Source organism: Chinchilla lanigera, unplaced genomic scaffold, assembly GCF_000276665.1.
Source record: "Chinchilla lanigera isolate Chin_1 unplaced genomic scaffold, ChiLan1.0 scaffold00043, whole genome shotgun sequence".
NCBI lineage: Eukaryota > Metazoa > Chordata > Mammalia > Rodentia > Chinchillidae > Chinchilla > Chinchilla lanigera.
The window spans coordinates 12,248,461-12,309,819 of NW_004955444.1; the positions used below are offsets into that span (position 1 = coordinate 12,248,461).

Sequence of the window (61,359 nt, forward strand, 5' to 3'; positions counted from 1 at the left end):
AGTCCTTTTCCAACATTTTTGATAATGACAGGGGCAGTAGAAAGACAGCTAGATTTGAAAGTCATTTCTGGGGTTAAGCGGACTTGATTGGGTGGGGTACTACAGCATATAAGAGAATACTCAAAAGCCCCTCAGGCTCCACTTTTCGTATCAGGATGGACTGTGAAAAAGAAAAGAACTAGAGAAAACATATCAGATTTGCACAGGCTAGAGATGACTTCAGTTTTTGACGATGAGTTTTCCTCTAGGACACACATATGCATGTGGATTGAATATTTAGATGAGATTGGGCACATTCAGGGTAGTGTGGCCATAGACATGGATTGAATATTTAGAAGTCAGTTAGATGTATGAGTCTAAAACTCAGAAGAAATGTCATGAATTGTTTGATTCATAACCTACGTAGTAACCATTTATATTTGTAGAGTATATTATATAATAAATAACATTAGTCAGTTAATGATATTTATTACTGGAGCCCACATTATATACATCATGGAATTAAAAGGCTCCCAATATCTCTTACAGAAGCTCTCAAGTAAGTGATTATCTACAGGTTTTAGAAATCAGGAATGGAAAATGTCTCATCTATAACCAAAAGGGCTTTGCTTGTATTGTTCCTACAGCTTCCAGTTGGCCATATAGTTGTTCATTATGAAACTTTATGCTCCAGTTAAGTCACCATGTTTTATAATCACTTTAATATCTCTCCTTTAATTAATTAATCTCTCCTCTATTTAATCTCCTCTACTTAATTCCTCTCTCCTCTAAGACATTTAGAATGTCTATCAAAAGAGGGATTATGTCCCAAATTTCTGGATAAATCCTTTCTTACTAAGAGAATTTTCCATTACTCCCTGCATTATTTATTTACTGCTGCATAATGCACTATCAAAACTTAATGGATTAAAACAACACACTTATTATTGCAGGGATTTCATGGACCAGGAATCTGAGTCCTCTGCTTCAGGGTCTCACCCACTTCTACAATAGAGTAGTGGCTAGGTATAAGGTCTCATCTGAAAGTTCAACTCAGGATCAATTTTTCAGCCCAAAGACTTACCAATATTTTTATGGGACTGTGTATCTCAGTTGTATTAGCTGTTGGCTAGAGACCACCCTCACATTCTTGCAGCATGGACTTTCCTAAATTAGAGTTTGCCTTATCAAAGAATGCCAGTCACAAATGCAGCAAAGCCTGACAGTAAGACACAAATCATAATCTTTTATAAGCTAATCATGGAAGTGACATGCCATCAATTTCACCTTATTTTACTGGCTAGAACAAGTCACCGAGACCAGTTAACAGGCAAGGGAGAGAACCACATCAGAGCATAGATACCAGGAGTGAGGTCATTGAGCTCATCTGGACATCTACCTACCACATGATTAATATTTACCAGACTTATAAGACTGAAATAAAAAGATCCACTAAATTCAAGAAATGGTTATTTTTCTGTATGGAGTTATAATGATATATATGTCTGGGCCCTTTAATTTCTTGAGTTCTAAATAAAAGGTAACTAATCATTAAAGTATTTTCTTTGTGCTTTATACAATACTGTGCAGTACGTACTCAGGAAATATATACTGACAAAGATAGAACAATAAGTGAAATAGAAAGTATGTTTCTGTCTAAAGTTACTTGGAAACTCAGCTGAGGCTTTTCAAAATCTGCTTCTTAGCACCATTCTTCCAAAAGTGCCTTTAAAAATGATTCTTAATATTTCACAACACTTTTTTTTTTTTGCAAATACAAATTTCCCTAACATCTGTCAACATGTAAATCTTCAGAGTATTTTATGCTGAACTTAACAAACATGGTACTGTATTGAAGAAATGTTTTTCTTATAGTCTGCCAAATTTCTGCCACATTCAAGAATGCACAGATGAGTGTTTAACACTGGGTACCACTAGACAGGAATTATATTTCACATCTTTTTTTTTTTTTTTTCTGAGACAGGCTCTCTCTCTGTAGTCCAGGCTGGCCTTGAACTCACTCTGTAGCCTAGGCTGGCCTCAAACTCACAGCAATCCTCCTTCCTTAGCCTCCCAAGTGTTGGAATTACAGGCAAGCACCACCACACTTAGCATATATTTCACATTTTAATGAGATAATACCTTTTCTTAAAACTAACTGGTTGCATTAAAAAATTCATAATTCAAACCATGTTAAAAATTCTTATTTTAAAGAGAATAGAAAAGAACAATAGTAAAATAACAACAACATAGACAAAGAACAAAACAAAGCAAAAACAATAACAATGATACAGGGTTTCAAAACAAAATGATAGGAATTAGCAGTGGTTGTTATAGTACATACTGTTATCTTCAACAAAGTTGCTCAGATTACCTCAAACTATTTTTAACAGCACTCATAAAGTGGTTTTCAATTCCATGAACAGCAAGATCCAAAATGAACTTGAAAAATATAATTTTATCATTTTTTTAAAAAATCTGATTAATAAAAAAAGAAAAAATATTCAAAACCCCACCCACAAGAAATAACCATGATTAAATAGGTTGGTATTTATCTTTATATGTCCTTTTAGACATTTAAAAACTGGGCATGCTGAGGCATACTATAGTTCCAACTACTCAGGAAGCAAAAGCCACAGGATCCTTTGAGACTACCCTGAGCAGCAACATAGACACGCCATCTCAAAACATCAATAAAACTGTACATAGCTTTACCATTGGAGGATCATTTGAGCTATGAATTTGAGACAAGCCTGAGCAATAACAGTGTCACACCATCTCCAAAAATAAATACAACAGTATATAACTTTATACGATGCTTCTTTTTATAATGATATATGAAGCTGTTACAAACAGATTTCCAGACCACTGATTTTCAGTGAGGCATTGCTTAACAAGTCTTCCAGCAAAGTAATGTCAGCACCAGATGAACTGATACACAGAGCAAAAGGGCTACATATACTGTTAAAGCTGATGCGCCCAATGACCTGCAAAACAGATAAATGGGGCTTCTTCTTCATGCCCTTGTGTTTTAACCATATTACGTTTTATCCCTCTGCAGCTTTTTATCCTGTTATGTAGCCTGCAACCCCAACTCTTTCCCCAGTGTCTAAATCTGAATTAGTGTTGAACCACTGAATTATTATTTGTTCTTCTCGAAATTCAGCAATGTAGCAGGATTCAAAACAAACACACAGAAATCCATAGTATTCCTATACACTAATAATGAACTCAATGACAAGGGACTAGGAAAACAATACCACTCACAATAATATGAAAAAATTAAATACTTAGCAATTAACCTAACCAAGGAAAGGAAAGATCTCTATAATGAAAATTCCATCAGTCTGAAAAAGGAAATTGAGGACGCGAGAACATGGAAAGATGTCTCCTATTCCTGCATAGGCAGAACCAATATAATCAAAATGGCTACAATTCAAAAACTGATATACAAATTTCATGCAATTCCAATCAGAATGCCAATGACATTTCTCACAGATCTAAATAAAACAATCCTAAAATTTATGTGGAACAAGAGATCCAAAATAGTAAAAGCAATCCTAGGTCACAAAAGCAAAGCAGATGGCATCACAACCCCAGACTTGAAGTTATACCATAAAGCTATGGTGATTAAACGAGCATGCTACTGCTGTGAAAACAGGTCTGAGCATGAGTGGGATAGAATAAAAGAAACAGAGACAACTCCAGGTACATACAGTTATTTGCTCTCTGACAAAGGAGTCAAAAACGTACATGGAGGAAAGAGAACCTCTCTAATAGATGGTGCTGGGAACATTGTCTGTCCACATGCAGAAGATGGAGGCTAGACCCATATATCTTACCATGTACTAAGTTAAAATGAAAATAGTTCAACGATCTAAATGTTAAAACAGAAATACTTAAGCTGCTGGAAGGTAAAATAGCTACAGGGCTTGAAGACAGGTGTATGCCAGGACTTTCTGACTAGATCTCCCGTTGCACAAGAAATAATATCAAAAATCAACTAATGGAATCATATCAAATTAAAAGCTTCTGCACAGCAAAGGAAACAACCTACAGAATGAAGAGACAGCCTACAGAATGGGAAAAAAGTTTGTCAGCTATTCCTCAGACAGAGGACTACTATATAAAGAATATATAAAGAACTCAAAAAAATTAGACTCCCAAAAATAAATGATCCAATCTAAAAATAGGCAAGTGAAATGAAGAAACACTTCACAGAAGAAGCAGTACAAATAGCCAATAAAAACATGAACAGCTGTTCGATATCACTGGCTATGAAAACTACCTTGAAGTACCATCTTACCCCACAAAGAATGGCTACCACAAAAAATCTAATAGTAATGAATGCTGGTGAGGATGTGAGGAAAAAGAAACTCTTCTGCATTATTGGTAGGAATGTAAACTAGTACAACCACTATGCAAATCAGCATAAAGATTCTTCAAAAAATTAAAAAATAGACATTCCTTTTGACCCAGCTTAGGCCCCCTCTAGGCATCTTCCCCAGAGCTAAAATGATCATATTACAGATACATGCATACCCATGTTTATAGCAGCACAATTTATAATTGGAAACAGTGTATATGTCCATCAACAGATGAATAGATAAGGAAAATGTGGTATTTATACGCAATGGAGTACTACTTTGCCATAAAAAGATAACCCTGAGGGATATGTGGCAAATTGATGCAATTTGAGAACATAATATTCAGTGAAATAAATCAGACATGAACTCAAGTATTGCATGGTTACTCTTCTATGAGGAACTCAAAGTGTATTTATGCAAATTATGAGCAAGATGGAAGACAGGTAAATAGAAAGTAGAGTGAGGTTCAGATGGTTCCCAAAGTTACCTATTCCATTGTCTCAAAAATATTTTAATATATATGCTAATTTGTTTGTACTACTAGTTTTTCTTAGTTCATTGAAAAGAAACTTTTGTGCTAATATCTTTTTCTTCTTTGTAAGACAAAATCTATTTTGTCAATGTCTTATACTTGAGTAACTACTTTGAAGAAAACAGTACACAATGTATTGTTATTCTTGTTTTGTTATGAAATTTTTTTCATAAAATGAAAAAGGAAAAAATAAAACATATTATTTCCATTTAAGGTGTATAAACCAAACTTATCCACACCTCAAATTCATGTCACCTCTCCTCTTCCTCCAGTATTATTATTTTATCCTATCTAACATGAGAATTATCTTCTTCCTCCCTTTATCCTAACCAATCTCTCTTAATTAAATTATGCTTCAAAGTATCTCCTAACTTTGTTCATTCCTTTTTACTTTCTTTGTCTTCAAGCCAGTTGGCTTAAGATTACCTCACAAATGAATTTGTTTTGTTTTGTTTTTCTTATTTTTTTTTTTCTGGTGCTGGGAATCGAACTCATGACCTTGTATTTGCCAGGCAGGTGCTGTGCCGCTGAGCTAAATCCCCAGCCCTCTACAATTTGTTTTGTTTTGTTTTGTTTTGTTTGATAAATCATGTTTTGTTTTGTTTTGTTGTTTTTTTCTGCTACCGGGAATTGAACTCACGACCTTGAGCTTCCCAGGCAGGCGCTGTGCCGCTGAGCTAATCCCCAGCCCCTCACAAATGAATTTTGTCAACAATATCTTGAATTAACTTAGGGTTCCTTTGCCCTTACACCTCTCCTCTTCTTAGACTACTCTTACACTGAAAGGAGACCTGCGCTTGAAATCACCAGCACAAGGTTAAATTCCCTCCCTGGCACCTGATGTTGACCTAGATTCCTCTTTCTGGCCCAGGAGTTTCCCTATCTGCAAGAAGGCAGTTAGAACATCTTCCGGCCTCTAAACTGCCTTGCACCTCCAACAATCTACTCTGACTTTGCCCAAGCAATGGCAGTGACAACCTTTTACCCACCAGGTCACAACCTTTACCATTTTTACCAGTTTTCAATTTGACTGTCCTTTACATTCTTACCGCTTGCTTCACATTCCAATGAGCCCCTCACTTTCCACTCGAAATATTTGTTCCTTATATTATTGTTCTTTTCTTTCAGTTAAGTTATTCACTTTAGAAACATTTATATAATGACTTTCAATACACAAGGCATTTTCCTAGTTCCTGGGAATAGAAAAGTAAAAAACATAGTCCTTATTCTCAACGAATTTATCTTATTGAAGATAAGGGTAAGCAACAATGAAGTTGTTAAGTGCTACTGTTAGTAGTTTATTATTTTATTTATTTATTTAGTCTTTTTGAGGCAGGTTCTCTCTATGCAGCTCAGGCTGGCCTTGCGCTTACTTTATAACCCAGGCTGGCCTCGAACTTGCAAAGATCCTCCTGCCTCAGCCTCTGGAGTGCTGAGATAACAGGCGTGCGCCACCACGTTCGGGGGGCGGTAGTGAGGAAAAACAGAGCATAATAAGGTAAAAGTATGCAGGAAAGCTTCAGAAAAAAAAAAAAAAAGATGCAGTTAGTCCGACCTGCTGTTAAAAAGGAAAATAAGAATAAAAGTGGGGGAAAAAATGTGTGCTATTGCTGCTGCCCCGAAGGGCATTTTAGGGAATGGAAGTCTTTTTAGATAAGGGCGTACTGGAGAATCCTGGAATGTAGGGGACAAGCGGCAAATGGTGACAAGGGTCGTGATGAATGGTCTTGAATGTCACCCTGAGTCTGGGTTTTGTCCGAGGGAAGTTTGGAATACGTTCTGTACCTTGATGCACATCATTCTTTTTCTGGTCTGTTACAGGGAGCAAGGTGGTTATTGGGCACTCAACACCGATGACAGGAAGGAGGAACTTGGAGGTCTGAAAAACAAAAACAAAACAACTGTCTACTGTAGGTCCTGTAAAGTCATGAGGTGACTAATGCCTCTCGGAATGCATCAGCCTTGGCCCCTCCTCTTAGCCCCAGGCCACCGAGAGGGGAGCTGCCTGTGACTCCGCGAGATTTTCCGCGAGGAGCCGCGGGCAACCCGGAGCATCATCTGGTCGCCTGGCAACCGCCCACGGCTCTAGCTCCGGAGGCGAAACTCACCAAACCGGAGTTACTGCCCGGACTCGTCCAGCCCGCGGTGAAGAGCCCTAAGGGAAGAAGCCTGGGGAATCGAGGAACCCCTGGAGTCATGTTTCTCAAACTTGCTGGCCAGTAAGATTTTCCTGGGACACGTTAACATGCAGGTCTCTGGGCCTATCTCTAGACACTAGAATTGCCAGGAAACAACGATAACAACTGGAAGGCTATATTTTTAACGAGTATCTAGGATCAGGCAAAGTTTGGAATCACCTGTAGAGAAGGAGGCATGACTTCGGGGTGGCCACGGAGGGAGGGAGCTGGTGGGCGCGCACCTGTGTTTGAAGGGTTTAGAAATAAAAGCTTGAGAGCTGAAGCCGACGTAGAGCTTCCGAAGCCACGGGGCATGGGGCTCACTGCACACAACTACAGGTGGGAACTAAAGCCAGAAAACGTCGTCCATCTCCTCTGGCCGTGGGATCCCTGGGGATTGAAAGCCTGCGGTCCTTTAAAATTCATTTCCCAGAGCGCCTATAGAGCAGCTCACTGGGATCTGTAGAGATATCCTAGAAAACCGTCCAAGGAAACAGAATATTGGGGGCGGGCGAGAGGTTGGAAAAGTACTTTCTGAAACGTTAGAAAACAATAAGAAAACCAAGGCGCCTTCACAAGTATTGGCTTTTTAATTACAATGTTCTAAAATGAATCCAAATCCACACCACCAAATTCAGTTTAAATTCCTAAAGCTTATAATTTCTCTAAAAGGAAAATTCAAGACCAATAAAGTTTCAATGAATATTACTTTAGCAAGATGAATGGCGCTGTTTTGATGAAACAATTCTCTCTTGGACTGCTACCGTGCAGTTTTTGGCCAGTTAACAGTCTCTGCTATTTTGCCTTGTGGTTTAATTCATTTCTCTCCCTTTGCATATTTCAAGCCCATGGAAAGTTTTCCAATAGCTTTCTTTATTAGGTTTGTTGGCCTTCCCTTGCTTTAATAAATACTTCATTTAAATGTTTCTTTTCTGAAACACTTAAAAAAATTTCTACATAAACACCATTTTACAGAAACAATATAGTAAAGAAGCTAAGAATATGCAAACCTAATATATGCTGTTCTGGCATACTGACAATTTTTCTTTAAAAGCACTTGGAAAATGGCAGGTCCAAGATCATTCTGATCTTCAGTTTGTTTCTGAAAAGCAAGAGGTGAAACTCCATGTGAAAGATTCTGTCCCTATACTAAAAGTTATTCTTATCAAGGACAGAAAGTCAGGGCACAGGGAGATCTGTGCAAACATTTTCAGATACTTCTCCATCAATCAACTATACTGCCCCAACCCCCCTTTCCTTGTCGCATTTTCACAATGTCCTACTCTTTAATTCAGTAAGTGTTCAACTCTGTGCTTATGTAATAGTTTATTCCTGCATTTCTCATGCCACATGAAATTTGTATTAAATAAATCTATATGCTTTCCTCCTGTTGCTCTGTAAATTTCTCAGGCCCAGCCAAGAGGGGAAAAAAATATCTTCAAGAAGATAGAGGTAAAATTTTCTACCTTTGCAAGAGCAGTCATTTGTAAAGAGTCGGATAATCCAACATTTGTTTTAGCCACATTAACAGCCTGAAGCAAAAACCCATGCTAGCACTTTTATTGGGTTGCAGTCCCCTGGAAGCAGGCGGGAGGGAGAAAAGGAACTGGGCAGAGATGGCAGGAAAGCAAATGTAAGAGCATGTGTAACCCAGAATGTTTGTGGGGGGAGCTTTTGAAAACAAAGTATCTCGCTAAGGTCCATGGGAGAGGAGAGAATAACTCATTTGTGACTAAATCAGTTGTGACTCCTCTTTCCCTTTGGCTGAAGTTACCTCCCAGGGATCAACTCCTTCAGAGCTCAAGGGTGCTCCTGCACCGACACCAGGGCAGCAGTCTCCCCCAGCTACAAGGAGGAAGTCCTGCGTGAGCAATCTCTTTACAATATGTATTTTCACCTTAATTATCCATGTAAAAAGATAATTGAAATTTCCAGAAAAAGTTGTAGATTTTAAAATATAGGCTCAAAGTATCATAAGTCAATGATATCTCTTGAAGACATAAGGGTAGGCAAAGACTTTCTGAGTCACATCCCATTGTATCGGCCATGGTGGTGCACATCTATAATCTTAGCACTTGGGAGCCTGGGGCAGAAAGATCACCAGAAGTTTGAGACCATCCTGGGCTAGTAAGTTCAAGGCCAGCCTCAACTACATGGTGAGACCCTGTCTGAAAAAAACCAAACCAAACCAAACCAAAACAAAACCTGCTGTGCAAGAAATAATGCCAAGAATCAACCACTGGGATCAAATTAAATGGAAAACTTTTGCACAGCAAAGGAAACCACCAACAAAGTAAAGAGACAACCTACAGAATGGGAAAAAATTTTACCAGCTACTCCTTAGGCAAAGGACTAACATCTAGAATATAGAAAGAACTCAAAAAAATTAGACCCTCTAAATTTAAAGATCCAGTAAATAATGGACACCTGAAATGAATAGATGCTTCTCAGATGAAGAAATACAACTGGCCAATAAATATATGAAAAAATGTTCGATATCGCTGGCCATCCCAAGAAATGCAAATTAAAAAAACATTAAGATTTCATCGGCCAGGAATATAACTCAGTGGCTCAAGTGCCTACCTTGGCAAGTGCAAGGTCCTGAGTTTGATTCCCAGTAGCCCCCCCAAAAAAGGTTTCATCCCATCCCCAAAACAATGGCTAACATCAACAAATCAACCAATAATAAATGCTGGCAAGGCTATGGGAGAACCTTTCTCCACTCTTGGTGGGAATGTAAACTGATACAACCAATATAGAAATCAGTATTGAGATTCCTCAAAAAACTAAAAATAGAAATTACATTTCACCTAGTTATCCCCCTTTTGGGTATCTTCCCAAAAGAATTAAAAACATTATACCATGGTAATATATGTATACATATTTATAGCAGCACAATTCATAATAGCTAAATCTTAGAAACAGCCTATATATGCCCATCAAAAGATGAATGGATAAAGAAATGTGGTATTTATACACAATGCAATAATACTCTACAGTAAAGAAAGATATACTTGAAGCATTTGTAAGAAAATAGATGCACCTAAAACCATGTTAAGTAAATCAGACATGCGAGCTTGAACATCACATGGTTTTCTTTATATGAAAAAGTTAATAGGATAAAGGGGGGAAAAAGTTATTGTATTCTAAGTATGTTTCTGGTGTAGGCTTCTAGTTTCACTTCAATATGGTGTAAGAGATGACTTTACAGGATTTGCACTTCTTTGATACATTAAGCTCTTTATTGTTGTTTTGAGCATGGTCTATTTTGAATTAAAAAGAAAAATCAATTCCCAGAATAGGAAAATCTATGAAGATAGAGAGCACCACAGTGGTTGCCTAGATTTAGCGGGGAGTGATTGGGAGATGATAGCTAGTAGGTAGTGTTTTGTTGTGAGGTAGCAAAAATGATCCAACTTTGTGGTCATGGCTGTGCAACTCTTACGTGCTAAACTCTACTGAATCTGACACTTTGTAAAATTGTGTGGTATGCAACTTTTAGTTCAATAAAGCTGTTATTTTAAATTAAAAAAAAAATAAATGGATGTTAAAAAACTTAAAATGAAAATATCACTGTGGAATGAGCTAAGGGTAGGATATTCTAACATCAGGGGAAAAAAAAAGAAAACTGGAAATTGATAAGGCAAGCATCCACATTTAGAATTTGGCAAAAGAAGTATGAAATAAGCCTGAAAATAGGAGGAAAGAACTTTTGAAAAGGTGAAAACAAATTAATGAAATTTAAACAGATGCAATGGTCAAGATTTTGGTCAAGAACTAAAATTGGTTCATATGAATTTGTTCAATGCTAGTAAGACGATCAAGGGAGAATGAAGAAAATACATGTTAGGAATGAGCAAAGGAAGCTATCTTTCATCACAACAGTAAAGACTGGGATATTAAAAAAGAGGAACTTTATAACAAACAAACAGAAAAACCCAAAAATCAGGGCACCAGTCATGGTGGCACATGCCTATAATCCCACCAGGAGGAGAGACTGAAGCAGGAGGATCAGTGAAAGTTCGAGGCCAGCCTGGGCTACATGGTGAGTTCAAGGCCAGTATGAACTAATAGGTTCTGTCACAAGCAAGCAAGCCAGGAAGCAAGCAAAAAACCAAACTAACTTAAAAAAATAAAAGTGAATGAGTATTATGCATTTAATTAGTTTTGGTATTTAAAATCTCTTCACTAAAAAAATTAAGTCTATAAACTTGAAAATACCAAAATGCCCATAAAAATATCTGTGAACTAGATAATCAAATAGCATCACAACAGAAAAGTCAAAACAGCCTTTCCTAAATTGCCATCTAATATAATACTCTCTTTTCTTTAATTTTTAGAAAGATAGAAATAAACAAGACCTAAACCTGCTTCTGGACATGTTATCAACAAAGCTATTGCTGGGATGTGATTTATAGAGAAATAATGGTTCGACTAACTGTGGATCTAATTGCCAAAAACAGCCATCTAAAGCCCCGAAAAGAAGAAACCACTGCACAATGCTTGAAGAAAATAACTCATATAAATTTTTCAGACAAAAATATAGATGCAATTGTAAGAACTCTGAAATTATTTCCTGTTTTTACATAATTAACAATGTAAAATTTATAAATCAGCATACCTCATACATTAACTCTATTTTGATTATATTTATTAACTATTTTATCAGTAAACTTTATTGTTTTAATCTTTTTGTTATGTAAAGTTTATTTAACTTAATCTCTATACAATATACCATTGTGCTGGGCATGTTGGTGCACACCTGCAATCCCAGCACTTGGGAGACTGAGGCAGGAGGATTGTTGTGAGTTTGAGGCCAGCCTGAACTACACAGTGAGACACTGTCTCAAAAAAAAGAAAAAAAAAAAATATATATATATATATTTGCAAATACATGGGCACAGTAGTTCATGCTTTTATTTCCAACCATTTAGGAGTGTGAAGCAGGAGGATCATTTTGCAATGGCAAGCAGAAACACTGAAATGACAGCCAAAATTTGGGGATAGATTTACTTATGTTGACAGGCACTGATCAGGGTCATTCCCAGAATATCAGGCCCCGATTTCTGGTGGTCTAGGGCTTTTATGAGATAAGCAAATAGGAAGTGCAGAGGCAGAACGGCTTGTCAATTGGGGATTGGTTTATACCAGTGATACAGTATAGGGACCAGCTATGTATTACAGTGACCAGCCATTTTATAAGAGACAGGAGCAACCAGCTCTGGAACAGGAACTATTACCTGGAAAACTAACAAACAAGTATACTGGTGGGGGTGTTATTTTTTGCTACAGTTTGGCAACACAGCAAGACCTCATCTTGTAAAAAAAACAAGTTGGTAATATATGTTTACTGTTTCTCCTACCGTTCTCTACAATGTGACAAATTAGATTAGGAAAGTAATTTCAAAGACAATTACTTATGGAATAGTCCAGAGCCTTAGAATATGTATATATATATATATATCAGTACCACAATTCAAAAGTTCAACACTGGAGCTGGATACGGTTGTGATAGAGTGTGACTGCAATCCTCAAAAAAGGTCAAAGGATGAGATCATTTTGTATGTAATTTAACTGGTTATATAAAATAGATGGTATATTGGGTCAGTTGTATGAGACAAGTTACATTTATATTAGTATCTTTTTTCTCCAATAAACATTACATTAGGTAACATAGGTAAGAGAAAATTTCTCAAAAATATATAAGCCACAGGAGGGCAAAGGATCATGTCTAGTCTGTTCACATTATTCTAAATCCCTCCATCCAATATAATGCCTAAAACATTAAGTACTTAAAATATTGAATGAATAACACCAAAGCCTCAGACAAAACTCTCCATTGGGACGTTGATCTCTTTTTCTTCTTTCTCTCTCTCTCTCCCTTCCCCACCCTTCTCTTTGCCCATCTCTCTCTCTTTTCTTGAACACTGGACACTGAACTCAGAGAGTGCTCATACATTCCTAGCCCTTTATTTTAAACAGAATCTCACTAAATTGTCCATGCTGGCGTGGAAGTTGCAATCTTCCTGCCTCAGCCTCTTGAATAGCTAGGATTACACCTGTAACTGTTGTCAAGGAAAATTTCATGTACTGGAAAAATCTTTACAAATAACAACTGCAGTCCTAAAATTACAGAATGCTAAAGCCAGAATCTGTTTTGTAATCATTATGGTCTCCTTTGGACTATGCTAAGACAAATAATGTACTTTTTATTAGTAAATGTTTGTAATACATAATGTTTTTTCCCATTCTGTAGGCTGGTTTTTTCACTCTGTTGGTTGTTTCTTTTGCTATGCAGAAGCTTTTTAATTTGATATGATCACATTTGTTGATTCTTGGTACTATTTCCTGTGTAACCAGGATTCTGTTTAGAAAGTCTTTGCTGATGCCTGACTTCAAGTTTTACCTATTTTATCTTCCAGATTTAAGTGTTTCTGCTTTAATATTTAGTTCTTTGATCCATTTTGATTTTAGTTTAGTACATGGTGAGAGATATGGGTCCAACTTCTATCTTCTGTATGTGGACAGTGTACCCAATGCCACTTATTAAAGAGGCTATATATCTTCCAGTGTATGCTTCTGGCTCTTTTGTCAAAGCTCAAGTAGTTGAATGTGCTTGAGGTTGTTTCTGCATCTTCTACTCTGTTTCATTTATTGATCCTCATGTCTGTCTGTTTTGGGTTTCTTTGATTTAGTTTTGTCTTTCTTTTTGAGACAGGGTCTGCCTATGTAGTTCCAGCTGGGCTTGAACTCACTATGTAGCCCAGTCATCCCACCTCAGCCTCCTCAGTGCTGGGATCACAGGCATATATCACCACTGCTAGCCCTTGTGTCTGTCTTTGTGCAAGTACTGCACTTTTTGTTTTTTTAATCACAGTAGCTTTGCGCAAAACCCCAAACTAACACAAAATTGGTACCGGGAGAGTGGGGTTATTGTTGTGATGTTGCCATGTGACTTGAGAGCCTTAATTAATTAATTTGGAACAGTTTTGAGAGACCGGCCAAAGAGGCAGCCCTGTATGCTGTAAACTATATTGGAGACTCTGGTTGGAGCCTGGAAAGTCAGAGTACTGATGGAAATGCTGCCGATTGAGATGAAGCTCCGGAGGCTTCAACAGAGAACTGCGTTGGCTGCTGGATCCCAGGTAGAATATTGTGCTTTGGCAGAAAGTTTGTCTTCGTTTTGCTTGTGTTTAGAGATATTGCCTGATTGGAGAAAAAAATTTCAATGTAGTCTATTGTTGGGATGGTGGCATGGTTACTATTGAGAGCTTTTGGCCACATCTGTTTGAAATTAAGAGGGAAGAGTCAGTAAGATGATATGAAAGGAGTGTGGTTGTAATAGTTCTTTTGATATGTTTCAATGTCATTTTTAGATATATATTTATAATTAAGTTAATTAATCAAAGTATTATAGTTTTAACTTTGAATTTTGATCATCCTTTAAATATTTTACTTTTGGTGCAAGAATGAGTGCAAAAAGAAAAAAATGTATGTGTGTAATTGTTATATTAATGTAAATATGAATAGACTAAGAGATGTTAACTTCCACAAATCTGCCACTAGAGTCTATGGATTAAGGAAATGTGTATGATTACCAAGTTGATCGCGGTGGATTGTGGTGGACTGACAATGGTGGTCAACTTGTAACACCCAGCTCAACTGAGTAGGCGTGGTGCTGGGTGTGGGAGGCCCACCTGAGGATTGTTGCCAGCAGCATCAGAGGCAGAACTGGAGAAAGAGAAGAGAGGCTTTTGGGAGCTGGTAGAAGCTGTTGGGTGCTGTTAGAAGCTCTAAGGAGCTGTTGGTTCTCTTGGAGGAGCTTGTCACGCTGGCTTTCCTGATGAACTCGGCTGTTCTCATTGTCGGAGGAGCTCAGGACCTTGTCACTGAGAATGGCTTTGGTTCACTTTCAGGGAGCTCTGGCCCTCACTTTGAGCATCGCTTCCTGGCTCCAGGGGATGGGGTGGGGAGATGGTGCACTGTTCATTCTCCTGGAGAAGATTGTCATGTTGGCTTCCTTGATGGGAACTTGGCTTTCCTTATCATCGGAGGAGTTGGAACTTCACTGTTGCTGAGGATGGCTATGGTACTTTTTGGGGGAGCTCTGGTTCTTACTTGAGCATCACTTCCTGGCTCCAGTGCAGATCCCTCAACCTGCTGGCACAGATCCTTCATCCTACTGGCACAGACTCTCTAGCTTCCACCGCTGACCTTTGGGCCTTCCAAGCGCAGATCCATGAAACAGGCCTTCAAGAGACATTGTTGTAGGCTCTAGGCCTCCAGTTGGACTCCTGGGAGGCATTGTTATGAGCTCTAGGTCTTCAGCTGGACTCATGCAGACGTTACCATGGGTTCTAGGCCCTTGGCTGGGTTCTTTGGCTATTACTGTGTGGACAGATTTCCTGTACTGTCTTTGTATGGGACTCTTTTGGTGACTATTATAACTAATCTTATAAAATAGGTGTCCTGTAATATATTGTTCCTCTTGCAAAACCTCAAACCAACACACTGTATAATATAACTTCAGGTATATTCAGGTATGGAATTGTGATGCCTCCCACTTTGCTCTTTTTACCCAGGCTTGCTTTTGCTGCTAGTAGGTTTGTCATAAACGTCTTGTATCAGATTGAGATAAGGTCCTTTTATATCTATTATCGTCAGTGTTTTTATTATGAAAGGATGTTGCATTTTATCAAAGACTTTTTCTGCATCTATTGAGATGATCATGTGATTTTTATCCTTGCTTCTGTTGATGTATTACATTTATTGATTTATATATGTTGAACCATCCTTGTATTCCTGGCATGAAGCCTACTTGGTGAAGATGTATGACTTTTTTTTTTTAGGAGCCAAATATGTCAGCTTTCACTGAAGTCACTATGTTTAAAGGCAAAAAGAAAAACATGAGATGAGAATGGGGTAGAACGAGAGCTGGAGAGAGATCCCACATCCATGCCCACGCCAGAGAGTTTATCCCCAAGAACCTTTACTAGATGTCCAGGGGATCTGCACTCCAATTAGTCCTCTACCTGTAGGTGCTAGGGGCAAAGGGGACCTCGCTGATCCAAACATGCATTCCTTCTGTGCCCAGTTTTCAGGCTCTTTCACAGAAGGAAGCTGGGTTGGCTAGTCCTAGGCTGAGAGGAAAGGAGAATCAAAATTACATGGTAAAAGGAAGTGTGGGAAAGGGAGGCCTAGGAAGGAAAGCTTAGAGACCCAGGCTGGGAATCCTATGGGAGGAGGTAGATTCCCACAAGAGGCTGGAACAGGAGGCTGCCCAGGGGCAAGGGCAAGGGATGAAGAGGTTCCTTTCTTTTCTGTTGATCTGTTGTGCATTCAACTTTAGTCGGTGACATTCATCCTGGACACTGCTAGCCTGGTTCCTCACAGCTCAGGGCACAGCTAGAGCCATCTTGGTTGGAAAAAGTCCCTACATGCAGAGAGAATGATTTAGGGGAGAATAGGGATAAGAGTCTGGAAATCCCTGATAAGCTGGCCTTCTGCATGCTTGGCCCATTGGTCTGGGGTGAAGGTTAGATGGAAGTGTTGTTCTCAATAAGGGGAGGGTCAAAGTAGGTGTAGGGCAGTGCCTGGTCCTGGTTCTTCTCCCTGAAGTCTCAGTATCTGGGAGGCAGTTTTGGAAGACAGCGATGCTCTGCTATGGCACTTCTTCTGAAATGTGGATCCGGGTAGGTGCCCAGATGCCTCTGGCCCTTGGGCTCTTGGCTGACCAACCAGAGGAGAAGAAGGTTATTACTGGTGACATTCACTTTTGGGAAGGTTTCCAAGTAATTCTTCAGAGTAGTGATCCCCTGGTTCTGAGGTGGGGGTTGCCTCCTGGATGACGGGCCATTGGCCTTCCAGGCCCCAAAGTTATGCTGCCCACCACTGACAGCAGCATGCTGGCAGAGCAGGTGAAGAGAATTCCAATGTATGACTTTTTGATGACTCATTGCATACTGTTTGCCAGTACTTATTGAGGATTTTTGGTCTATAGTCATTAAAGAGATTGATCTACAGTTCTCTTTTTTGGTTGGATCCTGTCAAGTTTTGGAACCAGGTTAATAGTAGCTTCCAGGAATAACCTTGAGAGTACTCCTTCCCTTTTGATTTCATTAAAAAGCTTAAAGATTGGTGTTTCAACTTCCTGAAAGTTTTTGTAAAATTCCGCAGTGAACTCATTTAGATCTGGGCTTATCTTAGTTGCTAGGTTATTTTTTATTGCCTCAATTTCACTGCCCGTTACTAGATTACACAGGGTTTTCAAATCTTCTTGGTTCAGTTTTGGAAATTTATATGTATCTAGGAATCTTATCTACTTCTTCTAAATTCTCCAATTAATTGCATACAGATTTGGGAAGCAATTGTTAATACTGTTTTTTTTATTTCAGCAGTGTCCATTGTGATTTCACCTTTTTCATTTCTAGTTGCATTGATTTGGGTCTTTTCTCTCCTTTTTTTATTATGTTGGCTAAGGATGTGTCTATTTTGTGTATTCTTTTGAAGAACCAATCCTTAGATTCATTCTTTGTATTTTTTGTCTCAATTTCATTTATTTCTGCTCCAGTCTTTAGAATATCTTCCTTGTACTGACTTTGGGTATGGATCATTCTTATTTTTTAGGACCTTGGTGTGCATCATTAAGTTTATTTGGGCTTACTCTATTTTATGATGTGGGCATTCACAGCTATACACTTCCCTGTTCAGGCTGCTCATAAATTTCGGTATATTGTACTGGCATTATCATTTATTTCTAGAAACTGTCTTATCTCTTCCTTGATTTCTTCTGTAATTCTTTGTTTAGTTATGAGTGTATTGGTTAGTTTCCATGCACTTGCATTTATTTTCTTTTGTTGTTGATTGATTTATAACTTCATTGCACTAAGGCCTAATAATATGCATGGTATAATTTTAATTATTTCATATTTACTTAAGCTTGCTCTACTGGATAGTATGTGGTCCATTTTGAAGAAAGTTCTGTGTACTGCTGAAAAGAATGCGTATTCTGGCTTTGGTGGGTATGTACTAGGTCCATTTGTTAAAAGATTTTTTTTTTCAACTCTGATATCCCTTTGTTGTTTTTTTATCTAGTAAATCTATTTGTGATAGTGTGGTAATGAAGTTCCCCACTATAATTGTGTTTATGATTCTCTGATATTTTATGTCCAGTAGTATTTGTTTTATGAAGTTGGGTACCCTGTTGTTCAGTGCATGTATGTTAATAATTATTATCTCTTCCTGATGGAATGTTCCCTTAACCAATATATAGTGACTCTCTTTCCCTGTTTTGATCAGTTTTGGCTTGAAGTCCACTTTATCTGAACATAAGATAGGTATACCTGCTCTTCTTTTGGATCCCCATTGTATGGAATATTGCTTTCCATCATTAATTTTTAGTCTGTGAGTTTCTTTTTGGGTTAAGTGTGTTTCTTACTTTTTTGTTTTTGGAGTTTGTGTGTTTTGTTGTTTGAAACATGGTCTTGCTATGTAGTCCAGGCTGGCCTTGAACTATGTAGCTGAGGCTGGCTTCAAACTTGCCTGGATCCTCCTGGCTCAGTCTCCTGAGTGCTGGGATTACAGGCATGCACCACGTCTGGCTAAATTTGTTTCTTGTGTACAGCATACCACTGGATTTTGTTCCTTGATCCATCCTGCCAAATAATTTTTATATTATATAAATATGATTATGTTTTCTTTTATATTAAGCGTAAGAAAATGTGTAGAATGCTCAACTAGAAAACCAAGTTTCGAAAAGAAATTAAATATAACCTGTTGTTTTTCTTTTAGGAAGACCTCTCTCTTTGCAAAAATCTCAGTGTTTTATATTTATACGATAATCGTATTAGTCAAGTCACTAACCTGAACTATGCCACAAATCTGACCCATCTGTACCTACAAAACAATTGTATTCCATGTATAGAGAACCTCAGGTCATTAAAGAAACTGGAAAAACTGTAAGTGCTTTTATTTTTGCTTGTCATCATTATAGTATATGTTTTTATGCAGGCAGGTATTTCCATTCTTGGCATTAAGTTCCAAAAGTAAGTTGAATGTATAATTGAGTTTCATTTTCTTACATTTATTTCATATGAACTATATTCCTTCATATATAATATTCAACAATTTATGCTTTATTAAGCATGATATACTTTTCTTTTGGGGAAGTAAGTTGTCTTATGGGCTTATCAGGACACCTAAAACATCTTAATGTAGGTTCAACTGTTGAAACTTTTTATGGAACCCAGAAATTATTTGTGTCTTTCAGAATAACACATCTCAAAAGGTCCAGGTCATAAAATGAATAATTTTGATGTAAATTTGATTGTAAAAATGTCTTTAAGCCTGAAATAATTATAATTATATACTATAATGAGGTCTGTAAATACAAGTTCCTCAGATTGGAGTACCTACTGTGCATCTTAAAAAGTGGGCCAAAGGCCTCAGAAGCGGGTGGAAAATGCTTACTAAAAGGGCAAAGTACTGGATTCCAACATAGCTATTCAGATCAGAATCTCCAGGAGTTAGGCTCAGAAATCTTGGTTTTTAAACCTACAGCCAGATGATTCTTCTGTACCCTAACATATGAGGAACACTTGCAGATAGTTTAGTAAGAACTAAATATTCTCTCACTTTAAAAAGTGCTTTTTAGACTAAATTGTTTAGTTTAATTTGTTATCATTCAGATAAACCTTTCATTGTTTCAAATATAAACTCAATATTCTGTATGTATAATTTTATACAGCTCAGTAATTTTGTTATTACATTCTTATTCTGTGCCATTGTCAAAAAGTCTATTTAGAATTATGCCTGTGTTTTCAGGTATTTGGGAGGCAATTATATTACTGTCATAGAAGGTTTGGAGGGATTAGAAGAACTAAGAGAGCTTCATGTTGAGAGTCAGAAGCTTCCCCTTGGAGAAAAGCTTCTGTTTGATCCAAGAACTCTTCAGTCTCTGGCAGTAAGACCACATTTGAATATTCTGAAAAGGAATATAATGATGAACAAATTATAAAGGAATAGGAAGGTGGTGAAGGTATATTCGGACACTGTGCATACTCGGCCTGCTTATATGGCCAGTTAAGAGTTTACCTGAGTTCTGAAGCTCATTTTCCCCCATAAAGTCTCAGAGTATGACAGAAGTATAAAGTTGGATAATGACATCCTCCTCTTGGAGTAGCTGGAAGGATCAAAAGGGATGTGGAAAGGTTATGTAACCTGAAGTTCTACTGTGGATGTTAATTCATTCATAGTTTGAGCTTGGGTTATTATCATGGCTCAAATTTTAATAAAAAAAGGTCTGAGGAAGGAGTACATAATTATTTGGCATCTTTTAAACAAGCTAGAGAGCCACCGTGATAAGTCATTTTCCTCCAAAACCCTGATTTGATAAATTGCACTGTATACAAATTTGCTTCATTAGAACCACACAGGCCAGGGATTACCAGGGTTGAGGCTCCGCTAAATTGCTTCACAACCAATCCCATGGCAGGAGGTGCCACACTAAATTGAGAAGCCAGGTGGCTCCACGGAGGCTCTTGCTAATCCTCAAAACAGGAGCGAGGACATGTTTGGCGGAGCGTGGGACATGGTTGTTATGTAGATTTCATCAGTTTTGTTTTAGAGGGCCCAGCAATGGTGAGCAGTAGATGGTTTTTGGACCAAATTTGCAAGAACTGAAAAGTAATTCTTTTAATTGGAAAAGAAAGAAGTGGCCTGCTTTCTATTTTACCCCCTCGCATAGAATCAGGTGGCACAACCGCAGCTCAACTCCAACTGATCCAATTAGACGGAACCCCTGTGGGGACGGTCAGTTTTATTACAAAACACCGCTGAAAACATTTTTGCTAGTTCAGTGTTTGCATACGTTCAAGCAGATACCAAAATTTGAAGTATAGGACATCATTTTTTCAGTGTTATTTCAAGCTTTAAAGAGAATCAGGAAATATATTTTTTCAAAGTTGGTTTTGTGTGGCTGCCTCAGTGGAACTTGACAGAGATTGCTTGGCCTCAGATTTTTAAGATGACTCTGATTTAGTACTGCTGTATTGCATATGTATGTTTTCAATAATAGCTAACATTAAAATTCTTATTAATTAGCTAGCTGTTATTTCAAGTGGCTTTTGAACATATGGATTGTCAAGAAAAGATTATAGAGAGAGATAAAGATAAAACCTGAATATTTTTCATGCTTGGTTATGTTTCCTCTCTAGAAAAACAAAAATTATTTTCCCAACATGTGAAAAATCATAGCAATATTTACTACAGAATGGTAATTTGCCTGAATCACAGTAAGCAGTTTTTTCTATATTGTGCTACCATTTGTTTATTGGGGAATTTTTTTCTTTACTTTTGATGCTTGGCTTCTTTCCTCTATATGTATCTTATATCCTGGATGGGAAAAATGGGACTTATGGAGGAATTATAGGCAAAAAGAATAAGTTATATCATATACTAGAGTCTTAAAAGTTCCATCTGAAAAAATATAGCATATATCTTAGTTATTTTCTCATTGCTGGGACACAAATCCCAACACCCACAATTTAAGGGAGGAAAGATTTATTTTGGCTCAGAGTTTGTATGTTTCACTCCATAGCAAAAGGGACATTACAGAGAATTACTCATAGTATGGCAGCAAGGAACAGAGAGAGATCAAGTGCAGAAGGAGGGAGATGTACGCTTCCAGGCCACACCCCCAGGGACCCATCTCCCCTATCCAGGCTTTAGCTCCCAAAATCACATTTAGCTATAAAATTACCAGTGGACTAGTCACTCATAGTGCATGAGAGTTAGGGGGGTCATGTACATATCAGCCATAACAGCACTGAAACAAAATTTCCATTTTTACATTTTCTTATCTAAAGAGCAGAGCAATCTAAACCGATATATCTTAAACTTTTAAAGATTGGGAATACATATATGACTCTCTAATGTTAAATGCTAATTTAGTTATTTTTCTTACAGAAATCCCTCTCTATATTAAATATCAGCAACAATAATATTGATGACATAAGAGATTTAGAAACACTGGAGAATCTTAATCACCTTATAGCAGCTGACAACCAGCTACTCCATGTGAAGGTAGGTCTCCCATCCAAGTACTAACCAGGCCCGACCCTGCTTAGCTTCCGAGATCAGACGAGATCGGGCGCGTTCAGGGTGGTATGGCCATAGATTCCATGTGAAGGTAGGTGTAAAGAAAATTTAATTCAAAGATATTACTTGAAATTTTTTGAAATATCTATGAAAGATATCACTTTTTAGAACTATCTTGGGTTGGTTCTAAAGTTGTCATGAATCTCTACTTCTGAATGTAAATATAAATGTTCATGTGTCTGCCCTCTTACCAAATTTTCTTCTCCATACCCCATTGCCTCCATCTCTTGCCAACAGAATGAAAGTTTCTCTGAGAAGGACCTGTGTGATTTTCCCTGCATGCATTAACTGTCCATCAAATTCTTCCTTTTAGAGATAGATTTCTTGCCCCTTAACTCGGATTTCCCAACTGTGACTACACATGAAGTGTCTCCTGGCTATTCCTGCTTGAAGTACTCTTGGCATTGGATTTATTCTAATTTGTGCTAGCTATACTCATGCCATGTTATATCATATCATGCCACAGTCATTCAATCACTTATTTATTAAAATATATATGGGACTCCTACATATTTATCAGGCACTATGCCTTAGAGGAAGGAAGGATTCCATTCCACTCTGTAAGAAACTTAGTGTACATGGAACATGATTCTGAAGAAATGCAATGTGATTCTATTTTCATAAGTATGGTAACCCTGACATAACAGCCAGAGACCAGGAAAGGCTTCCTGGAAGTAGTTATCCATGAGCGGAGCCACTGTTAAGACCTTGAAGCTCCTTGTTTGTAAGGGGTATAATTCATTGACAGAGAGATCCTTGGAGGAAGAACGGGCTTCTTTCTCCCATACAGTGAGCCCATATTCTCAAAATTACTTCTAAGCCGCATTCTGCTGACCTTCAAAATGTTACCACAGCCTTAGTTCCAAATTAATACCTATTACTGGTTCATCCTCTAACTGATAATAAGATAGAGATACAGAAATGAATTTCTCAAAGTATCCAAAATTCCATTGAACAATCAGCGTAGATGTTTAAAATAAAAACATAAGGAAGCACAATTCAAATGTGTTTTAACTTACAACATGAAAGACAGAAAGATTTCATGGGATAAATTCTGAATTCAAAAATATTTTAGCTGGACATGGTGGCCCACACCTGTAATCTTAGCACTCAGAAGGCTGAGACAGGAGGATCACTGTGAGTTGTAGGCCAGCTTGGGCTAAAAAGTGAGTTCAAGGCAAAGTGAGTTCAAAGCCTGAACTTCCTAGTGAAATGCTGTCTCAAAAAGACCAAAAAAAAAAATTTTTTTTTTTTTTTTTTTTGGTTTTTCTCCGGTACCAGGAACCAAACTCATGACCTTGCACTTGCCAGGCAGGCGCTTTGCTGCTGAGCTAAATCCCCAGCCCCCAAAAAAATTTTTAAAAAAAAATTTTAGAGTATCTCCTAGACTTCTTTATTGGGCATTTTGTATTTATTATCAGAGTTTTTTTTTTCTATGATGCTGTAGTATTTATGTCAATAATACAATTTTATGATAGAATGAATGGTTTTATACCATATATTAATTACATCAATCCTAATCAAAGTGATGGAGCCTAGAGTATAGGGGTTAGCAGAGTGCAGGTCCGAAGTGTAGGTTATAGCAGAGATCTGGGCTATGTGCTGTGTTCCGCATTCACCTTCATGGGAAATGGGAACCGAGTGGCCAAGCAAGGAAGTTTCCTTTCCCTGAGAGAGAATGATGGAAAATTACAGTCTCCCAAGTTGGCATTATCAATCTTAAGTGCAGGATAAGGATCTGCTTAGTTGTTAATTATCATAATCACCAAGATTCATTTCAGTCATTGTCATTATTCTTAAAAATCTTATTCTATTACGCTTTTCACTGTGAACAGGTAAGGGGAGTGTGGTAACAGGACACAACTGCTAGCCTCCACATGACCCTAAGGGAAGTTTTCCTGCATGACATGTAATCAAGCTGTTTGGCCTATAAGGATTATTCTTAGGCCATGTTAATAATGCATAGCTAGAACAAATGTGTAACTGTAATCTAAGAATCAACATTACAATAACCAAATTCTCATTTTAAAGACTGAACTCAGTGTCACCTTTTTCTGCTTTTCTTGAACCTCTTCGTCAAGTTAATCAACTGAAATATTCATTATATTCTGTGTGCCTAACACTCTGCTAGGTCCTTGAGGAAACATATCCTAGATACTGGTCTTACTATAATGAATAGGTCTCTACCCTCACAGAATTTACATTACAGGGAAGGAAATGGTAAAATACAGAAGCACATAAGATTGTGAGAAGTGCTATGACTTTCACATAGGATAATGTAACAGAAAAGAGGGCAGTGGATATTTTAAATTAGGTTATCGAGAAAGGCCTCTGAGGAAATGATATTACACTGAAACCTGAAGAATGAGAAAAGAAAGGTGTACACAGAGCCAAGGAGAAAGGGTGGATGGAAAAGCTCCAAGGCCAAAGACAGTTTACAGTAGTGACAATGAACCTTTCAGAGCCTTCTGTGATAGCAAACAGCCCATTGTGGCCTGCGTGCCGTCCGTGCACCACCACTGGTTTAGCGTCCAAGGAACCAAAAAGATGCTTGTTCACTGCGGTAAGGTCCTAGTGACTAACTCAGTTTCTTTTTTTTTTCCCCTTGGGGATGTTGTTTCATTTTGTTTTTATTGTTTTGTTGAGACACAGACTTGCTATGTAGCCCACACTAGCCTTGAACTCATGGCGATCCTTCTGCCTCAGCCTCCCAAGGTCTGAGATTACAGGTGTGTATTACCACACTCAGCAGTACCTAGCTCAATTTCTGAGGCATTGGAAGTGCTCAATAAATAATTGATGAGTAAATAAGGAGGTAACAGAACAATATGAAATTAAAAAGAAAGGCACATTAGCCTGGTCATAAAGTTACTTTTAAGACATAAGTACAAATTTTGACTTTTTCTAATTGTAGGAGAAAGCCATTGAAATGACTATATTTTTGAAAAGGATTTCTTGAAGAGTGAGTTTCAAGAATAACAGCAAAGAATAAGTTGGGAAACTATTGTAAAAACTAAGTAACAGAGATGGTTGCTTGGAGATGGAGCATAGTGGTGCATTGGAGGTGTATTTTTAGCCAAACCCCATAGAGTTTGTTGATGAGTAGGATGTAAATATTAAGGAAAGGCAGGAATTAAGGATGACTCCTATGCTTTTATGTGAGGAACTGGAGAGACAATGGCCGCCTTTATGAGGTAGGGGATCCTAGAGGAGGAAGAAAAGTCCTGCCTTTGAACACACCTATTGAACATTAAAATGGACATGTCAAGTGGGCATCTGGAGTTCAACAGAGAAGATTGATAGGTTTGAGAATAAGCAACATTTAAATAATATTTAGAGCCACTGGACTAGATGGAAGAGCAGATAGGGAATAATGAGGCCAAAGCCAGGCATGGAAGCCTACCAACATTTACAGAGCAGTCAGAAGAAAAGGCTCCAGGAGGAGTCAATAATATTTGAGAACAGAAACTTGGGCTTCAAAAAAGAAACAGTGCCCACTTCTACTGAATGAAGTTGAATGGTTAACATGAGGACAGATAAGAGGTTAACAGAAATGTTTTAGATTTGGCCATAGTGAGATTGTCTCTGGTCAAGTATCATCCTTCTTGCACACTTCAGGACAGAGTACTTTAGCACGAGTTCACATTGTTTTCCTTTCTAAGCAAACCCACTTCTTTCCATGTGTGATGGTTTGGATATGGCTTGACATTATCCCTCAGAGGCTATGTGCTATGGTTTGACATTGTCCCTCAGAAGCTTGGCTCCAGTGTTGTAGTACTGAGGGGGTGAAACTTGCGATTGAAGGGGATTAGGTCACTGGGGCACCACATTCAGAAGGGATTGACATAGCTGTTGAAGGACCCACAATAGTTTCTGTTAGAGCAGATGGTTCTAAAAACAGTGAGCTAGCCCCCTACATTCCTCTGACTTCCTGTCTCACCATGTGATCTCTTGCTCTTGAATACACTCCCCCCATGATGCCATCTGATATGTGAGATAGACACAGGGCCTTTACCAAACCCAAGCAGACCAGCACTTCGTTCTTGCAGCTCCAAAAGGGCGACCTAAATGAATCTCCTACAATACTCAGCATAAGGTATTTTGTTTTAGCAACAGCAAAGTTTGTAACTTTCCTCAGACATTTCATGAAATACTTTCCCTATACCTAAAAGTTCAATATATAAGCTAAAGGAAAAGAGAAGGGAAAATTAAAGTACTAACTGGAAAAAATACCTTAACAACAAAGTTATAGGGGACAGGTTTAATTTGTGAAGAACTTGAACAAGACACAGGCTGTGGGTCAAAAGCCACAGTGGAAGGTAATATTGAAAAAACTGGAGATTTAGCAAAAGACTACACGCTAAAATGTGAGAGGGCCAGTGCTTCTCTGCTCTCTCTCCCACACAAACCAAGTTCTACTCCTGTTAGAGCAGATTTTAAGTCACACTTTGCTTGTGTGACTTAAAAACCTTGAGCAGCACTGCAGGATTTCTCTGTAGGAAAACTGATCAACCTAAGAGAAAACATCTCTCAATTCTCACATTTCAGGGCTCCACAGGGGAAATGAAATTGCTCCATTGGAGACCAAGCAGTCATAAGCCTTGCACTCATGCAAAAAATTTCTCAGTTCACTTCCATGAATTGGGACCCACAAACATGTGAAAAGAGTATGTGTGTGTGTGTAAAAGAACTCAGAAGAAACTGTGGAAACAGAAAAAACTATTAAAGTACCAGTCTAATTTTGGCAATAAAAGGGAACGAAATGCTGGTTCATACACAAGAATGATCCCTGAAAACATTATGAAAGAGACCATTACACAAAACATTGCATGACCCTATTTATATGAAATGTATAGAACTGACAAGTTTGCAGAAGCCCACAGTAGACTGCTAATTGCTTAAGACTGGAAGACTGAGAGAAGATAAGAACTGATATTAATAGGTACAGGGTTTCTTTTTAAAAATTGATTGTACTGATGATTGCAGAGCGCTAAATATATTAGAAATCAATGAATTGTATATTTTAAACAAATGATTTTTATGGTATGTGAATTGAATATCAATAAAAGTTTAAAAATAATACAATATCAACAGTAAAGAAATAGTGGCCCCTAAAATTCTCAAATTTGATGAAAATTTAAAACCCTTGATCCATGAAGCTCAACAAAATCCAAACAAAAATTGCAAACAAGGGGCTGGGGATTTAGCTCAGCGGCAAAAGTGCCTGCCTGGCGTGCGCAAGGTCGTGAGTTCGGTTCCCAGTACCGGAGAAAAACCAAAAAAAAAAAAAAAAAAAAATTGCAAACAAAACTACTGCAAGGCACCCTATTCATAAAAGTGGTAAGAAGCAGTGATAATATAAATATCTTAAAAGTAAATGAGAGGAAAAAGATATTTTATGTACAAAACAACATAAAAATTATCACAGGTTTCTCATTTTAAAAATGCACACCATGTTGGGATTAACCAGCTTGGATCTGGATTCTGTCTGCCCATGCTATCTACCTGTGACAGCAGGGACATGGCTGAAAGTGAACTTTTTTAAATATATCTTTTCTTTACTTTGTTTTTAGTCTATTTTTTCTCTCATTTACTTTATTTTCTTACTGTTTATCCGTGTTTTTATGATTGTGAACATTGTTTCTAGTTGTTTGTTGTTCTTCCATTCTGTTCTTGCTTTTATTTCTTACCTCTCTTCCCCCATCTTCACCAGTTTCCCAAAGTTTGCATGATCTTCCTATGTCCTCCAACCCTGCTTTTAATCTCTTTATTTTCTTTTATTTCTCTATTTTCCCCCTAACCCTTTTTAAATTTTCTCACCTGAGAGTAAAATTGCCATATTGAGGGGTTGTGTACAATTTTCTGGCTTGTTTTAGATATTGTTATATAACCACAATTTTAGTGTATGTGGTTAAAGCTGGCAAATTAATAGTTACCACAGTGTCATTTTCTAGGCTGTATTTGATATTGCTATTATTGCTGATTTCACCCCTTTAGCCAAGGCAACATAATTGTTCTAATCAGTTGTTGTTCTTGGTATGGCAAGACTGAGATTGCTGAAGGGTCATAAACAATATAACAGGCCAGTGCAAAGAACCAAGGTTGGGGGGCCAAATAGGCAGCAACTTTTGCTACCCAATAAATTGAAAAGGTAGAATCTTGAAACAGGCTCAAAACCCAAAAGCCAGCTAGACCTAGAAGATATCTCTGAGAAGTAGTCATCTCCTAAGGGTTCTAAATACTAGCAACAAAGCTACCTGCCATAAGCAATTTACAAGCATCAACCCAGGAATTAAATTTTTAAATAAGTAGAAAATGAGAAGACATTTAAACAAGATGCAACCCTAGACTCCCAGCTCAGCAAAGGCAAACCCAGGATGCAATGAAGTGGAACAGTTTGAAGGCCACCCAACTGGACTCTGAAGTGGTAACAGTGGAAGTAACACAGCAGATGAATGAGGCTCTAGAAAATAATCAAATCAGAAATAATTTCTCAGATAACTACAGAGATGGTGACTATAATGAATGATATGCTTAGTGATTCTAAAGTAGACACAGATTTTAAAAAATAGAAGAGCACAGGAAAGTGATGGAAAGCATGAATGCCCAGCATAGGAAAGAAATGGAATCCATGAAACAGATTCAAACATGTATCCAAATTAAAAATTCCACTGCAAGTCTACCCAGCAGAATAAGCCAATGTGAGGACAGAAAGTCAGATACAGAAAACAAGACTGCAGTTAGTGATCATGAAAAGAAAGATCTCTTTAAAATCACAAGGGACTATGAAAAATCAATCCAATAGCTGCTGGATATGCAGCATAGAATAACACGTAAGATTGATCGGAGTCAATGAAAAAGCAGGAGAAAGTGCAAACATCGAAAACCTGTTCACAGAAGTAGTAGCAGAAAACTTCCCAAGCACATGAAAAGAATTTGACCTACAAAGAAGTGAGGTACACAGAACTCCAGTTAGCCATGATCAAAAATAAAAATCTACAGCAAGGCATGTAACAATCAAGAATGCAACACAAGAACAGAATGTTAAAAGCTGTTAGAGAAAAGAAACAAATCACCAATAAAGGAAAGCCCATCAGAATCACAGCTGACTTCTCAACACAAACCCTCAAGTCAAAGACAGCCTGGAGTGAAGTATTTCAAACCCTCAAAGAAAACAACCTCCAATCCAGATTGATGTACCCCAAAAACCTATCTTTCAAAATTTATGGAGACATAGATACTTCCCTGAGAAATAACACCGGAGGACATTCATGACCATCAAATCAGCACTCCAAAATGTTCTGAAGTACATTCTAGAAAGAGATAGCAAGGACTATAGCTCCATGAACCCTTATAGAATGAATCCACCAGGCAAGGCAAGTAAATAAACAGAGGAGGAAAAAAAAAAAAAAAAGGAAATCAGCAACAGGAAAATAAAACAACATGGATGAGTCACAGTATATCAGTTATAACCATCAATGTTCATGGGCTCAAATCACCAATCAGAAGAAACAGATTGGAAAATGGATCAAGAAGCAAGATTCAGTAACATACTTCAAGTGCTGGGGGTATAGCTCAGCAGTACAGTGCCTCCAGCAAGCATAAGCTTCTGAGTTTGATTACTGGTACCCACAAAAAGGTAAAATAAACCAAACAAACTAAAATATGCTTCATATAAGAAGCATATTTAATTTAAAAGGAAATTCATAGACTGAAATCAAAGGATGAGAAAAAACATTCCATGTGACAGGAACCCAGAAAGAAAGCAGAGGTAACTATTCTATTTGCAGACAAAGTTGATTTCAAGCCAAAACTGATTAAGAGAGATGAAAAATGTCATTACACCCTTATAAAGGGAACAATTAAACAGGAAGAGATAACAAATATAAATATATATGCACCAAATGCTAGCATACTCAACTATATAAAACAAAGATTAACAGACATGAAAAATTAAATAAGCACTAATACAATTGTAAAGGGGGACCTCAAGACCCACTGTCACAATAGACAGATCAATTAGGCAAAAAATTAACAAAGAAATATCAGAACTGAACCAAACTTTTGAACAAATGGATTTAGTGGATGTCCACAGAATGTTCCAACCCACAACGTCAGAATATACATTCTTTTCAGTTGCATATAGGATGTTCTCCAAAACAGACCACCTACCAGCTTATAGAAAATGGTTAAGTAAATTCAAAGCAACTTAAATTCTCCTGCACATATAATCATTCCATAGTGCAATGAAATTGGAAATCAATGGAAAAAAAAAAACAAACACAAAAACTTCATAAACACATGGAAATTCAATAATACCCTCCTTAACAACCAATGGGTCAGAGATGAAATTAAAGAAGAAATCAGACATTTTCTACAATTAAACAATAATGTCAATATGACATACAGGAACTTATGAGACACAAAGTAGAAGTCCTATAAGGGAAATTTATAGCATTGAATTCCCATATCAGAAGCACAGAGTGAGCTCAAATAAATAAACTAATATTGAACATCAAGCTTCTAAAAAAGAAGAACAAGTGAAGCCCAAAGCTCATATGAGGGAGGAAATTACAAAAATTCAAAGGAGAAATTAATGCAATGGAGACTAAGAAAACAATACAAAAAATCAATGAATTGATGCTTTAATTCTTTGGAAAGTTAAATAAAATTGACAAGCCCTTAGTCAGCCTTATGAAAAAGAGGAAAGAAAAGACTCAAATCCATACAAATGGAATGAAAAGGGTGAAATCACAACAGATCCTGCAGAAATTCAGATCATCAATACCTACTTGGAGAACCTGTATTCTAATAAGGTGGCAAACACAGAAAAAAATGCAGAGATTCCTAGATACATACTGATTCCCAACCTGAATTAAAAAGGTATAAAAATTCTAAATAAACCAATATCAGTCTATGAAATTGCAGATGCAATTTAAAACTACCAACAAAAATAGCCCAGGCTTTGATGGATTCACTGCTCAATTCTATAAGAAATTTAAAGAAAAACCTAATGCCACTACTTCTTTAAGTCTTTAATGAAATTGAAATGGAATCAATACTCCCAAATTCATTCTTGGAAGCAAGTATTATCCTGATAGCAAAACCAGAGATGGATCCAACCAAAAAGGAGAACTACCAGCCAATCTCTCTAATGAAACAGATGCAAAAATCCTCAGTAAGATACTGTCAAATAGTTGCAGCAAATCATTAAGAGAATTATACACAATGACCAAGTAGGATGCATCCCACGTATGCAAAGGTAGTTCAACGTGCAAACCAGTAAATGTACTACACCGTATCAGGAGCCATGGACAAAATCCATCATTTCAATAGATGCAGAAAAAGCATCTGATGAAGTCCAATACCCATTCATGATAAAAACTCTACAGAAAATTGGAATAGATAGTCTTTATCTCAATCTGACAAAAGTCATCAATGACAAACCACCAGTCAACATCATACTAAACCATCAAAAAATGAAAGCTTTCAGTCTAAAATCAAAAACAAAACAAGAATGTCCAGTATCAGCACTCTTATTCAGTTTAGTTTTGGAAACATTATACAGAGCAGTTAGGCAAGAGAAAGAAATAAAAGGAATAAGGATAGAGGAGGAAGAAGTTAAATTATAATTATTTGCAGATGACATGATACTGTACATAAAAGGCCCCAGAACTCCTGCAAAAGACTTCTAGATTTAGTAACAAAATTCAGTAGTGTAGCTGGATAAAAGTCAACACTCAAAAATCAATGCCATTCCTGTACACAAATGACAAGCTCACTGAGAGAGAAATTAGGAAAACATCTTTCAAAATAGCATGCAAAAAAATGAAATACCTAGGAATCACTCTTAACAAAGGTAGTAAAGGACCTCTGCATTGAAAATTATAGTAGTCTGAAAAAGGCGATTGAAGAAGATAACAGAAAATAGAAAGATATCCATGTTCTTGGGTCAGAAGAACCAATTTAGAGAAAACCACCATACTTCCAAAATTGTTATACAGATTTAACGCAACCCTGATCAAAATTCCAACAGCATACCTCACAAAATTGAAGACAACAATCTGAAAATTCATATGGAACCAAAAGAGACCTAGAATATGAAAGGCATTTCTGAGCAAAAAAGGCAAGGCAGAGGGCATCACAATCCTTCACTTGAAACCATACTACAAAGCTACTGTGATAAAAACAGCATGGTCTTGGAAAAAAAAAAAAAGAAAAACCAAAAAACCAGACCTGAGGATCATTGGAACAGATTAGATGATGTAGAAACAACTCCAAACAAACTCAGCCAACTTATCTCTGACCAAGGGGCCAAACATGTTCCCTGGAAGAAAGATAGCCTCTTTAATAAATGGTGCTGCAAAAACTGGCTTTGCACGTGTTCAAAACTAAAACTAGACCCATGTCTATCACTATGCATTAAACTAAAATCAAGATGGATCAAAGATCTAAATATTAAATCAAAAATACTACATCTGATGGAAGAGAGAATAGTTAGAACTCTTAAAGACATAGGTGTAGCCAAAGACTATGAACAAAATCCCAATCACAAAGGAAATATTACAAAGAATCAATAACTGTTATCTCATCTTATTAAAAAGCTTTTGCACAGCAAAAGAAATCATCAACAGAGTGAAGAGACAACCCACAAAGTGGGGAAAAACTTTTGTGAATCATTTTTCAGATAAAGGTCTAATATCCAGTACATATAAAAAATTGAAAAAAAATCACCCCTCCCCAAATTTCAAGCCCCTGGGCATCTGAGGTAAATAGACACTTCTCAGAAATAGAAATGGCAAATAAACACATGAAAAAATGTTCAACATCACTGGTCATTTGAGAGCTGCAAATTAAAACAACATTGTGATTCTAGCTCCAGAAAGAGTAGATATTATCAAGAAATCAAGCAATAATAAATGCTGATGGGGCTATGGGGAAAAAAGAACCCTTTTCTACAGTGGGTGGGAGTGTAGACTGGTGCAATCACTGTGGAAATCAGTGTGAAGATTCCTCAAAAAACTAGGATTACAGGTCCCATTTGACCCAGCTACTTCCCTTCTTCAAATAAAGTAAAAGTATCATACCACATCGATATATACACACCGAAGTCTATATAACACAGTTTATAGTAGGTAAATATTGGAAACAACCCAAATTCCCATCATCTGATGAATGGATAAAAAAAATGGTAGGTTTTTTAATACAGTAGAGTACTACTCAGCCACAAAGAAGGATGGAAAGAAGGAAACTTGAGACATTTCTAGGTAAATGAATGGATCTTGAGACCATACTTTTAAGTGAAATACATCAAACATGCATGTGTGAATATCACATTTTCTCTCTGGTATGAGAAACAAAGTGTAAATAATAACCAATATGCATAACAGAAATTATGAAATACAAAGAAATTGTTCAAAAGGTCAGGGGAACTAGAGAGCATGAAGAGGGAAAGAAAGGGAAAAGAAAAAAGTGAGAAAAATGATAAAATGGAAAGAAATCCTTGTAAATAAGGAGGGGAAGAGGAATTGAAGGGAGGGAAGGGGAATGGGAAAAAAGAGGAATCAAGATATATCATGTACAGTACAAATTCCCTATGAAGAATCAGATCATTATGTATACCTACACTGTACCAATAAACTTAATTTTTTAAAAAAGGCAATGCAAGCCAAAAGACAATAGAACATCTTTAAAATGCTTAAAAACAAAACAAAGCAACAAAAAAGAAAAAAGAAAAATCTGTCAGTTTAAGAATTATACATTTAGGGAAAAGATCTTTAAAAAATTAAGGCAAAATAAATATTGTTTTGTACTCTCTGTAAACAAAACCTGAAAGAATTTTTCTCCAGAAGACCTGAATGTAAAAGATTAAAGGAAGTTCTTCAATCTGAGGAAAAAATAGTAACAAATGAACCATTTTATCTACACAAAGGAAAAGAATGTGGGAAATGTTTATATAGGGTAAATAGAAGAGACTTTTCATAGTTTCTTCCTTTATTTAACAGATAATTGTTTAAAGCAAAAATAATCATATAATATCATGGAGTTTATGATATATAAAATAACATATTCAATAATAATAGCTCTAAGGATGGGTGGAAAATGATGGTACTATCACAAGGTTTTTGTATGTGAAATGCTATTATAATTAAAAGCAGATTGTGCTCAAAGATTATTTTAAACCTGAAACCACTAAAAAAAAAAGATAACAAAGATGTTTATAAATAATAAGCTTTGGATGAGAAAATGAAATGCGAAACAGAGATAATGAGATGAATGACAGAGGTGGAGAAGGGAGGGAAAGGAGATAAAAAAAATTAAGATGTGTTATGTACATGCACCAACTCCCTATGATGAAAATAATTATTCCTGAAAACATGTATAATAAAAATTTGAAGAATCAGGGATATGCCAGGCATAGCGGCATGTACCTCTAGTCCTAACTAATAGGGAGGCTGAGGTAGAAGGACTGCTTGAGCCTAGGTGTCCAGGGCCAGACTGGGCAACATAGTGACATCTCATTTCTTTAAAAAAATAGTCTGATCATGTTGAAAATGTGAGGTCTTGGGGTTTTTTCCCTATTGTTTTTTGGTTTGTTTGTGTTTGTGGTGCTGGAGATCAAACCCAGGGCCAAATGCATGCTATGCAAGCGTTATACCACAGAGCTACATCTCCAACCCTGAAAGAGTGTGTCTTTTTAAAAAAAACCAAGCAGATATACAGTAAGTCACGCTTTTAAAAATTCAATCATGTGCCCTCTGTAAGAAACATACTTTAAATATCAAGATATATGGAAAAAGTAAAATTATGGAATATGTATAATGCAAACACAAATGTAAAGGAAAACAGCAGTGACTATACTAATATAAGGCAAAAGAGGCTTTAGGACGAGAAATATTACCAGATATTTGAGGAAAATCTGTTGTAAAAAAATAATTCACAAGTAGATATAACAATTTTCAATGTTTATTCTCCTAATAACAGAACTTCAAACTGAATGCAGTAAAAACTGACAGAAGCAAAAGGAGAAATCAAGAAGTCCATAATTATAACAAAGATTTGAACATTGCTTACATAGTAGTTGAGAGAATAAACTGAGGGTAAGCCAATAAAGATATAAAAGATGGGTACATCACAACTGACCAAGTTGATTTGATTTTCCCTTACAAAACATTCCATCTAGCAAAAGGAATTGAAATATTTATCAAAATAGCCCATAGGCTGACCTATACAGCAAGCCACAGAAACTTTCAAGAACTCAAATTCTACATAATATGTTGTTTGAACACAATGGAATTAAGAATTTTAAAAGTTATCTTTAAAATCTCAAGTTGATACACAATTTATAAGCAAGGGACTTGGAATACTAAAATAACATTGGTTAACTATTTGGAAATTTAAAAACAATTAATATAAATATAAATCAATTTTATATAACCTCTGAGTCAAAGAACAAATCACAAGAGAAATTAGACAATATCTGAACAAAATGCAAATGAAAAGAAAACATTTGAAAATTGGGGCATGCAGTAAAGTAGTGCTTAGAGGGAAAGTAAACTAGGGAAACAGAAGACATGGTATCTAGGAAATGGGAGAAAGTCTAAGGGAGGTGAGAAGTCCTTGAGACAGCAGCTCTACAGTAGGTTAAGAAGAAAACCTGCCCCTGTTGTAGCAGTATGAATTGGTAACAAGTACATAGAAAGCTAAGCAAATAAATGATTAAACAATTTTTAACTCTAGGGAAAATAAGAATTAATTTAAGTGAGCTTTGTGATATAGTCATTGAATATAAATTTAATCAACAATCTGTATAATTCTAGACAGGATGGGAGAAGAGAAGTATATTGGAGATTAGAGGTAGGACTTAAAGGATTAAATCATCTTCTATAGTAGGACTTCTTCCTCCCCTCTCCAACACTGGGGATTGAACCTGTGGCCTCTCACAGTCTAGGAAAGTGCCCTACAGATCAACTACATCCTCAGCCTGTTTTTTAGAATTTTATTTTGAGACAAAGTCTCACTAAATTACCTGTGCTGGCCTTGAGCTTTTGATCCTGCTGCCTCAGCCTACTGAGTAGATATAATTATGGGCCACTGTGTCCAGTCATAAGAGCAATTCAGTAAATAAATAATTAAGACTTAAAAATCAAGAAAGAGCAGATGTTATTTAGGCACAAGGAGGTCAATTTGTGTAAAAATAGCTAAAGTTAAAAGTAGTTTTGCTAGGTACTCTTTAAGCTTTATTGTAAACCCTATAGATTTGTTTCATTTTTAAAAATTATATTATTGTACCACTTTATTTTTTTAGTGGTTCTGGGGATTGAACACAGAGCCTTGCACAAAGTAGCTAGGCAAATACTTTATCACTGAACTAAATCTCTGACCCACATTACCTTCATCTTTTGAGAATCGAATCTGGTCAATATGACTCCATTATTCTATATTACTGTATCCCCTACTAGACTTGAGTCTCTGAGAACAAAAGGGAGTTTGATTTGTTGACTTCAGGATTATTCACAGCACAGCCCACTGCCTGGCATGTATTAATGAATAAGGAAACAAAAAGCCAACCATCTGGGAAGGAAATGTATACCATTCAGTTATTCCCAAGAGTTGCTTTTCCCTCCCATGGAGAGAAGATATCCTAGACACATTTTACTGGGAGCCTGAATATAGACACTGCCCAGGATATGTTTGAAATATGCTTTTTAGGGGTTCATTTTAAGTAATTCTCAAAAGATTTGACGAAGGAACATGTTGAAGCCTAGTATCAGAGTACTTATTTGTTTCTTTGTATGTATTCTGGGGCCAATATCTCAACTCAGTTGGGAGGGCTTTAATCTTTCCATTCTTTTTGCTCATTTAAGTTGCCCAAAACCTACTGGCATCAAAACCTGTGCTGTGAGAGAGAAATCTCTCATGCCATACTGAAGGTCACAGACATCCATCCTAAGAGTTGTCAGCAGCAGACAGCTTTGTACCATAGGGAAAAAGAAGTGGACATCATTAAAGAACCCTAACAAAACCACTATAATTGTGTGAGTTTTTAGCACTTAAAGCAGCTGCTTTTATATGGACATCAGTAGGATCTTCAAATGCACCTAAAGAAAAATACATGAAATAACAGTGAAGTTCTTGCTTAGGAAAGCGTAATTATAAAATGATTGCTTTTGCTGATGATTTGCCATTGTCTCTAAAAATGCAAAGTTTAGAGTCACTATTCAAAAATATATTAGAATGGTCTTTAATCATTCTTCTTTTATTAAATATTATAAATATTGTAGTAGATTACCCACTGTTATGAAAAGTTCTACTAATCAGTCTCGTACATGAATTTTTGTGAAGTGTTATAAATATGTTAGTGGTTTGCATTTACAACGTCATTTGTCATGAAAAACTCATTTTTAAGTGCCCCTTTAAGAAAAGGTTTTTTTTTTAAAAAAAGGATAATCTCTCAGAATGGTTAAATAACTTGGAAATTTATTGAGATTCTGACATGAAAAAGGAGATATTTAGGAAAAAACCTAAAGGAACACATATTGCAAGGTAAAGTACTATCAAGTAGCTAAAATCCTTGAGCTTCTGTGTAAATAAAAGAAAAAAGAGAGAATCAGGTGACCAGAAAATATAAGCATTCTCAAAGAATAACCACACCCTAGCTTGAGGATCCAAGAGTCACAGGGAAGGGCACACATCAGAAGCCGAGGCACAAGAGGTGAACTTGTAAGAACCTACATGGCCAAGTGGCTTCTGTCCCTCCTGCTGCTTACGATTTCATTCCATTCCTCTACTCAGTTTCCAGACTTACCAATGCCAGAGACTTCTTCCATGATCCTTTAACGCAGCCCTCACCTCTGCAAAGTTTTTCCTAGTCCAATGCTGACCCAGGGCAGGGACTTCCAGGCAAGAGTATATAGAAAAAGTTTGAGGGCTGAGGGGGAAATACAAAAGATAAATTCTGTTTTTCCTTCTCCTTCTGTGTCTGCAGAACAATAACTTCTTTAATCAATAACTTCTTTAAAAAACACTTCCACTTTTTCTCCCTTATAATTTGTGTCCTGCTTCTAATATTGTACCTTGTCCTATTTATTCATTTCTTTTTATCCATTCATTGAAACATTCCTATTTTATGGTAGCACTTGCTATTATACAATGGGGAGAGAATAGTGAGCAGAAAACAAATATGATCCCTGTCTTTGAGTAATTCTCAGCACTAAGGGGAAGGGAAACGCTTAAGTATGTAATCACCAAAAACCATTTGTAAAATTGCACAAGCACCACAAGGAGAGAAAAGTAGCTCTGAAAGCCTGTAAGGGGGAATTGGCCTGGTTAGGAAAGCCACTGAAGGCTTCCCTGAGGGATAGCTGAGCTGAGCTCTGAGAGAAGGACCTACACACAAAGGAAACAGCATCTGCAAAGGCCCAAAGGCAGGTGAGAGGATGGCAAATGTGAGGATAGGAAGCTGACAGAGTGAAGGTGGAACATGGGACAAACAGGCAGGTGAGTAGATGAGATGTAAAGGTCATGACAGACAGATCTGTCCAAAAACAGCACAGATATACTGAATGTGTGTGTATGCCAGAGTGGAGTAATTAGAGATTAGCAGTTCGAAAAGATTCATATGCCTACCGTGTGGAAAACAGATTGGAAGAGGCCAGGCTAGTTAGGAAGTGAGAGATGGTGGGGTTGGAAATGAAATGGACAGACTGGAAAGCTGTTTAGGGAGTAAAGTGCATGGGACTTGGTTGTGAACCGGATATAGGAAATACGTCTGAGAAGGAGAGGTTACGAATGATTCCTAGGTTTCTGCTTTGCAGAATGGGAAATAGAGAACTCAAGAATCAAGCTTGGGAGACAGAGAAAGTTACAAGTTTCAGTCATGTAGAGTTTGGAATGCCTTGGAAACATTCCACAGAAAATATCAAGTAGATAATTGGAAACAAGAGACTACAACTCAGAGGATAGATGAGTGTATGTTAAGTAATCAGGGATGAGATTGGGGTAAGGGTTCTTTTCTGTAAAGAGTCTAAGATATAAATGGAGAAGGCAGTGAGTTACAGGAGGAAAACTTTCCTAGCCGTGATTTTACATTCTGTTGTGGTTCAGGGAATGAAAACAGATACTGTTTGAGGGGAACAAATGTAGCTTATAGGTAGGGAAGCAATGAATTTGCCCCTGAGAGTCTGTCACAGGTGACGACTGTTCTTGCTTCCTAGTGGGAGCTACTGTGCTCTGGAAAAGGCTTCTAAATTATGGGGAGCTTTTATTGTCCGTCACTGCATAGGTGTGTCTTCAGGCTTTTTCTCTATTAAAGATGTTGTTTTCTTGGCTGACTCAGGTATGGCACTTTTTTTTATGTGATGTATTCTCAGTTCTCAAAAGCAACTTTTAGAAAATAGTCGTAATAGACATTGGCAATTCTGTGGTCAGAGGTTTGTTACTCTTGGAATCAGAGATTCACAAAGGATCCATGGAACCTGCGTAAATGTGGAATCACAAACCATGAAGGGAGTAGACCTCAGGGTAAGATGCTCCAGTGAATTGAGATTGAGAAATTCTGTGACTACTGATAAGGTCAGCAGTGCCTTTTTGGTGGCACCAGGCTGCAGGAATGCCCAGTGATTAAGAAAGGCAGTGGCCTAGACCCCAGACCCCAAGAGGGGCCCAAGGACTGGCAGTGTCTGCATCAGAAAGGCAGAAACCCATCTTTTTCCCCCAGCCTAACAAATAGGAACCTGCCCTTGGTGATTCTTAAGCATGTAAAGTTTCAGAAGCTCTGATCAAGAAATTTGGTGACTTTGAGTAAGAGACAGGTCAGGATAAAAGCCAGAGGAGAAGCAATATTAGAAATGGAAATGCAAGAAAGATGCCAAGGCTCAACAAAACTGATAAACACAAGAAAACTAGTATTCTTCCTTAGTTGAAAATATAGGAAAGTGGGATGGAGGAGGATACAAGAGCAGCAGCAGAAAACTTGATGGACAGATGACTCACTTCTCCAGAATAAAACTGGTGGCAAGGATTGAAGAGGAGACCAACAATACTCAGTTTAGAAACTCTTTTCTTCAACATGCAGGGGTCTGGTTTAAACTTACTTAAACTGACACTTACTTTTGGTTCATTTTGCATTTTTCCTGTCACTTTTTAAAACAGGTATACATCAATGTATAAAAATATTAAATATTCTAATGATGATTTACAGTAAGACTTGTATTTCTGCGAGTAGCTTGATGAGTGTAAGTGGAGACATGAACTTCACTAGGGCCGCCATCCTGTAAGTTGCTAACACTATGAAATTAAATGTCAGATTGCAAAAATCTGTAAAAACCTGCCAAAAAATGTAATCTTTACCTACAGTTTTTATGTCTACAAAGTTTGCTGAATCAATAAAATGACCTGAAAAGTTCGTCTTATCAGACTCATTAGTGATTCACTCCACTCATTTTCTGATGATCATTTATCATGAAATATAGAATCTTCAGAATGAATGGGGGAAATACAAAATCTGACAGGCTTGCTTCTTACATATATATACTAAGTATTTGATTTATAAGACACAAATGAATAAACTACTAAGGTCTGTCATATTTTCGTAGTTGCTAATTTATTCAACCTCTGCTCAATATTGATCCTGACAAGCAGAATAGCCCAAAGATAAATTTATTCATTCCACAGTTTAGTCAGGAACAAGCCAAAAATTATAGATTTTCCCAGGCAGATGATGACAGGCAGTCAAAGGGATGACAAATGACTGTCTTTAGCTTTAGTAAGGACAGTTGGGCCAGACGTTTCCAATAAAGATTGGAGCATGCTGGTCAAATACAGGTTCATCAGTGGTCATCATTAATCGTGGAAAGAGCACTGCTGTACCGAAGATGTCCACACAGGAGCTTAGGCACCAGCCCCGCTGAAGAAACAGAATTGGCTTTTCAGTATTTTGCAGCACTCCTCTAAGTGATAGCATGACATGATCATTTATCAAACAGAGACTGTCCAGAAGTGTCTGCTCCCCTTAGTAACTTATTGAAGGGCAGGAAAGTGAAAGCATTTTATTAAAGACAGGAAGGCAATGAACAACCAGAGCGTATCCAAAGGGTAATCGTATTTCAGCGCAGGATTAGTTTAGTCTTAAGCAAACATACACTGGAGGGACTATGTTGTGGGTCATTTATCAAGTGAAGAATAGTTAACAAAACTCTAAACATTCTTTTTATCTCTATCAACTTAAAGTTCTATTATTGTTATTATTTAACTTTTGGAGGACAGGTATTATAATTCAATACTTACAAAAATAAAATGCAAAATCCTTTCCTTACGGGGTTTAAGAGTAATAAAAATACAGTGTAACTCACATAAAATGGTTGTATTAACTGCTGTTAAATGTTGTGGGGAGGGCAAACTCTAAGGCTGAGGGTTGAAGTTACAATCTGTGACTAGAGCTTTCATAGAAAAAGTAAGCTACTTCCTTGTCAGTAGATCAAAAGTTTCTTCTTCCTTAAACTTTTGCTGTGTTGAACAACATTAAGAGAAATGGAATTAGGTGAGAAGTAGCAGGGAAGGCACACAGTGAGAGAACTAACACATTTGTGATTTACCTTCTTTGTTCCTGGTATTTTAGATGCCAAGGCAATTAATCTTAATAATTATCCTCATGTTATAAATTGATGCATGACAAAGGCTTGCCTAAGGTCACACAGTAAGCAACAGTGCCTGGAAATTTAGGATTGCCTTTTAAAAATCCCTATATTTTCACATAGTGATTTTTCCCCTCTTATTTTCCGCTTTGATAGTTTTCTGCATTCTTTACAAATAAAAGGCAACAATATATATTCTGTGTAATGCCAACAGACTGTTTACTTACCACTGTTCACTTCAATTGCCTTAAAGTGCAAACTGCTATAAATTCCACTAAACAGGGCAACTTCTGCAGAAAAAGTGTTTTCTGAGCTTCAGGTTAGGTCCATTTAAGGGAGGCATGACCAAGAACAGCCAGACCCCGTCAGGATCTCACTTTTTGCTTCCTTTTTAGCCTCTTCTACTACTAGTAAAAACCAGGTATGGATCATCTAGGAAACTGGCACAGAACTAGAACTCTGTGAAAAGCAATAAAAATATTTAACTGATATGCTGGAAATACTGATAATTTTGAAGTACTTATATCTTGCTTTTTCTTCTCTAATTGTAGGATTTAGAGTTTTTACTGAACAAGCTGACAAAGCTCTGGAAAATGGATCTCAATGGAAATCCTGTTTGTCTCAAACCAAAATACAGGGACAGACTGATACTGGTGTCCAAATCACTGGGTATATGCTTTCTATTAGTATAATTTTCTTAGGGAAAGGCACCTGCTGAAATGTTTAATGTATCAGCAAGCTTACAGCTATATGACATCTTGATCTTTGAAAATGATCAACTTTAAGTTCAGTATTTTAAATAACACCTAAAGTTAAAATTGAGAGACACTCTTAAAAAATTGAAAAGTATCTTTCAGAAATAATTAAAGCACCAGATAGGATGTGGCTATTACCCACAAAAACAGCTAGTCATAAATGTGTACAACTTGCTGACCTTTTGATAAACTTTCATTGGCACAAATCCTCTGATGAGCCCAAGGGACTCCTTAGCTCTTTGTTCTGTAGATAAAATTGATCAAGTTTTTATTGCTTAATGTTTGCCAAATGGTACCCTAAGAACACAGAATTACTTTTCATTTGAAAGGGAAACAGCCTGGGGAAAATCTTTTATGAAGTATTTACTACTAATAATATTCCTGAACATACACTGTAATAGAAAAATGTACAAAAAGTACTCAGTGGTGACGAAATACATGGCATCAAAGAGGAAGAGCAGTGCTCCCAAAGGAGCCTCACGACAGTTCCTGTATCAGAGCCACTGTGACATACTGTACTTGGGTATGAAAATTAATGCATGCTGGGCAAGTGGTATATGCTTGTAATCCCAACTATTCAGAAAGCAAGGGGACCACAGGTTTGAGGCCAACCTGGGCAATTTAGCAAGACCCTGTCCAAAATAAAAAATAAAAAGAATGGGGTTGTAGCTCAGTGTGAAGCCTTGGCTCAATCCCCAGTACCACACACACACACACACACACACACCCTAATAATAACAAAATCACTTCAAAACTCACAGCTGTAGTAAACTTTGATTAATTATACTGCTAATGCAGGGGTCCTCAGGAAGTAAGAAGGAAAGCATATCAGAAAAATGCAAGACACTTTTCAAAATATATGTGCAAGGACTACACCCGGGCTGTGAGGGTAAGAAACAGTGAATATGCTGGGAGAACAGTCCTGTATATTTCTTTGAAACTCTACAAATGATTCTACTATACATCCCCCATCCCATCCTGTCATCCCCTCCCTTCTCTGCCCACTACACACAACTTTATTAGTCCACTTTCCTCAGCAAGCAGAGTTAACATAATTAATGTTTGATGATTAAGGAACTCCCAATGATTACAAGATCATTTCTACAAGTTTTTCTCATTAACAACACTGTAGGTAAGACTATAAAAGATGTGGAAAGCTGGGTGTGGTGGTGCACACCTGCAATTCCAGCTACCTGGGAGACTGAGGCAGGAGGATTGCAATTTGGAGCCCAGCTTGGGACGTTAACATGAAAAAGACATTGGTGTAAAAGATTTGGGTTTGTCAATCCTTAGAGAGACATTGTCTAAAAATAGGTATTTTTTAAAGGGCTGGGGATATAGCTCAGTGATAGAGTGCTTACCTACCATGGCACTGGATTAAATCTCCAGTACCAGAAAAAAAAAGTGGAGATAGCTTTGCTGATTACTAAATAAAGAGGATTTATTCAAAGTTTATTTTGGATAAATCTTTTCTATAATATAGCTTATGATTTAAAAATTAATATATATTTCCTGCAAAAATACAAAGAAAAGAAATATCATTCAAAGTGCTACCATAAATCTGCTATAAATATTTTAGTATACATTCTTCCAGTTTTTTCCATGCACATATACAAATATGACAAATCCGTTTTGAGTTTAGCTTTTCTTATTCTCATGCTTTTCTTTCTACTAAATGTAAAACCCTAAAACATAAGGTTACTTGAGGGCCTGGTCTGCTGTATCCCACCAAGGCCTCACGGGGAGCCATTTCGTGTTTTGTAAGTTATCCAGTCCTCACCAATTAGAACAAGCCTCATATCTGGCTTAGTTGGCATAAACAGGAGCAAATCTCATGTTCAGACCAGCTCATTAAATAATACAATTTTAATTTTTAAAAATATTTATTTATATTTTGGTACCAAGAATCAAACTCAGGACCTCACAATTGCCAGGCAGATGCTGTACCACTGAGCTATATCCCTAACCCCTAATTTTTAAATTTTTTTTTTTTTGAGAAAGAGTCTTGCTATGTAGTTTAGGCGGGCCTAACTTGTCAAGTTGCCCAGGCTGATCTCAAACTTGCCATCCTCCTGCCTCAGCTGCTTGAGTAGCTGGGATTACAGGCATGCATCACTATGCCAAACTCATTCTTTATCTTTATAACAGAGGTTTACAGTATATACTGATTACACATATGCCATCTAAAGATAGGCTAACAAGTTATACAATTATTAATGAAAGCAAACCTGAAAAGACATCGATAAATACAATTGAGAAAACTGAGCGTAAAAGAATGATCTTTAATATAATGCTAAAATTACTAACATGTATCATGACAAAAGGTTTAGTTAATTTTTCAAATTGTAGTTTGGAAATTTCTAACTATTCAGTTAAGAAAAGCACATGAGACAAGATATGAAGACAATTTTATACTTCTAGAAGCTATGGTTCTAGTTTAAACAGTAGTCCACTCCTTATCTGTGGTTTGCTTTCCATATTTTTAATTATCCCAGGCTGACCCTGAACTCATAGCAGTCCTTCTGCCTCAGTTTCTCGAGTTCTGGGATTACAGGTATGTACCACTAAGCTGGCTACAAAATTATTATAAGGAGCTCAATTTTTAAAACTTTTTAAAAATGAAATTGTAAAGTTATCTGAAATTACACCTCATAGAACCAAAAGGCCAATTCTGTACGTTGTTCCTATTACAGCCTATGTCCGAGGACATAAGAATTATTCTTATATGTACTTTACAAGTATCATATTACAGATATAAAACTTGTCATTTATTTTTAACAAAAATATACTTTTCCTAAGAATAGTAATCATATTATTTAAGCCAATACAAAATACTTCACTTTGAGTATATTTTTTATTTTACAAATAATAGTATAGCACAGGGGATGTAGTTCAGTGACATAAGCGCTTGCCTGGCAAGCCTGAGGTCATGAGTTTGATTCCCGGTACCAAAAATAATAATAATAATAATAATAATAATAATAATAATAATAGTATAGTTTATGTACACTATATGGAAAAGGGACCATATATCAAATTGTTTGCATTGGTTATCTTTGGCAGTGATAAAAAAAAAAAGAGGTTTGTGGATAATTACAGAACCTTTTCATGCTTTTTTTATTATGGATCAGTTGTAAATAATCACATATTCTTTTTGAAATAAAAAAAATCTAAAAATAAATATAAACCCTACAAAATATGTAAGCTATACATAAGGTACTTTTAAAAGAAATTTATTTCACTGATTGTGCAATTTAAGTTCAATGTGCCCTAAACAGAAGTACATATCACATATATATGTATTTTTAAAACATACGTATTTTTCTCCAGAATCTCTTGATGGAAAAGAAATAAAAAATGTGGAAAGACAATTCCTAATAAACTGGAAAGCATCCAAAGATGCCAAAAAAATCAGCAAGAAAAAGAGCAGTAAAAATGAAGATGCAAGCAACTCTTAGATAAGAAGTCCACCGTCACACTGAGTTTCTGACCTCTGTTGAAAAGAAAATTTGAGCAATAAAAAAAAATTGTGATGAAATAAGGTTTTTTGTTGAAAACTGTTTTAAGACTTTTTTTAAAAAAAACTTAGTTGTGAATGAAGATAAATGCAATTACTAATAAATTTCATTTATTATAAAAATGTTAGCTGCTATGAACAAAACCTGTCTTTAGTTGGTAGTAGGTATGACTATCTGCCATCTAAATATAGAGCCATGATATGGGAAAAATACGTAATTTTATTCTAGTGGAAATCCACAATGTGAATTATGTAAATGATAAAAACACACTCAAACAAACGGTGAAACTTAAGTTACTAGTATATTTATTCAGCAATAGTATAATAATCAAAATGGAAAATGAAAATGTACCACAAAAATGTTTCATCAGGATATACAATAAAAATGTATCACAGCCAGATAACATGATCCTTTACATTAAAAAAGTTCCACCAAAAACTCCCAGAATTAATAACCAAATTCAGCAAGGTAACAGGATACAGAATCCAAACATAAACATCAATAGCATTCCTGTTCACCAATAATGAGCCCACCAAGGAGGAAATTATAAAAAAACCATTCATAATAGCATCAAGAAAAATTAAACACCTAATCAAGGAAGCTTTCAATTCTACAGTAAAAACCACAGTACTAAGAAAAAGGAAGTCAAAGAGGGCATCCAAAAATGGAAAGATACCCCTGTTCCTGGATAGGTAGACCCAGTAGTGTCAAAATGATCATACTTCCAAAACTGATATATAGATTTCAAAGCAAAATACCAACAACATTCCTCATGGAGCTAGAAAAAACAATCCTAAAATTCATATGGAACCAGAAGTGACCCAGAATAGCAAGCACTCCTGGGCTACAAGAGCAAGGCAGGAGGTATTACAATCCCATACTTCAAGTTGTATTACAAACTTACAGTGATAAAAACAGTATGGTACTGGCACAAAAATGAGATGTGAATCAGTCAGACAGAATAAAGGATGCAGACACAACCACAGGCCATCTGATTCAGGCCATTCAGTCATCTGATCTTTGACAAAAGGGCCAAAAATATGCTGGGGGAAAAAGCCTGCTCAGTAAATGGTGTTGGGAAACTGGTTCTGCGCATGCAGAAGATTGACCCTAGATCCATATCTCTGACTATCTACTAAACTAAAATCCAAATGAGTCAGAGATCTAAATAATAAAACAGAAACACTCAACCTGCTGGAAGATAAAATAGGCAAAACTTTTAAAGACAAGGACTTTCTGAACAGAACCTCAATTGCACAAGAAATAACAACAAATATCAACAAATGAGATTATATCAAATTAAAAAGCTTCTGCAGAGCAGAGGAAACAAACAATACAGTGAAGAGACAACCTACAGAATAGGGAAAAAATTTTGCCATCTATACCTCTGACAGCGGACTAATATCTGGGAGTATCCTAGAAATGACTCTTCACAAATTTGGTGGTCCAAAACATTGGAATGAGCCTCTATCTTCATCACATGATAATGTTTGAATGCTGATATTCTTGTTTCATAGCTGCCTGTAGCAGAAGATGAGGAATTAGAATATAAAGAAGTCAAAAAATTAGACACCCCCGAAATAGGAGACCAATAAGAAATGGACAACTGAAATTAATAGGCACTTCTGAGAAATATGAATAGTCAGTAAACACATGAAAAAATGTGCAACATAGCTGGCCAAAGTAAAAGGACTCTGAGAGTCTATCTTATTCCAGAAAGAAGGCTATCATCAAGAAATCAAATAATACCAAAGTCTGGCAAAGCTGCAGGGGAAATCCTTCTACACTGTTGGTGGGAATATATAACCACTATGGAAATTAGAGTGGAGATTCCTCATAACACTAAAAATAGAAATTCCATTTGACACAGCTATCCTCCTTCCAAGTATCTTCCCAAAAGAGTTAAAGACAGTGATAAATGCATACTCATGTTTCTACAGCACAACTCATAATAGCTAAATCTTGGAAGCAGCCTAAATGTTCACTGATGGATGGATGGCTGAAGAAAACGTGGTCTTTATGTACAACTCTGCCTTGAAGAAAAGGATAAATATAAGTTATTTGCAGGAAAATGAATGCACCTTGTTAAATGAAATAAATCAGACAAACTTAAATATCCCATGGTTTCTCTTTTATGAAAAACCCCCAAAATAAGTAAAGAACAAAACAAAATTAGGGACAAGGACCAAGAGATGGAGAAGAGAAGGGAAGGAGATATAAAAAGAATTACAATGCATTATCTATATATATCAACTCTCCACAATGCATGTAATCATTGTTTACTGCAAACGTGTGCTAATAAAGATTTTTAAAATGTACGACAACCATATCTGACCTGTACTCTGTGGGCTGTCACTCCTGTTATGCACATACCTCTAAACCTGAATATTTGGACTATAATTTTCCTAAGATTGTGTTGCAAAGGGCACACCAACCTCCCTTGCCCAACTAATCAACTAAATGTAACTAAGTGTAATGTGTGATCATTACCTTTATCATGTTAGGGAATATCTTAGAAATAACTCTTCACAAATTTTGCACTCCAAATCAATGGGATGAGACTCTTCTTTCCTTCCATGACAGTATTTGAATGCTGATATTCTTGTTCCATAGCTATCGCAGCAAATGGAGGATTAGAAAACGGGTTAGGCCAGGGGAAAGGGAAAAAGAAATTGGAACCGTGTATGAGGCTTTATACATGGATAGCATATCCTAGGAGTTCTGTCACTGTAGGCAAAGAGGTAAAGGTGAGGATGAACAAGGTGGATAGGAATGTAGCTCTGGTGATCTTGCCATATCAAGTCCACTGAATATTCACTGTCAAAAATAATTTAGAAAAATGGGACATTATACCCATGAATGATACTGTGTTGGCAATGTGAATTTCTCTTGGTCTAAAACTTGTGATACAGAACACATTTCTCTTCTATTTATCTTCCCATTGGCTGGCTGTGAAGGATAGAACTAGATCCAGGGTAAGATTTCAGTATTTTACATATTTTCTGTATGACACCAAAGATGCTAAAGCAGCTTATAAATACTGAAGTACCCAGAGAATTCAATGTCAGCTGTCACCCAAAAAGGAGACTATTCTAACATAATGTAGGCTCTTTAATCTTAGCAGATTTCAAAATTTCTTCCAGATTCAGAGATTAGATAAATTAATTTTAATTTCACCAATGAAATTTGACAAAATAATTATAATATGTCCCAATTTTATAATTCTTTAAAACTAGTCATTTAATTTTCTCAAAACAAACTTTATTGATCTCTTTATAATCTAGTCTGAAATGTAACTATTAAAAACAAATTTTAGAGTCATACAGATACACTTACAACAACGTGAAAAGGAAATTAGGGAAATTATCCCATTTGTAACAGTACCAAAAATAATAAAATATTCAGGAATAAATTTAATTAGGAAGGTGAGAGACTTGTACTCTGAAACTATAAAGTAGTGATAAAGGAAATTAGACACAAAGCTAAGAGTGGTCGTGCATGCCTATAATCCTCAAGTTCGGGAGGCTGAGACAGGAGAATCACTGTGAGTTCCAGGCCAGCCTGGGCTATAGACACTGTCTCAAAAAAAAAAAAAAAAAAAAAAAAAAAAAGAAAAAGAAAGATAGAAATTAGACACAAATGAAAAGACATCCCATGTCCATGAATTGTTAAAATTTTCATATGACTGACTTATCAAAACCTCAGTAGCAATTTTTACAGAAATTTTTAAAAATCTAAATTCATATGAAACCACAAAAGATCATCAGTAGCCAAGTCAATCTTGAGAAATAAGAAAGCTAGAGATATCACATTCACTGACTTCAAAATATAGTTATAATAATCAAAACAGTACAAAACGGACATAAGACAGACATAGAGAGCAGTGGAGAATAGAGAGCTCAGAAATAATCCACATATATGGAGTCAAGTGATATTAACAGTTGTGCCAAGAATATACAATAGGGAAGGGATTGTCTTTATTTTCAGTAAGAAAAACTGTATACCCACACATGAGATAAATGAAACTAGATTCTTAAACTATATTTAAAAATCAACTCAAAATGGCTAAAAGATGTAAATACCTGAAACCACTCAACTCCTACAAAAGACCATTAAGGACAAGCTCCACGACATTCATCTTAGCAATGATTTCATGGTTATGACACTAAAAGCACAGGCAACAAAAGTAAGTAAGTGGTATTGCATCAAACCAAAAAAGCTTCAACAAAGGAAACAACAGAGTAAAACTGATAGAATGGAAGAAATATCTGCAAACCATACAGCTGATAGAAGTTAATCTCCAAAATACATGGAACATCTCCAACTCAACTCAATAGCAATGAACACTAATAACCTAATTAAAACACCGATGAAGGACTTGAGTAGACATTTCTCCAATGAGCACATAAAGATGGACAGGTATATGGAAAAATGCTCAATATTACTAGTCATCAAGAAATGCAAATCTAAACTACAGTGAATTTCACCTCACACGTGTCAGGATGGCTATTATAAATAAAAGGGGTGGTGGGTGTACTGGAGATGTACCTCAGTGGTAGAGTGTTTTGCTAGCATATGCAACATTCCTCCAGGAATGAACACACACATACACACACACATGCACACACACAGTGTTGGCAAGGATGTGGAGAAAGTAGAACTTCTGTACACTCTTAATGGGAATGCAAAATGGTGCAGCCACTAAAGAAAACAGAATGGAGGCTCCTCAATAAGTTAAAAATAGGCCAGGTTTTGTAGCACACCCTTAATCCTAGATTCTCAGGAGGCTGAGGCAGGAGTGTCACAAATTGGAGGCAAGCATGGGCAACTTGGGGAGACCCTGTATCAAAATTTAAAAATGAAATTAAAAGGGATAGGGATGTAGCTCAGTGTCAAAGTGCTTTGCACGGCCTTCACAAGGCTCTGTGTTTAAGCCCCAGTATTAAAAAAAAAAAAGTTAAAAATAGGACTATTGTATGATCTAGCAATCTCACTTTTAAGTTTGAAAAAGAAGAGAAATCAGGATCTTCAAGAGATATTCCACCTTTGGTCATGGCAGCGCTATATCCCTGGACAGATGAATGAATAAAGAAAATGGAGTATATAGATAAAATGGAACACAGAACATTCTTCAGCCTTTAAAAAAAGAAAATTCTACAATACGCTATTAATGTAGATGAATCTTTCTGACATCTTTAGGCTAGTGAGGCCACTCGCTTCATATCTTGCTGTAGTTGCCATTAGGATAATCAATAATTTAAAAGGGAACACCATGGGGCTTAGGAGGTGAAGAAGGGGAAGCAAGACAACAAAAGAGAGCTGGCATCTACTATGCTGAACATTTCAAATATTTATACATGTTACTGCATTTAGTCACTGTAACTTTTGGGGCAGATAATTATATCCATTTTGTAGATGAAAAAGCTGAGTTTCAGAAAGATGAACTAATTTGTCTAAGGTCACAATGTTAGCAGAGGCACAAAGAAGCAGATTTCAGCTCCATGAAGCAGATCTGGCGGTTCTTAACAACTCTAGCAGTGACTGGCAGAACTCTGGAAATAAGAACAATAATGACTGCTTCATTTAGAAATTCACTTTAGTTTAGTGGGTAGGAAAATGTGCACATATGGAAAGTTGTGATATATAAGCAATACTTTTATAGGTAAAAAGGAGAAAGAATGGGGTAATATGAAACAACTTTAAATTTAAAAAAAGTATTTAAAGAAGGTTTTATCTACTACACTGAAAAATGGACTCTAATGTCAATTAAATTAGACTAACATTTAAAGTAAAGGCTGACTAGCTGCAATAATTACTTGAGCCTTTCTCAAGAGTACTTATACCTTTGATCCGTTGTGGAACTGTTCTTCCTTGCCCCTTGCACATTTGCCCTCTTCATCCTGATGGCATAGAGCTGAGCTTCTCAGGTTTAAAGCCAATGACACTATGGATATATTTATGTAATATGCAATAATTTGATCCTTATGTATGGGCCAATAATATAGCCCATGGTCTTTACACAAAGGCTTGTATTTCTACTAAAATGAAAGGAAATGGATAAATTAAAATCTAGAGGATATATTGTGTAATTTTAAAATCTACATTATTTCATTCGGGTCTTTAGAAGAGCAAAGATGAAACTTTTAAAGGTATCTCTGTATAACCAAGTACATTTTTGGGGAATAGGAATTCCTGGCAAGACAGTGTTTTAAATCTTTGTACATCCTACTCTTTTTTTTTTCTTTTTTAATATCCAAAATGTGTTCATTGGGATGGCTTCCCATTCATGTTGATTCAGGTACTGTTAGTGCTGCTTCCTCCTGAAGGAGCATCCTTCTGTGAGCCTTGCTTCTCCTCCTGCCGGCTGGTGGAGGACAGTGGAGCAGCCAACACACAGAACTACCGTCTGTGCATGGCTGAAGACCGTGGTGATCGTATAGCATCCTGGACACTTCACGTCAATGAAACAGGAATTGGGGCTTTGCATCAGGCCCTTCTTCTTGTGTTTCCTCTTCTCCTCCTCCGGAGAATGATGAAGGAGATCTTTTGAGAGAGGCATGTTCTCGTGGGGAGGTTGTCACCGCTGGAAAGGTGTGCATCCTAATCTTATGCCCATCTCATAAGAGTTGAATATATACTTTCCCATATGGGCCTTTTTTTAAATAGAAAAGGCCATGACATTTTGTTTTGGGTATGAATTTCATCATTTATTTTACTGTGGCTCTATTTTAGCTTTATTTAATTCCATTTTATAAAATAGAATTTTAGATAATCTGATACTGTTATCTGTCATATTTACAATTTAGTTATTAGCTTCAAAGCAGAATGCTTTTAATTCTTTGTAAGCTACAGGTAACTTTGAAACAATGTATCACATAGCTCTATTTATTACCCACAGATGGTAAGCCAAAGTTAGTATTTTTCTCTGATGTACAGAGGTAACTTATAAATGGAAATCGATCTCCAGAAAGCTCCCAAGAGATAATGCTAAAATTATTAAATATATAGGGCAGGTTCTTTGCATCATTTATATGGTTTATCTTTTTTAGAGTGATGGGACATCCTTACTGTCAGCAATACAGATGAAAGCAGGTCTTCTGTCACCTACTTCTTTCTCTTCTGATCCTTCTAGCACAATAGAAAAGAAGTTTATTGTTGGTCAGTCCGAACAGTCACAAAGTTGCACTGGGAGGAGTGGTTCAGGAAGAGTTGTGAGTTAACAAACTAGATACATTCACTGAAGTAGGGCAGGGCAAGTAACTCGGGAAAGTCTCAGAAGATGCAGATATAGGCGTGTGAATGATCAGGGATGACATTAGAGGCACCAGAGACCCCAGTTGATAGATGGCCCACCCCGTGGTGAGCAGGGGGAGGAGGGAGGTGACTATAATAGGGCTTACCGGTTGCAGAAAGGAAGAGGAGCCCAGAGAATTAGATCAGTTCCTTTCTCCACTTCTCCAAACTAAAGATGCTTAACCTGTTGTCTCTAAAGGAGACTTTAGACTTTCAAAGAAGTTTATGGACCAAAAAATAGTTTAAGAATCAATATCCTGAACCTTGAGTCCATCCACAATTTAGCTCCATATAAAACAGTTCTAAATCTCCTGAGAAGAAAACTGCTTTGCTTTTTAAAAGACAATATTGTTTCCATGTATAGGTAAACCATAACTTCATTCATTCTAAAACAGATGCCTACTGTATGCCAGGAAACACAATATAAAAATTCCAGCATAATATCCTAATCTCAAAAGTCTTGAAACAAATTATGCAGGGGAATTAAATATGATATAATTACTACATAGTATGATAAATGCTGTGGGCATTATAAACTAGACCTTAATATAGACCATAAATCATTTAACTTCATTTTTCATTTCTAATGAGTACAATGATTGCTTGATTGATATTTTCAATCATATCATAATAGTCATCACAATATAATGAAGGGCAATATCGTATTTCATTGAGAAGGTGTTCAGAGCCAGAAAGCAAACTTTGGAATAGTTCTCATATTCTCAGAACTGCCTGCTGAAAGTCAAATGGGTCCATCATGAGACCCTCTTTGCAGAGTCCAATCCAAAAATGGTAACTCGGCACCTCTAGCAGAGACCACTGAAGACATCCTGTGAACAGCACTGTTATACCATCTACTCTTATTCCATGGAGAGTAGCTTAGACCTGCGGAGATGCAGGCTTGGGGTTTGCTGTAATTTACATGGAAGAGAAGGGCTACACAGGGAGCCCTAACTTTAGTCTTGCCTCATCTCCATTTCACAACAAAATGGGAACTAGGTGAAAATTTCCTTTATTGGTGATATATATATATATATATATATATATATATATATATATCGATGACCATCAAAACCACAGCCAGTTTGTCCATAGCACCCTGATAGTTTCTTAAAGATTTACACAACTGGTATCAATTCCACAACAATGTTCCTGAGACTTTTTTCTGCCAAGGATTTTGAAAAGTCTTGCTAGTATATCATCAAGGTAGAAAATAAAACAATAAAAATATACACAGCCTCAGAAAACAAAGTTGGTGAATCTTATACATTACCACATCCCCTAAATTAGATCAGTAGTGAGCTGTGGCCCATACCATAGTCTAAAGCTCATATCCCTAGGAGTATACTGACCAAACAACAAGTCACTCTACCCTCATTTGCCTAATTAAATACAAAACTAAACCCACTTTAAGTATAAACTACTCTGCACTGCCAGGTAAGCTGCCATACACAAAGCCAGCAGGAAAGAGGGACTCCTGTGAGAAGAGGACAAAAGAACATCCTGCCACTGTCAGTGAAGCTGATCGTGTGCAGTTCTGAGTTTCCAGTTTCATCCTGGGAGGAACACAGTACATAGTGTTTCCTTTTAAATGATATTATTTCCTCAGGTAATATTTTCACTCCAGTTATGTCAAAATATTATGTTGGTTTCTCAGAAGATTTAAGTCTCATTCGATAGGACCACCAGTTATGTTTCTCTTTAATAAAAGGCAACCAAACACATTATGGAATTTCATCAAGCTCTTGATATAGATTTTAAGGGTTCCCTGCTGCCAACATTTTTAGTAGTTTAACATGAAGCTAAGAGATAATGAAAATAAATCTAGATGGTCATAAAGTGGTAAAACAAAGTACCCAGGCTGGGCATGCAGCTCAGTGGCCGAGGGCTTGCCTGGCATGCACAGAGACCTGGGTTCAGTCTCCAGCACTGCAGGAAAAGAAAATGGTTGAACTTCTAAAAAAAACTGATTGAAGCAAACCTTCCCATCTTCCCCTTAATTACTTTAAGGGAGAGAATGAGCTGGCATCAGCATATATGTCCCCTATAGTCTATGTTTAACATTCAAGGTGAAGAAGCCTGCAAAGTAGGAGAAAAGAATTTAGATTACATCTTCCCGTGAGCTAAAAGCATACGCTCCATACTCCTTTAGGGTCCTACATAGTAGAAACTGTGCTTATATTCTATATAGAGCATACATCTGTCCAAAGACAGGGGAATGTTTTCTACCTCTTTAATAAATGCACACAGTCTGTGCTCATGTATATTTACACAAGCCCACTTTCCCTACAGGGAGGAAAAGTCAGACTCACTGACGTTGTTTTTGACCCTCAAACTGAACCTGATACTATCAATGTACATTTTAAATAAAGATTAGGGCAAAACTCTATTTTACTTAAAGGCTGATTCTGAACAAATACCTTTACTGTTAAATTAAATATAATAGATGTTACTAAACAAACAAAGGATATATGTTACTGCTTCTTTCTGTGTTTGTCACAGTAAGTACTTTTGACAGATGTTTCCTCTTTTTTCAAATATGCTAGGAAGTGCTTGAGCCTTAATAATTTAAAAATAGATATTAAATACATTTACATATTATATGTAAGATCCACTGAGAATAGTGTACAGCGCTGTACAATGAAAAAGGCAAATTATTACTTTAATACTCAACTGTCTTTCAAGCCCAAGCAATGTTGACAGTCAATCCATCTCTTCTGTTAATGTAAAAATAACTTTCTAGCTGAGTTAGAATGTTCTTGGTTTCGGATACCTTTAAGGAATGTGACTCTCTGGGACACATTAACTCACAGGAAATAGTCACTGAATATTATTTAACTGTTTCTGAAATGGCTAGTATCTCTTGCTAGGATATAGAAGTATTAGGTTTCTTTAAATTAAAAAGTGAACTCTAATAGTTAAAATAATTTGCCTTCACCATTGTTGTGTTTGAACAGTTGTAACAACAGACCGATGTACTCCAAAAAGAATTTTGAAAACCCAGATAAAGATGATAATTTTGGTTAAAAAAAAAACTAGGATGTTCTCATATGAACTCAATTGCAAAGTTCAAAATGTCTTTAATTTTGCTTTGCTAAAATCAACCCTAGTCTAATATTAGATGCAAAATAAACATATGCATATCACTAAAATAAGCATGTTAACATTTTTATTTGCAGTTTTCAAAGAACCTCCTTGGAATTAGGATACTCACCTGAGAAAAACAGCAACAGTGGTAAGCAACAAAGATTTTTAATGTTAGAATAGGCTAAATTTTTGTGACATCTAGCACCTTACTTTGTCAATGGCTTACTCCGTAAGTTATTATGTAAGACCTATTTCAAAAATATCATATTAATTATTTTCCATTTTTAAATGCCTATATTTTAAAAGTTGAATCATTACCCAAATAAAAATTTTAAACACTGGAGCTCTTTGAGAAAAGAGTACTTTCAGCCCCATTTCACAGATGGGAAAGTGAGGCTTAGATAAACATTCAAAGAAACCCAGTCATTCACTCCAGTAGCCAAATTCTCAACTGCTCCATTAAGGGGTCTCCAATATGTTCTCAGATATAGGCAGGAGGTACTATCAGTAAGGGAAACAGGTGAGGAGGTGGCCAAAATGAACTGGAGAGCACATGTCCACCTAAAGGTAATTGCTGCTACTCAGCTCCAGAACAATGTGGGCCGGTTCTGGTTAGACATGGTAAACTTGAGAAATTAGAGTAGTTCACAATTAAGATATCTAGGTTGCAAAATCAGCCAATTTAAAACTACTGGCTCAACTTTTATTTTTAAAACAAGTATTAGAATTGATATAAAGAAAAAATACCCTAGTCAAATTGGCTAGGAATTAGAGCAACGGGAACACTCATGCACTACGGATGGGACTCCAAAAATATGATAGCTGCTTTGGGCAAAAGTTTGAGATACTCTTACAGTTAAACATACATGTACCATACAAAGCAGTCTCATTTCTAGGTATTTTCCCAAGTGAAATGAAAAACTATACTCACAGAAACCTGTAGCTGAATGTTTATAGTGGTTCATTTGTAATGACCAAAAACTGAAGACAACCCAAAGGTGTCTCAGCTGGGAAATGGGACAGAATGCTATCCAGTAAAGAAAAGGAATGCACCACTGATATGCTTAACATGAATGAGTTTCAAAAGTATTGTGCCGGACTTAAATGCTACATACTATATAATTCTTTGTGAAAGAAGCCGGACTCAAAATGCTACATACTATATACTTCTTTTTGTATGACATTCTGACAAAGGCAAAACCATACCGAAAGAAAACAGATGAGTAGTCGCCAGGAACCGGGGGTGGGCCAAAGAGTTGACTACACCATGTCTGTACAAGGGAATCTGGAGGATGATGGAAATGTTCTGTATCTTTATTACGGTGGTGGTTACAGTTCTGCATATGTTTATCTAAACTCTCTGAACTATACTCAAAAGAGTATACTCAAAGTATATCTTAAACAATGAGGGAAATAGTTGAAAGATGAGGAAAAGTACCAATTAATCTACTGTTTTATATGCACATAAAATGTATAAAATGTTTTATATGAAACAGTATTTTTATACTGATATGTGATATGTGACGTATTTTGAATTACAAAAGACAATCTTAATTTAACAGTTAACATTACAAGTTGACTCATTTTGGAAAAATGACTTAAGAATAACTCTAAGATCAAAACTTTACTCAATGAAATAAAATCTAGTACACTCTAAAGCCATATTTTTTGAAAACTAGACAATAAAAACTCTGAAAAAAGATTTACCATGAAGTAATATTTGGACTGCTAATAAGGACTAAAACTATTTGAAGTATGCATTGAGGTAGCTGCAAAAACAGACAATACATATGAAAATGTTTTTGCAAGTTATAAAATGCAAATTTTAAACAGTGTGGCAACAAGCATAAGTGTTAGGGTAAATCTGCTGTGTTTAAAAACTCTCAGCCACTCCAAAGCTATGGGACCTTGGACAAGTCACCTAATCTGAGCTTTATTTCTTCTACTGTAAAATGTAAAATCCTCAGAATTTTTGTACAGACAAATGAGAAAATACCTCCAAAGCATTTAGTACATATGAAGTCCCAAATAAGTGACACTTTTTACTAATTATGTAATAATGGAAATGGCAGGATTTGAATTTAACTGAAAATATTGAGTCAAAGTTAGGACTTGCCTTACTTTTCTTGTTGCTCACGGTTTGTAGAGGTTTCAGTTCATAGTCAGCTGGCTCCAAGGCAGAGTGGCATGGCAGATAAGCATGGCAGAGGAGAAACAGTTCATGATAGGCAGAAGGTAGCAAAGCAACCAAGGGATGATCACAGCCCTTACGCAGGCTACTTAGGGTGAGGAACACTCCTGCCCTTAATCCTAGTGCCCTTGATCTTAGCATTGCACCATGAATCAATTCCAGCATCACACACTCTAGATCCAGATAGCTCTGAAAAAGCCCCACCTATGACTGCATGAGGCTTTGGGTGGACATCTAAACACAGCCATAACAGAACTACACAGAATAAAATCATCAGGGCACAACAAGGAAGACCACTAACAGAGTGATGAGACAACCTACAGAATGGGAAAAGATTTTTGCCAGCTACTCAGGCGAAGGGCTAATACGTAGAATATATAAAGAACTTAAAAAAAAATCAGACTTCTCAAAATTTAAAAAATGGGCATCTGAGATGAATATACACTTTTTGGATGAAGAAATACAGTCAACAAATACGTGAAAAAATGTTCGACATTGCTGGTGATCCCAAGAAATGCAAATTAAAACAACACTGAGATTCCCTCAGTCCAGAAACAATGGCTACCAATAACAAATGCTGGCAAGACTGTGGGAAGAAAGGAACCCTTCTCAGTTATTAGTAGGACTGTAAACTGATACAACCACGATGGAAATCACTATGGAGATTCCTCAAAACCTAAAGGTAGAAATTTCATTTGACCCAGCTATTCTCCTTTTGGGTTTTTTCCCAAAAAAGTTAAAAATACCACAGTGATGTATGCATACCCATGTTTATAGCAGTGCAAATCCTAATAGCTAAATCTTGGAAACAGCATATATGTCCATCAACAGATGAACGGATTTAAAAACGTGGTAACTACACACAATGGAGCACTACTCTGTTGTAAAAAATGATAAACTTAAGTCATCTGTAGGAAAATGGATGCACTTGAGACCATGATGTTAAGTGAAGCAACTCAGACACATACGTTTAAATATTGCATATTTCTCTTATATGAAACACTCAATAAGTAAATAAAGTATGAAGTAAAAGATAATAGAAAAAAGAGGGCCGGGGATATAGCTCGGTGGTGCAAGCGCCTGCCTGGCGAGTGCGAGGTCATGAGTTCAATTCCTGGTACCGAGAAAAAAAGGTATTATAATGTGCAGACAATCTATCTAAAAGTGGACCTTGAATTAGTACAATTGTCTTACATGTTACATATGTTCTTTGGCCTGTTAGTCTGGTTTTCAATCAATATATATGATAATTAACTTTACAAGTTCTTATAAATAAATGAATCTGATGCTGGAAAAATTAAAAGGGGGGGAAGGAGTGGGAAGAAAGAAACCGAAATGTATTATGTACAGTACCAATCCCCTACAGTGAATGCATCCATTATGTACTGCAAACATGTACTAATAAAAGTCCAAAAAATTATCAGAGGCTTCAGAGAGGCTGCTTAAAGTGGCAGAAGTTAGGTCAACGGAGTGACACGCGTGGTTGGTATTGTTAACACTGGTCCTTTCGCTCTCACCTGCTGGGCAACACAGCCATTGTCCAGCCACTGTTGCAGAAGAGCCTTTTCGCTATCTTTTTTGGCAATGAAGAGCCTTGTTTGCTTCATTTTTAAAGCAATTAAACAATGAGCTCCTCTCTGTCTCTCTCTCCCTTCCTCCCTCGAAATATAGGAATCTCTTTTTTGAAGGGATCTAAAAGCTTTCTGAAAACAAACAAACAAAAGATGTATATGAACCTCACCTTCTCCATAACCCAAAGTAAATGTGGAAAACGAGTAAATGCAACCTCACATGATCTGATTTTTTTAAACTTCACAGAACTAGACAGTGGCATCTTTTGAGCGCTTGTGGCTTTATGATATCTCAATATGTAAGTTCCTTAAATTCTTACTGGATTTGCTTCTTTTTAGTATCTGAAACTTTGATTTTCACGTGTGAATTCAAGGATCTTACCACTCACTGTGTACCGCTTACTGGGAAAATAAGGATGTGCTTTCTTACTCAGTAGAAGTCCTTTGGAATCAGTGGAATTGGTTGTGCTTCTTTCTAAAATGTAGATCTAATTACAAGTATTGGATGAGCACTGAGATTAAAGCCCGATGATCACTCAGACTCACTAAAACATCTAATTAATTGTGCGCTGGTGCATACACTTATAACAAGTGCTTCCTGCTTATTGCTTGGTAATGCCAATCTGGATGCCAATTTGGAAAGTTAGAAAGCTATTGGAAAATATTCAAGATCATATACCAGGGCAGTTTCCTCACTGACTTTTCATACCCCAGTACCGGGAATTGACCGCAGGGTCTCTCGTGTGCCAGCCAAGTGCTGTACTACACAACACAGCCCTCGCCCTTTATTTTAAATTTTAAAATAGGGTGTCCCTAAGTTGCCCCGGCTGGTCTACAACTTGTGATCCTCCTGCCTCAGCCTGCCTAGTAGCTGGGATTACAGGCGTCAGCCAACGCGTCAGCTTTCGGTGAGATTTTGAATTTGAAATTCCGTTTTGATTCCAAAGAGAACATGACGTCCCGTTTTGTTTCCTTAACCGTAGACCTCGTCTCAAGTACGTCCTAGTTACGCCGCTGGGAAGTACCGGGAGTCCGCGGGAACCTCCCTCGCGAAGGCGCCGGCTGCGGGACGGCGGCGCCGGGCCGGCCGCTCCCTCCC

General features: G+C 36.7%; 3 protein-coding genes across 5 annotated transcripts in view; 2 read left to right on the plus strand and 1 right to left on the minus strand.

Moving 5' to 3' along the window:
* The first annotated feature begins 6,920 nt into the window (after positions 1–6,920).
* Ppp1r42 (protein phosphatase 1, regulatory subunit 42) lies at positions 6,921–46,145 on the plus strand. Of its 3 annotated transcripts, none has more exons than XM_013518133.1 (7): positions 6,921–7,129; positions 11,396–11,609; positions 18,846–19,012; positions 19,878–20,016; positions 22,020–22,136; positions 42,397–42,514; positions 45,931–46,145. In XM_013518133.1, exons 2-7 carry the CDS (start codon positions 11,481–11,483, stop codon positions 46,056–46,058), a joined length of 798 nt encoding a protein of 265 aa, XP_013373587.1. In that variant the 5' UTR covers positions 6,921–7,129; positions 11,396–11,480; the 3' UTR covers positions 46,059–46,145. The 3 variants fall into 3 exon arrangements, with proteins under 3 accessions (XP_013373587.1, XP_005392194.1, XP_005392195.1); XM_005392137.2 differs by having other exon boundaries at positions 6,921–7,097; XM_005392138.1 differs by lacking the exon at positions 6,921–7,129 and adding an exon at positions 14,043–14,200 and having other exon boundaries at positions 11,520–11,609.
* A 6,277-nt stretch (positions 46,146–52,422) lies between these two features.
* On the minus strand, positions 52,423–52,677 carry LOC102011817 (40S ribosomal protein S27-like). The gene has a single exon (XM_005392136.2). It carries the CDS (start codon positions 52,675–52,677, stop codon positions 52,423–52,425), a length of 255 nt encoding a protein of 84 aa, XP_005392193.1.
* A 4,358-nt stretch (positions 52,678–57,035) lies between these two features.
* Positions 57,036–61,359, plus strand: part of Tcf24 (transcription factor 24) — a 12,735-nt gene continuing 8,411 nt past the window's right edge. Inside the window, exons 1-2 of the mRNA XM_013518148.1 lie at positions 57,036–57,119; positions 61,244–61,342. Coding sequence (XP_013373602.1) covers positions 57,036–57,119; positions 61,244–61,342 — 183 coding nt within the window. The remainder of the gene's footprint in view (positions 57,120–61,243; positions 61,343–61,359) is intronic.

What these genes read in the sequence shown, in the direction of transcription:
- Ppp1r42 (XM_013518133.1), top strand. Translation starts at nt 11,481, where the DNA reads ATGGTTCGACTAACTGTGGATCTAATTGCCAAAAACAGCCATCTAAAG. An exon ending in TTAAAGAAACTGGAAAAACT is followed by an intron (nt 19,013 to 19,877) that starts GTAAGTGCTTTT and finishes CTGTGTTTTCAG; the next exon opens with GTATTTGGGAGGCAATTATA. An exon ending in GAACTCTTCAGTCTCTGGCA is followed by an intron (nt 20,017 to 22,019) that starts GTAAGACCACAT and finishes TTTTTCTTACAG; the next exon opens with AAATCCCTCTCTATATTAAA.
- LOC102011817 (XM_005392136.2), bottom strand. Translation starts at nt 52,677, where the DNA reads ATGCCTCTCTCAAAAGATCTCCTTCATCATTCTCCGGAGGAGGAGAAG.